The sequence below is a fragment of the Nothobranchius furzeri genome, chromosome 1 (genome assembly GCF_043380555.1).
Source record: "Nothobranchius furzeri strain GRZ-AD chromosome 1, NfurGRZ-RIMD1, whole genome shotgun sequence".
NCBI classification, from domain to species: Eukaryota; Metazoa; Chordata; class Actinopteri; order Cyprinodontiformes; family Nothobranchiidae; genus Nothobranchius; species Nothobranchius furzeri.
In genome coordinates, this window is record NC_091741.1 from 95643817 (window position 1) to 95715905 (window position 72089).

General features: G+C 44.7%; 2 protein-coding genes and 3 long non-coding RNA genes across 5 annotated transcripts; 2 read left to right on the forward strand and 3 right to left on the reverse strand.

The window, feature by feature from the left end:
• Positions 1-9646: 9646 nt before the first annotated feature.
• LOC139071224 (uncharacterized) lies at positions 9647-11288 on the reverse strand. Its single transcript, XR_011521290.1, has 3 exons — positions 11151-11288; positions 10913-11080; positions 9647-10266 (listed from the first exon to the last, which is right to left on the reverse strand). It is a non-coding gene; the product is annotated as an uncharacterized lncRNA (long non-coding RNA).
• Positions 11289-14095: 2807 nt separating this feature from the next.
• Positions 14096-17121, reverse strand: LOC129162834 (uncharacterized). The gene is made up of 3 exons (XM_070555416.1): positions 16160-17121; positions 15906-16021; positions 14096-15554 (listed from the first exon to the last, which is right to left on the reverse strand). The coding sequence occupies exons 1-3, from the start codon at positions 16314-16316 to the stop codon at positions 14970-14972; spliced, it is 858 nt and encodes a 285-aa protein (XP_070411517.1). The 5' UTR covers positions 16317-17121; the 3' UTR covers positions 14096-14969.
• A 4189-nt stretch (positions 17122-21310) lies between these two features.
• On the forward strand, positions 21311-27763 carry adra2db (adrenergic, alpha-2D-, receptor b). Its single transcript, XM_015944585.3, has one exon. The coding sequence runs from the start codon at positions 21625-21627 to the stop codon at positions 22885-22887; it is 1263 nt and encodes a 420-aa protein (XP_015800071.3). The 5' UTR covers positions 21311-21624; the 3' UTR covers positions 22888-27763.
• Positions 27764-69010: 41247 nt separating this feature from the next.
• On the forward strand, positions 69011-69622 carry LOC139070276 (uncharacterized). Its single transcript, XR_011520818.1, has 2 exons — positions 69011-69148; positions 69494-69622. It is a non-coding gene; the product is annotated as an uncharacterized lncRNA (long non-coding RNA).
• A 202-nt stretch (positions 69623-69824) lies between these two features.
• LOC139070275 (uncharacterized) lies at positions 69825-71600 on the reverse strand. The gene is made up of 6 exons (XR_011520817.1): positions 71367-71600; positions 70749-70841; positions 70452-70615; positions 70306-70377; positions 70161-70231; positions 69825-70065 (listed from the first exon to the last, which is right to left on the reverse strand). It is a non-coding gene; the product is annotated as an uncharacterized lncRNA (long non-coding RNA).
• Positions 71601-72089: the final 489 nt, after the last annotated feature.

Sequence of the window (72089 nt, forward strand, 5' to 3'; positions counted from 1 at the left end):
CGGACGGTGGAAGGAATACTTTGAGGAGCTCCTCAATCCCACCAATGCGCATTCCGAGGAGGAACCAGAGCTGGGAGGCCTGGGGATGGACTGTCCGATCTCGGGGGCAGAAGTTGCTGAGGTAGTCAAACAACTACACAGCGGTGGAGCCCCGGGGGCGGATGAGGTTCGTCCTGGGTATCTCAAGGCTATGGATGTTGTAGGGCTGTCATGGTTGACACGTCTCTACAACATTGCGTGGTCATCGGGGGCAGTTCCTAGGGAGTGGCAGACCGGGGTGGTGGTCCCCATCTTTAAGAAGGGTGACCTGAGGGTGTGTTCCAACTATAGGGGGATCACACTCCTCAGCCTCCCTGGAAAGGTCTACGCCAAGGTACTGGAGAGGAGGGTCCGATCGATAGTTGAATCTCAGATAGAGGAGGAGCAATGTGGTTTTCGTCCTGGCCGTGGAACTGTGGACCAGCTCTATACCATTGCAAGGGTGATGGAGGGGGCATGGGAGTTTGCCCAACCAATCCACATGTGTTTTGTGGATTTGGAGAAGGCTTATGACCGTGTCCCCAGGGGCACCCTGTGGGGGACGCTCCAGGAGTATGGGGTGGGTGGCTTTCTGTTAAGGGCCATTCAGTCCCTTTACCAGAGGAGCGTGAGTTTGGTCCGCATAGCCGGTAGTAAGTCGGACCTGTTCCCAGTGAGGGTTGGACTCCGCCAGGGCTGCCCTTTGTCACCGGTTCTGTTCATCACTTTTATGGACAGAATTTCTAGACGCAGCCGTGGTGTGGAGTGTGTCGAGTTTGGTGGCAGGAGAATCTCGTCTCTGCTTTTTGCGGATGATGTGGTCCTCCTAGCTTCATCCAGCTCTGACCTTCAGCTCTTGCTGGGTAGGTTCGCGGCCGAATGTGAAGCGGCTGGGATGAGGATCAGCACCTCCAAATCTGAGACCATGGTTCTCGACCGGAAAAGGGTGGCTTGCCACCTCCGGGTCGGGGGAGAGGTCCTACCTCAAGTGGAGGAGTTTAAGTATCTCGGGGTCTTGTTCACGAGTGAGGGTAGGAGGGATCGGGAGATCGACAGGCGGATTGGTTTGGCGTCTGCAGTGATGCGGACGCTGAGCCGATCTGTCGTGGGGAAGAGGGAGCTGAGCCAGAAAGCCAGGCTCTCGATTTACCGGTCGATCTACGTCCCAATCCTCACCTATGGTCATGAGCTTTGGGTAATGACCGAAAGAACGAGATCGCGGATACAAGCGGCCGAAATGAGTTTCCTCCGTAGGGTGGCCGGGCTCAGCCTTAGAGATAGGGTGAGGAGCTCGGACATTCGGGAGGGACTCGGAGTAGAACCGCTGCTCCTCCGGATCGAAAGGAGCCAGTTGAGGTGGTTTGGGCATCTGGTCAGGATGCCTCCTGGACGCCTCCCCGGGGAGGTGTTTCGGGCATGTCCTGCCGGCAGAAGGCCCCCGGGTCGACCCAGGACACGTTGGAGAGGTTACATCTCCAATCTGGTCCGGGAACGCCTTGGGGTCCTGCCGGAGGAGCTGGTGGACAAGGCCGGGGAGAGGACGGCCTGGAGCTCCCTAGTTGGGATGCTGCCCCCGCGACCCGGACCCGGATAAGCGGAGGAAGACGAGACGAGACGAGAAAGCCAGGGCAGTAATGAGACCAATGGTTTTGGTGTTTTGGGCTAAGACCAGCTGTAGCATAGCTACAGTGGCTGTCCTGCACTTGAATGTTTCCATATTAAAGACAACCTGAGAAGTCAAATATTTAACAAAGCATGCAAAAAAAATGTATACAAGAACATAAATTATACAATTAACCATAAAATAACACATTTCGAATAAAAGCTATGATTAAATACATATATATCGAAGAATATTACACACACACTTTTATATTTCGTATGCAAATATGTCATTTCTATATTGTCAGAGCAGCTGCTGAGTCATTCCTTCTTTTTTCACCAGTTTCTAATTTGGCCTCTGAAAAAAGTCTAATTATTTGTTGCAGCCTTGCAGCTTTGAAAAACAATGAAATTGAAATGTTTGTGATCCTATCTTCCATCAGAGCTGTGAAACAGCATCCTCATTTGTAATAATTATTACAGCATGTAATATCAAGTCTTCCTCTAGGACATTAAGCCATATTAAAAAACAAAGTTCTGCTGATAATGACGTGTTAGAGTACACTGGATTCCAGAGGCAGTGTTTATTTGTGCTTTTCACAACTGTGCCGGGGTGAGTACTCCTCTCATTTTCCCATCTTTGAGTTGTGTGTTTCAGGAGAGGGAGGCTCCAGCTGCAGCTGATTTGCAATCAGCGAGTCTGGCTACAAAAGGAGGATGGAGAACACTCCTCGATGCCGGATGATCACTATAACTTGGTTTTGGAACATTTTTGGACTTCTACGACTCCTCAGGATTACTCACCTGTGCCCCATAGGATTTCCGGACGCAGCTCTCACCGTTCTCCATTCCTCCCGGCCGGCCCGCTCTCCTGCTCTCCTCTCGCTCCCTCTCCTGGACACCCCACTTGGATTCACCCCGGTATCCAACCTACCCTCCCTCATTTCTACGCTCCCCTCCTCCCAGTAAGTCTATTTTCTGCACCCACCAAGCTTAGACTTACCTTCCTGGACTCACCTATATCTGCTCTCCCCTCCTAACGCTGCACTCCCGTTCTCGATCTCCACTGGGCTTTTCCAGTGCACCTTCAGTTCCCGTTTTAAATAAAGATTCTTTTTTTACCATAAGATCTGTGAGTGTGTGATTCTGTATGTCTTGGGTTAAACACATTTACCAAACCATGTCAACAACAGGTAAATCCTCAAAGGGATATCTGCACACCTCTGATGTGCAGTCACACAAACCCCGTGAATGACCTTTACATGTTTTATGCTTTTTCTTGTTTGGTTTGTAGAAATGAGGAGAAATCCTCAACAAAACGTCTGAATCCTCCTCCACCTCCTGTGCCAAATTCATCTCCACTTGTGTTTCATCTCTCTGCAGCCAGATTTCTTCTCAAGCCTCCACACAACTCCCTCTCAGGGGTGAACACAAACACACACAGATATCTGCAGCAAATGCTGGCACTGCTGCAGCTTCAGAAAGGCTTACACTCCAAGTCCAACAGACTTCCAGCAGATGCTGGTCATTTTAAATATATTTATGTTGAATGTAATCCAAAATTAGCGATGCATAACAGTCAGGCAGGGTTTACTCAGCCTTTACATGTCAATCTCTTGCCTGACTGTGACATCTGATGAGCGGGATGAGTGTGCAGCTCTTTGTGCCATGGGCATTTTGCAGCTAGGTATATATTACCATGCAGAGCGCCAGGCTGCCTGACACATCTTTACATCATATATAACTGAAACTCGAGAGAAAACAGATGTGTACGCTTCTCCTGCAACAGGTATACCCTCACCATCACAGTGGCAGCATAAAACAATCCCAGATTAATGTGCATGAATAATGCAAGAAGGAGTGTGCTCAGAGACGACCATGACAAATGCTTTCTGAAAAAATTTTGGGGAAAAAAACTTGAAGTGCAGATCAGTCAGTTCCTGAACTGAAGCAGTTTTTTCTGTCTCTTATGATTTGAAGTCCTGCAGGGATGAAAAAGTTTAGAAAAACCTTCACATCCATCAGTGTCTCTCAGTGAACACCACACCATAAACCACTGTCAGAAATACAGTTAGGAATGAACAAACAAATAAAACCCCAGAGGTGCAAATGAACACAACTAATACTTTTTATGCATGAACAACATGTTTTACCTAACCCACAAGCTCACAATTTCATTAACAGTTTATATAATTTAAATGGATACTTTGGCCATAACTTCCTGAACAGCCTCTGTTCAGGGAAACGGCGTTTACACTTTTGGGGACTGACAAGCTAATGGCTACTACAAATGCAAAATATGTTGCTGCCATCTTAGAACATTCTCATTCTCATTTTGGAAAACAGTTTCTGCCGAAATAACCGCACTGAAGAGGTTTGCCAAGTTTACAACTAAAATATCCCTTTGTACCTAATCTTATATGAAATGGACTTTAAAGACCAAGTTCACAGATAAACCATATTTTTTTTTGTTTTTGAAAAATTATCACTCACTCTTATTTTAATATCCAGGCTAAATGTGAAAACAGTATTCTGCTTCTATTTCCTGCATTAGCCGCTCATGGAAAATAGACCAGGAATCTCTTGGATTTAAAAAGCCAATCAACTGCACATAATGTCAAATTAGCATTCATGGACTCACCCATCTTGGCTCGCCACGAGTAAGGGTGTTGTTGATTTAGCGTCCAGGAGAGACCAGAAAACGCTCTGCTAGTAGAAGCTAACTGTTAGCATTAGCAACTCCACAACACAGCAGAAATTAAGAAGGCAATACAGTTAAATGTAGGCAGGGATTGCGTTAATCGGATAATTTCTGTATTTAACTGTTTATTTTGACCAAAAAATCTCAGGGCTGTTGGTCATTCTGACAAACTGGAATTATCCGACGCATGCAGATGTGCAGACATTTTAAACCAGGGGTGGGGAACCCTGGCCCATCGAGGACCACTATCTAGCATATTTTTGTTTCAACCCTGCTTCAACACACCTGATTTCAATCAGCAGGTGATTAACAGGCTTTTGCAGAGCCTGATGAGCTGCTCAACAGGTGAATCAACCACTGAATCAGAAGTGTTGAAGAAAAATAGAGGATACCAGCCCTCGAGAACCAAGGTTTCTCATGCCTGTGTTAAACTTTTATGCACAGAGAACATCGAGGCGGTAACAAAATCAATCAAGAAAAGATTCCAATCAGCACATTTCAGCATTATCTCAGATTTGGACACCATGATCTGTGGAAAGCAGAGAGTCTGTGGGTAACAAGCTAGCAGCAGAACACAGCAGGAAAATGTTCCTTTAAGTTCAATCATTTAATTACAACATTAATATGTTACTAGACATGCTGGTCGGCTTGTTTAGACTAAACATGAATGAAAATTTTATTGTGAATTTTTATTTATTATTATTTGAAAAATAAAACAATGAGAGGAAACAATCATGACCAGTTTTTTACTCTGTCGGTCAAAATGAAAAGAATGTCTAGCATGACCTCTGATGTAGATATTGTTTCTGTACCTGCTTGTAACTCACATTGATAACTTGTTTAACTGAGGCCCATTCAAAAATAACCTGGCACAGCTGCCGCTTTAGCAGAGTAATGTTTCTGGATGGCTACTTTTATGATGATATATATATATATATATATATATATATATATATATATATATATATATATACATATACTTATACATATAGAGAGAGAGTGTGTGTGGTCCTGCTCATTATAGGAGCAGCTTCAGATAAAAAATAAGTTAATATAATAATAATATACCGAAAATGTTACAGTATATCTATCTATCTATCTATCTATCTATCTATCTATCTATATATATATATATATATATATATAAAGAGAGAGAGAGAGAGAGAGAGAGAGAGAGAGAGAGAGAGAGAGAGAGAGAGAGAGCGGACGGTGTATTGAGTGATGCATGATGGCTGCACGCGTCCGATCTCAGTTTAAAAAATGTGATCTGCAAATTCCCTCCCTCTCTTCTCTCGTACTGTGCAGCCACAAATCTGTAAATGAAAATACGTCTGCTGAACTTTTGCCCTGGTACAATTGATTGAAGTTTTCATCCTACAACGAAGAATACAGCGCGGAGGAAGCTCGTTATTTAATACGAGTTTTAAAGAAGAAACTCAGGGCAGTGTGAGGTGAGTTTTTAAGGCCAGCTGCAGAAATAAAAACATGGAGCATCAACAGTGAAACCAACACATTCTCACACCCAAAGTGGCTAAAACTGATGATAGGTGACCAAGCGTTTGTTTCCGACAAGTGGAGGCGGCACGCTGTGCCCGAGCGTTGTTTTCCTACGCCCGCGGTAAAACGGGGATTTGACAGAATTGTTGGGGCTCCCAATGCGTCTGAAACAAATGCTTGGTCATCCATCGTCGGTTTTAGCCGCTTTGGGTGTGAGAATGTGTTGGTCAAACACAACACTTGTCTGTATGAGCGTGAAACTCATAGTTGCACAAATAACCTGTGAAGTAATTAAAGACATCATGCTAGATCAGCAGCCTGTGATGACACCTGGTCCTGCTCACTATAGGAGCAGCTTAAGATAAAAAATAAGTTAATATAATAATAATATTACGAAAATTAATTAAACTGAGCCCTTCAAAACTCTGAACCAATCCAAATACGATTTTAGCATACTGTTACACCCCTGATATATTGTCTGCTCCGATGTTATGTTTTACTGTAAACATGAGCTTTTATTTAGATATAATAGATTTTGTGTCAACTGGAAGTGATGTCATTGTGGTGACCACATAGACAATCAGTGATCTGTATGGTGAACTTTAACCTCTGTTTATGACCAATCAAAACGGAGCATTGGTGACAGACTGTGGTAGAGAAAGATGGCGTGCCTAACAAACAGGAGTTGAGAGTCTAACCAAGGTCCAGTGAAACTTATTTATGTGTGATTGTGTCTATCTGCAAATTCACCTCAACGATTGGAAACCTCTGCGTGACACACACCACTCTGTCAACAGGTTATGGGCCCAGAGTGAGTGAAACGAGTGTTGAGTGTGAGTAAAGCCAACCAACAGCTAATCCGGTGAGTCCTGACAAGTGACGACATGTGATGAATAACATGAGTCGGAGAACTGCAGAAACCAGTACCAGTTGGTCCCGCCGCGTATTCAACAGAGACAAAGATAAATATAATCTGTGGGAGATGAAGTTTCTCAGTCACCTTCCACTGCAAGGCCTGAAGGATGTCATTTTTAAGTTCATGGATGACAGTTAAGACACAGATCACAACGATGCATTTAAAATCGCAGAAGCATATACTGAACTGGTCCAGTTCCTAGGTGATAAAAGTTTATCGCTTGTAATGTGAGAAGGCTGCAGATGACGGGAGAAAAGCCCTTGAGATTTTGAGGGAATATTATGCCAAAAAAGATAAACCCCGCATCATCAGTCTCTACACAGAAGTGACTTCACTACAACAGACAAGTAGTGAAAGTGTGACAGACTATGTACCAGGAGCAGAGGTTATCATTACGACACTAAGGAACGCAGGTGAAACCATGAGTGATGGATTGCTAATAGCCATGGTTCTTAAAGGTCTTCCTGAATCATTTAACCCTCCCACTGTCTTTATGGGTGACCCCGCGAGGAAAGTTGACCATTGAGCAGGATTGATGGTTTATCCCTTGAGGTCCATGTGGCAGGAGTGAGGTGGTGCTCACTCCTCACCCTTGCCACATGGACCCATGGGATAAACCATCAGTCCTGCTCAATTGTTAACTTTCCTCGCGGGGTCACACCCATTATTAGGAAAATGCAGTGGTGGGCAGTCAGGGCCAGCAAAGCCTTCTCTGCTGGCCTAAACGTACTCAAAAGCATAAAAGTATTTTTTTTCCTTTGGTAATTATTTTTAAATAAAAAAAATGTTTACTGGTCTATTTTCTTTATATCCTATTATAACCACTTGGCTGCGCTGCTTCCAGTGTTAAAATACCAAGGTTGGGTGTTATCCAATCAGATTTAAGCTAGCTTGTGTTTTCAGGCAGATTAAGTCTGCCCTAGGCCTTCAGAATCAATCGAGAAGCCCACTGTCCGCTGTAAGTGAACAGAGACGATCTAGTTGCGATAGCCAATCAGCTCACGAGTCAGCTTGGCCCAGGCCAGCTAGCTGGCCTCACGCAAAAGTTGACATGAACGCATCCTGTGATTGGATAAGCAGTAGTTAGAACTTTTCTAGCAGCATGAAGCAAAATATCAAAACTAAACACAGAGATTTGTATCTATAGGCAGCTATCGGTGTATTTTTGAACACATGGTGGCTGAAAGAGGAGAAGAGACAGACTTGGTTGCAGATTTACTTGCCACACCATTTTCAAGACGGACCTTTCAAGAAAAAATGGATCTTGTGAGAACAGGTCGTCTGACTCCAACGCTAGCTGGCTTGTCCCAGCAGGGGAAAGGATTTGTTCGTCATTTTCAGGCAAGCAACTATGAACGGTACCCATGGCTAACAGCTTCAGAGAACCGCTGCAGGTTATTCTGCTGGGAATGCCCGTTGCTCGCATCAGATGGATTTGGTAGCATTAAAGCGCGTTAAAACGTACGCCAGAAACACGACCGGACAGACACGTCTTTCAGCCTCCATGTCCGTAGAAAAGGATCCACTCATGGACCTGAAGCGCACAGATAAACTGTACAGAGCCATTGAGGTTTTCCTCAGGAAAGAAAGAAGGATGGATTTTATTTTCTAACGAGCAGGAGAGGAGGAGATCCATGCTGGACATTTATGTTGGTGAGTAGAAACATTTTATTAGTATTTTTTTAATGTTTTGTCATTTTATTTTGTTAATAATCAGTAAATGGTAACGAAATAAAATGGCAAAATGAAATTATTCTGTGTTCTGTTTCTATGCAATTTATATTGTGTATAACGTGGTGTGTGCAGCTGCGCCAACATGTTCAGTTGTTTCGCGGTACAATTTTCTCCAAAACAAATGCAAATAATGTGTTTGCTTTACTTATTTATTTTATTGTCTCATCTCTTAAACCCGTTTTTCATTTCTGAGATTTGACGGTATCCGTGGTCAGCTTCCTACTCTCAACTGGGAATGCGAGTTTGATTTTAAAGAATCTGGAAATTATGTGTCTTGACCAGCCACTGGTGTGTGTGTGTGTGTGTGTGTGTGTGTGTGAGGTTTCTCCAGCTGTGATGTCCTATTGATGGTATTTTAAGGTGTATTAAATTAGATTGGACTGAATAGGAAATCATTGAAGGCCCAGGGGTGGAACACACCGCCCGCCACTGGGAAAATGGGAGGGTTAAACCTTTCATCAATAATATCACACAAAATGATGAGTCCATGAATTTTTCAGTATTCAAAGGAAAACTAAGGAGTTATGAAGAAACTGGGAAGTTACGTACAATGTCAATTACCAGTGATAATGTCATTCGAGAATGCAGCCAAAAGCCGAAAATGTGCAGGTTGATGAGAGAAGGTGGAACTCAGATGACAGAGACCTGACATGTTTCAGATGTGGCCAACAAGGTCACATATCCAAGACTTGCCATCAAAAGAAATGGCGTACATTATGCAAAAACTGCACACACCAAACTGAAGCCAGCAGACGGAGACGTCAACAAGATGGAGTCTAGAAAATCACTGACGACGGAGAAGAATTTGCCTTCAAGTTAAACGAAGCAGATGAGGGTTTCATGCATGGTGGACAGCATCGAAGATCAAGGGTTGTTGGTGAACACCAGTGCAACATCTCATTTGATCACAATCACAAAAAGTTCAGGAGATTCGATGGAGACTTCGAGCTGAAGACACACTGCATCGAGTTAGCAGACAGAACCAGGTGCAACGGAGTGGCAGAGAAAAGAGGAGAGGCAGTAGTGACACTGAGAGACAGCAGGGGGAGACATTGTACAATGGTGCTAAAAAGAGCCTTCTACATCCACACCTATCCACAGAACATCTTCTCAGTTAGAGAAGCCACCTCCAATGGAGCCACATTGATCTTCAGGAGAAACAGAAATGTGCTACAGCATCCTGATGGAACGAGGTTCCCCATCAATGAGCACAAGAGGCTCTATTACCTCCAAACTGAGTAGAGGATGTTATGTACAGTGTAAAGCTTCTTATAACCTACAAGAATGGCATGAGATAATGGGACATTGTAATTTTAATGATGTGGAAAAAGTTACAGGGAGTTGCAGAAGGAATGTATATAAAGGATGAAAAGGAAGAAGAAAAGAATGTGAAGTCTGCACAAAAGGTAAATTTGTTCAGACTAGAAACCGTAAACCAGATGAAACAGCTAAAGCTATTTTTGATCTAGTCCATACTGATTTGACAGGCCCCATAAACCCAGCATCAAAAGAGAGATACAAATATGCTTGATCTTTTACAGAGGATTACTCCAGCATTATTTTTGTGTATTTCCTGAAGCAATAGAGTGATACTGTTCAGGCAACAGAAAGGTTCATGGCTGATACTGTCATGTTGTGGGCAAGACATTTCACCCAGGACATGAAGAATCACAGGAGAGGAATCGGTGAGTAAAAATGTAAAGTGATTTATTTACAGTGGAATAAAAAAAAATAAAAAAGACAAAAACTAGAACTAAAGGTGCTGCTTCAATGATCAGGAACAGGAGGGTACCGGAATCTACGGAGATATAAACAGAAGGTGAGCGAGACCAGAACCAGAGAAGCAGGATATGAGAGTCTGTCACTAAGGCCCTGTCCACACGTAGCCGGGGATCTGCCAAAACGTAGATATTTTTCTACGTTTTGGCCTGTCATCCACACGAAAACGGAGTTTTTTCACACGAAAACGGATCTTTTTAAAAACTCCGGCCAAAGTGAAGATCTGCGTTTTCTCCGTTTTGGGTGTCTGCGTGTGGACAGACAAAACCGGAGTTTTAAGGTCCGCAACGTCACTTTCCGCGACAAAAAAATGCTGACATCAGGTGTGCGACCTGTGTTTACACTAGCCGGCATCATGGATGCCCTCAGAGCTGCGCTCTGTCACTACCCGATCCATCAATTGTCCAAGCGCTTTCTGCTTGTTTGTTTTTGCAAGCAGAATTACTGCTCCTTGCGGAAGACCACAGACGAAGGACAAGGTTAAGAACGGGGAAAGTACTGCCGCCTACAGGTCGGGCATGCCCTTAACAACGTATTTATCCGGGTACGTGTGGACAGAGTTTGTTTTTAAAACGCGGTGGTGTGGATGCAAGTTTTTGGAGGGGCGGATATTCGTTTTAAAAAAAACCCTGCTACGTGTGGACTAGGCCTATGAGAGTTCTTACGGTCAGGAGCCAGGACAAGAGCGGAGGCGAACTGGGAGAAGTTGGACCGGGTGAGAGGTTCTGAGCGTGAGGCAGGCGGGCAGACGTGGAGAGAGGAGTCCAGAGGATCTTTGAGCGGCGAGACGTGGAAACAACTCCAGGCAAGGTAGGTAGTGCAGGAACAGGATACTAGAACGGAATACAAAGTCATTAATTCAGGGTCACAAGAGAACAGGCAGATTCAGAGGCTAGATGCTACCCAAGTGAGAGTATCAACCGGCGCTGGAGTTGAGTCACACCACTCCTTAAATCCTCTGCACCTCAATTAGCGAAACTCCAGACAGCTGTGCAGTCTGCCGCACCCACCTGCAACACAAAAGCTGACACAATCCATCAGTAGGTGGAGGCAAACCGTGACAGATACAGCATTATTTGAGAAAATAAAATGCATACGTACTGATAATAGTACAGAGTTTATTGGTAGAGTATTCAAATATGTTGAGTAGAAAAAGCATTAGACATTGAATTCAATTCAACTCAACTCAATTCAATTCAATTCAATTCAATTCAAGTTTATTTACATAGTGCCAAATCACGACAAGAGTAGTCTCAAGGTAGACCCTACTTCACATAATAAACATTCCAATACAGGTAAATTCAATCAGAAACATTTTCCTATATAAGGAATCCAGCAAATTGCATCGGCACACACCATACTCACCACATCAGAATGGTACTGCAGAACGAAGCTGGAGAACACTGTTTGATATGGCAAGATGCATGATAATAGAAAGTAATCTACAAAAAATGTGGGTCTACGCTGTTCAAGCAGCAACAGTTGTCAGAAACAGGTGTTACAATAAGCGATTAGGAATGATGGTGAGAGGCAAAAAGCCAAACTTGTCAAAAATGCAGAAATTTGGGACAAAATGTTATTGCTTACAAACCAGAAAAAGGGAAGCTAGATTCTAGATGTGAGGAAGGTATGTTTGTAGGACGTATGACAAGAACAGCCCAGCCTATCTAGTTTATTTTCCAAACAGTGGGAAAGTACTAAAGCACAGGCTAGTGAAGTTTGTGAAAGGGGAAACAGAGAGACAGAAAAAAACACAAAAAGTGTCTGATGAAGAATATCAATACCTAAGCAAAAGAGAGAAAACCAAGGAAAGTCATTTGAGCCAAAACACGAAGAGGACCCCAAAGAGAAAACTAGCCAAGTAGATCCAGCATGTGCAGGAGAAGTAGAGTCCACACACTACCCTTCTAGAATGCAGAAAAAGTCAGATTTTCTTAAAGATTATGTAATTGAGGTAGACGATGACCAAGCATCTAGTAACATTGATGTTGCTATAAACTTTTTAATACAATTTCTTTAACTTTTGAAGAAGCTGTTAAGTCACAGAACTCCAAAGGGTGGAGAAAGGCAATGGACGAAGAAATAGAGCCATTAAAAGACTCACCTTGACAACCCCACCAGAAGGTAAAAACAACAGTGGGGGGGGGGGGGGGGTGTGTAGATGGGTGTAGATGGGTGTACACACTGAAGAAGGATTCAAATGAATCAGATGAATGCAAGGCCAGATAAGTGGCAAAAGGGTATAACCAGAAGAAGGGCCTAGATTATGAGGAGACCTTCTCACCCACAGCACACTTAACAAGGGTGAGAATTCTAATGAAGAAAGCAGCACAAGAGAAGTGAGGGATATGTTAAAATGTCACAATCCAAATATGTGGATAAAATACTAGAGAGGTTCAAACCTAGAGCCACACCATGTGGGCAGAAAGCAGAAAATGACGACTACTCAGACAAGATGACTGATGTTATAAAATATAGAGAAGTTGTTGAGAACTGAACAAATGGTAGCAGACGTGATGACAAAGCCCGCTACAATAATTACGTTAGGTTTGACCATTTCATGTTTGGCATGACATGTTAATTAAGTGTTGACAAGGATTTACCTCGGAGAAAGTGGGGGTGTTAGGATTTGCATATGTTGTATGCTCTGATATTATGTTTTACTGTAAACATGTGCTTTTATTTTGATATAATGGATTTAGTGTCAACTGGAAGTGATGTCATTGTGGTGATCATATAACCAATCAGTGATCTGTGTGGTGAACTTTATCCTTTGTTTATGACCAATCAAAACGGAGCATTGGTGACAGACTGTGGTAGAGAAAGAGACCGCGTGGCTAACAAACAGGAGTTGAGAGTCTAACCAAGGTCCAGTGTAACTTAGTGTGTGATTGCGTCTTAATCTGCAAATTCAACTTAACGAATGGAATCCTCTGTCATACACCACTCTGTCAACTAGGGATGTGTATCAGTGAAATTTTCTTTTCTTTTCTGCACATGTACACAAGAAGCTGCAACTCCAAGGTCTAATGCAGAAGACAAGACTTTTACACTTTTTAATAAAAATGATTCAGTTTGGTCTCACAAAAAGATTTCTTTCAATCTACAGGTGTACAATCATATTCTGTGTTGTCCACAATGACTGTTCTATATAAAGATAACACAATAGGGGCTCGTCCGGGATATCAACCATCCCATGAAGGACTTTTAATGGCATGTGTTTTTTGCAAACATTTTTTTCTTTCACCTTTGTCCTCCATGGCTTTTATCAAACACTCCCAGGTCTTTTGTCTAACAAGAATTCCCTCTAGCTAAATCGGAGGAGTCCTAGCTGATCTCCACCCTAGTCTTCATGGGGCATAGAGGTGGGCTGATTAAGCACAAATGGACCAGCGGACAGGAGAGCCCATCTCTCCAAATCCCTGGGGTGCTTCTGAGATGGTAGAATTTCCATCAACGCTAACCTCTATAACCCCAACTCTAGAAAAACAAAAACCAGAATTCATCTTAAGCCGGGCGTACACTGTGCGACTTTTTCACTTTTTTGAGCCGATTTTCCAGTCGTGCGAGAAGCCACGACATCGGGGCGAGTTTTGCGCCGAGCGGTCGTGTAGTGTACAGGGGGTTACGAGAGGCGATTAACACCACGTGACCAGCTGCCGATCAGCAGTCGTGAGGTCGCACGGACTTCTGGTGTGTTTGAAATTTCGCTCGTCCCTCATGAGGGTATCACACTGTTGAAGCGGCACTGCGAGCAGCTACGATCCAAAAAGTATCAGAACCGCTCACGGCGCATGCGCAAACACGAAAGCAGGGGCGGAATTTAGGAAGCGGAAACAACAAACAAAGAAACAAATGCGGAATGTCAAGGACAAACATTCACAGCTGAGGCTCAGGAGAAGCATCATGAACTTAATTTATGATGCACAAGAAGCAGAACAGGCTGGACAATGTCCTGTTCCACATGTCAGTCCTGCACCTTCCTTCCACATGCAACAGTTCCAGCCACCACGGAATGACAACTTTTTGCGATCACCATCGCCAATGTCATACAGACACCTGCTCAACTCAGACTAGTAAATTACTTTTATCAATAGTATCTTTGTTTTAGTATTTTTTTAATCATTCTGTCTTAAAAAGGGAAAGTTTGCCCTTTTTTCTCCCACACAGGTTGTTTGGTGAATATGTAAATTACTGTTTTTTTTATCTGCCATTGTTTAGTTTTCATAAATAAAAACTCTTTTGAAAAATTCTTTAATGTACTGCTCACAAATGTTACAAACATAAGAAAATGCATCACTCCACTCCCACGCATTATGAATTTTCAAAAGAATCCACCCTAAGAGTTGAAATCATCCTTTAAATGCAGTTCCGTACATGTAATCAATGTCTTGTTCTTGTTCAGAGAAAGTTAACAGCCAGACAGGAACACCATCTGAGCTAATGACTGAGTGGAACCAATGCTCTCGCTTTATTTACAGAAGTTTAACGCATATGAAGCTATACCATGTTTTCCTGCCAGGAAATTCTTCCTGCAGGTGAGAGAAAGTACTGGGCTAACACATCACGTTGTTTCTTAGCATCCACTGAGGGGTTCCTAGCTCTGCTTGCCGAAACTGACTGAAGGGCTCCCTCACTTCGCCATGTGCCACTGACCAGCTGATGGTTTGCATCTTCAGAATCCACATAGCCAGGTGGTGTGTAGGCATCTGATCTCTGTTGTCAGAGGAAGTTGTGGAGACAAAGTGTTGCAAAAACAATTGCAACAACTTTGTCTGGATGCAGGCAAATTGTGGTTCTGAAAACGCGAAAGCGATTGGCCAGAATTCCAAATGCGTTCTCAACAACATGGCGTGCTCTGGAAAGCCTGTAGTTGAAAATCCTTTGATCATGGTTGAGGTTTCGTGATGGATATGGTTTCATCAGATCTGGCCTAAGGGGATATGCTTCGTCACCAATGAGCACATATGGCATCGTGGAGTCAGTGCCTAGCAGGGTTGCATCAGGAGGGACATTCAGAGTGCCTGTGTCCATAGCCTCTCTGAGATTAGAATGGGCAAACACTCCAGCATCAGATGCCCTTCCTTGTGTCCCTGCACTTGCATATACAAATCTATAATTTGCGTCAACTACAGCCATAAGTATGATGGAAAACCTTGACTTGTAATTATAAAACGTGCTTCCACTGTTGGCAGGGGGTTGAATGAAGATGTGTTTCCCATCTATGGCCCCTATGCAATGTGGAAAATGCCACTTGTCTTCAAAGTCTTTAGCGATGACCTTCCACTCAGTCTCAGATGATGGTGTCTGTGGAAGAAGTACATGGTGATACATTATATTAGTCTCAGGTTTAATCAGGACTGCACTTGCAAATTAGCTTCTAGCTAAATCTGGTGCAATGCATCACATTTCACTATCACTCAACAGGTTCATAATCCTCAGAATGTAAACACACTTCAATAACAATTTTTACGTTCCAACTGTATGTGCATGAATCTGTGATGTGCCACATGGCACTCTGTTACTTGAGGGTCCTTATCAAGCATGTTTTACAGTTTTTACTGATCAAACACACTAGATTTACATCAGCAGGTGAATAAATTGCTTCTGCACAGCGTGATGGGTAGATGCGCTGTTTTAGGGCAGGGAAAAAATTACCTTTAGGTAATCGTCACGTAATACTAGAGTTATGGCTGCACAGGTTTCCATCACAATGCGGCTCAGTGTGGTGCTCCCAATCCTGAACTGGAAAGACAAGGAATTGAAGGTCTCACCTGTAAAGATTAAGAAAGTGTTTCATAATGTGTAAACTTGATTTGGATGTGTGTGTGAGAGAGAGACAGAGTGTGTGTGTGTGTGTGTGTGTGTGTGTGTGTGTGTGTGTGTGTGTGTGTGTGTGTGTGTATTCTTGCCTGTTGCAAGGAATCTCAGTGTCACAGAGAGCCTCTCCCTAGGACTGATCGCCTTCCTCAGGTGTGTGTCTCTCTTGATGATTTGAGGGGTCACTCTCTCCAGAAGGTCGTTGAATTCTTCCACAGACATGCGGAGAAGGTCCCGAAACCCCTTCATATCATCGATCTATTTCACACACCAATGCAACAGCATTATAAATGGCGGTTGTCACTCCACCCACCACCCCAAAGTCCATCAGCTGGTCAAAATGTAATTTAAGTCAATAGATACAATAGTAGTTACATAAGGAAAAGACAATTTCAAACATCTTACCTCCAATTCCCGCTGTAGATTTGACAAACCATACTGGCAATGTCTGCCCAGCCATTTCTTTGTCCACATTCGTCTTCTCTTTTTCTTTTCATCGACACACATGATGGCAAGAAGAGCCAAAGACAAACGTCTTGTTTTCACGGGCATTATTGCGGTTAACAGCGAGCATGCAAGCGCTTTTCTGCTCGGAACCGAACGCGTTGTTTTCGTTTTCCCTCGTGTTTACTTCCGGGGTTTTCTTCTTCGTGTTTGTAATTCCAACGTGTTGCGTCATCTACTGGCTAATTTTTAGCTGCAGTAGTTCATGCCACTCGTACAGTGTGAGCATTCAGGTCGCATGCGAGAACTGGGTCGTACAGTGTGAGCACACGACTCGTGAGATCTGCCCTGCGAGGAAGTCGTACAGTTTGAGCTGAAGCTGAACGCTGCAAGTGAAAAAGTCGCACAGTGTACGCCCGGCTTTAAAGAGGGTGCACTCCCACAGCCTATAGGGAATTCACTCTGTTCACTTTAAAATTTAACAAGCACAACAGAATAAAACAAAAAGGACATACTCACAATACCCGAGAGGACACAGCTGACCACACATCTTCAAATCCTATGAATAAAACCTGACGAAGATCACACAAAAACCAGCTTGAACAGGTGAGTCTTCAGCTGCTTTTTAAAGGAGACCACTGAGTCCACTGATCTCAGACTCAGGGGGAGAGAGTTCCAGAGTCTGGGGGCCACAGCAGCAAATGATCTGTCACCTTTGGTCTTTAGCCTGGTGTGCTGCACAACCAGTAGGCTTTGATCACTGGACCTCAGGGACCTGCTGGGGGTGTAGGGACTGAGAAGATCACCAATGTATGATGGTGCTTGTCCATGTAAGGTCTTGATCAGAACCAGGATCTTTAAATGAAACCTGAGCCAGTGAAACTGGAGGAGAAGCGGGATGATGTTAGTGTATTTTCACGATTTCGTCAGAAGCCTAGCACAGGCATTCTGAACCACCTGTAGATGGTTTAAAGAGATAATATGCATTTTGAAATAATCTTCTTGAGCCGATATGTGCTAAAATGACCCTTTACAGGGTTAATGAAAAGTCACTCAGACCCCACCGCCCTCTGTAGCCAGAATATCACACTTGAAACTTCAGTGTGGTGGGCCACTGTTTAGCTGACATACCTGCTACTGCAGTCTGCTTCCAGCATGTTTCCTGCATGTTTTAGATCATGAACACAGCTGACCTAGTCTCCCTTTGAATAATGTAAATTAAATGTAATGTTAGTTTGTAGATCAAACTGTAGGTCAGTAATTTCATACGCATTTCACATAATTTCTGGTGATATTTACAAAACAAAAAATGTGAGAAGTCATTTAGGAGCTGTTTCATTTTAGTGAGCGGAACCGTAAGAACCGATTTTCTGAAAAGAGCCGGAGTTCCCATCACTAATGTCTATGAATTCATAAGGCTTTGTTGAAAAAGCATAACTGTGCCTTTAGTGTGAACCACCACTTTATTGTGAACAGCGGTCCCATTCCATCAACCAACCTTCTCACTTATGGTGCCACCATGACAACTAATAACTGCACCTTTGCAACGCTGAACAAAGCAATAACTAAGAACAACACAACCCTCACAATGAACATGCATAAACAAAACAAAACAGAACAAACAAACTAAAAAGATGACTACCCACAATGCACCTTGCCCAATGCAGCTTTCACAGTGGGCTGAGTTATTTTTAAATCTATAAATTGCAGTTTTAAGTTGACTAAACTCTGGTAATTCACCTAAAGCTTCAAACAGGGCTGAGAAACGTGCTTGTTAGAACTTCAGTGCAGCTGAGTTCTTCCTCTTTGTAACTCTTTTGTACGTTCATTCTGTGGGTATCTTCGTTATCCATTTTATGTTCTTTTCTTACACAGATTTAGTAAAAATGTTTTTTTTTTACCCTTCATGTTTCAGCTATCTCTAGCCGCCATCAGAGGTTGCCAATGTTGGAGGGATATGACTTTTCTTCTTCTCTGTTCTGTCGCTCCAGTAGCACCCGGTCAAAACTGGTATGAACCAGGTTTTTGGTGGGCGCAACCACGCAAACGTGGTGACAGTTTGAGCTCAAACATAGGTACAATAAGACAGGCCATTGAAAGGTACAGTTTACTTGAATTTATAAGTGTTATTAAAAAATAATGTGTTTAGGTAATCTGAACTCATTTTGTTTAATTAGAGTACTGACTGGACCTAATAACACAATTACAATAATAAAAGACACAAAACAGCTCATCTAACTCAGGATTAACAAGTAATGTTAACAATTTAGAAACTTTTAAGTAATGTGAACAAAATAATTTGATCTTAATCAAAATCTGGGTCCACAGTGTGTAAATAATGTTATTATAGATATCTGGAATACATATCCAGTCTGCTTAATACATTAAAACGGCTCCCCAGGACTCATTTTAATATGATTGTGGTGGATAGGAGTCGTCTCGGGTCACGTGGTGTCTATCAATTGTTATTTACCTGTTGCGCACCTGCGTGGGAAGGCTGTTATGATGAGCAGGTGATAGGGGAAGTCAAACTTTGCTGACCGCTCAAATGACTTTTGCATGAATTATTAGCTCTATTGTGGATCTGTTCATTTTTCTGGTTGCGTGATGCTTGTGAACGCTGATTGAAGGAAATATTTTTGAACAACCAATAAAGTCGCTTTAATCACTTTAATAACTGGAATTCTCTGTGAGCGCGTCAACACGTTAGCTGCTCGGCAACCCAATGGTTACACTCGTCAACAATGATATTTGACTAATAGTACTGTTTAAGGCTGTGAAATCCTTGCATTTTTTGCTGTGATATTACAGATCGTGTTGTGATATAACTGCTGGGTTTGGATTGCAGGATTTCACTGTGAAATAAAAGTTACACGCTGTGAAATCAAAGGATACTGTAGTTCTCACAGGTTCATTGGTCTATTGAAGGGAAAGTTGATTACAACAAGTTACTGTAAAATAATACTGTTACTTATTGTGGAATGCTGGTAATTTTAACAGTGTTGTTTTAGAGGTATGGTGTGAATTACGTTTTAGTTAGGGTTAAGAATAGACTGTTTAGGGTTAGAGTTCAGGGTTAGGCACAATCCAGTCACTAAAATGGATGAAAGTCAATGACGGTCCTCAAAACGGATGCTAGACGAGAATGTGTGTGTGTGTATTTATATAAGATCACAAAATATCAGACCCCAGATACAAATTCAAAAGTACTTGCTACAATAATTTACTTTTCAATTACTATGCTAACCTTATACACACTGTTATCAATAGTACATGTCAAAAGCTATCAAAAACTAGAATAACATTTGTTTTCCTAATATTAATGTTTTAAATACAAAATTGAGCCATACTGTCTCGTTTCAAAAATTATTGATTAGTTAACACATTTAAAAAATGTATTATTAATAACAGTTTTCAACTATCTTTCAGTGCTTACAAAATGGTGAACAGTAAAACTATAAATCTATTTGCAGTGTAGATTTGCATTTGGATGTTTTTTAGTGAAAGAGACCATAACCAGTAATTGTAACTTTTGAAAGGATTGGTACAAATGTATACCTTGTACTACTAAGGAACATATATAAACCTGTCTGACAACGAAAAAGGTACAGCGATTCCCTGAGGTCCAGTGTTATTCCTTGGACTGTGTTTGTCCCTTCAGTTACAACAATGCCCTTTCCACACCCTTTGACTGTATCTCCCTGCAGAAAGGATGCAGGCAGGATTTGAACCTGCAACTAGAGCAAGGGAACAGTACTGCGCCACAATGCAGCCCCAATTTTGCAACTATCTTGTTATTTTTTTCTTCTTTGTTGGGTCTTGTTTGTTCTGTTTGCTTTGAATTGCTCTCAGAATGAGAATCAGACGATATGAAAATTAAATCTTGTCAAATTTAAAGTGTGTTTCGTTACTGAGATTATCACTGTTGAGATAGTAATTATATAGTAATTATTATTATTAGTTTAGTTTATTTCAAACAAAGAAAACATACATAATTAAAAAAATACCACAAACAGAAAAAATACATATCATCCCTTCTTCTGTGTTTGAAATTGAAATTATTATTACTATCTCAACAGTGATAATCTGAGTAAGGAAACACAGTTTAAATTTGCCAAGAAATAATTTTCATACGGTTGAAGGTTTTCTGTGCTATCAGGTTAATAAAATATTTGATGGTTTATTTGTGTCATGGCTATTAGCTGTTAAAATGTAATACTGACCTATTTCAATTAAAAGAAACGTTTTATTTTAATGAAAAAATAATAATTTCTGTGAAGCAGAAAAATACTGATGATTTCCTATTTTCATTACAAACTGCAATGCAACGAGTCAATGCTTTCATTTAGTATAACCTACGTTGTTAGTGACTGATTAACCTAGAACGGTGACAGGAAACGTTAAATCTGAAAATGACAGGTTAGAAAGTGTCAGCCTGAAGGCTGCAGAGAAGTTACACAAAGAAAAAGAACAAAGTGAAACGCGCAACAGAGAAAATATTCTCTCTCTCTCTCTCTCTCTCTCTCTCTCTCTCTCTCTCTCTCTCTCTCTCTCTCTCTCTCTCTCTCTGTCTGTCTCTCTGTCTCTCTCTCTCTCTCTCTCTGTTTCTCTCTGTCTCTCTCTCTCTGTCTCTCTGTCTCTCTCTCTCTGTCTCTCTCTCTCTCTCTCTCTCTCTCTCTCTCTCTCTCTCTCTCTCTCTCTCTCTCTCTCTCTCTCTCTCAGTGATGTCAGCCCCCTCCTGTGAGAACATTCATTTCCCCTGCAGCGCCCCCGAGCCTCTCCAAAGACGAGCAGCTCTCCGAAGCGAGCGCGCCTTTACGCGTCACAACGTCACATAAAGGAAGTGATTCCGTTTGATGGATTGCTGAATTTTTTACATCTTGGTGGCTTCCAGAGCTACTTAAAGATTTTTTCAAGAAAGGCATTAACATTTCGGAGGATCAGTTGCTGCAGGTCCTGTGTGGGATCACTTCGCTGACCGGGAGCATTACGCGCAGCGCTCTGCAGAATTCCTCCGAGCGAGGCACAAAAGCGCACCAAACTGTGGCTGTTTTGGGAAGACAAGACGACACAAAATACCAAAGATGATACAAAGGAATAGTTTTCAGTCAGGATGGATTTCACCAGTTTAAATCTGAAGCTGGAAAACGACTCCTGTGATGAAAACACCACTGGCCCAGCGCTCTCTCCGCCCTACCCACACGCAGCTGCGGCTCTCATCATCGTTGTCGTTACTGTGATCATTTTGGTGACTATTGTAGGAAATGTGTTGGTAATTGTTGCAGTACTCACAAGTCGGGCTCTGCGCGCGCCTCAGAACCTGTTCCTGGTCTCTCTGGCATCAGCGGACATCCTGGTGGCCACGCTGGTCATCCCCTTTTCTCTGGTCAATGAGGTGATGGGTTACTGGTACTTTGGAAGCACCTGGTGCGCCTTTTATCTAGCCCTGGATGTTTTATTCTGCACATCATCTATCGTGCACCTGTGCGCCATCAGTTTGGACCGCTACTGGTCCGTGACAAAGGCGGTGAGCTACAACCTGAAACGAACTCCAAAGCGCATCAAGTCCATGATCTCAGTGGTGTGGGTAATATCTGCGATCATCTCCTTCCCTCCTCTCGTCATGACTAAACATGATGAGCGGCTGTGCGAGCTGAACGATGAGACCTGGTACATCCTCTCCTCGTGCCTGGTCTCCTTCTTTGCCCCGGGTCTCATCATGATTCTGGTTTACTGTAAAATCTACAAAGTAGCCAAGCAGCGCTCCTCCACCGTGTTCGTGGCCAAGAACGGCCTGGAGAGAGAGCCCTCCCAGTCGGAGACCTGCTTCGTCAGGAAGGACCGCTTCGAGGTGGAGAGTCCCAGCAGCCAGAGCTCCGGCAGCCGTCAGCGGAGGCAGGGGGAGCTGGACGACATTGACCTGGAGGAGAGCTACTCCTCGGACAACAAGCCCCGCCACCACCGCTTCACCAAACGCAGGAAAGTGGAGGGTTCGGACTGCTGCCCGCCCCAGAGCTGCCGCCTCTCCTGGGCTGCGGCCCGGGTTCTCCAACCGGAACAGAAGAACCCGTCCGAACGGCAGCAGTTAGCCGCGGCCAACAAAACCAAAGTGGCCCAGATGCGCGAGAAGCGCTTCACCTTCGTGCTGGCGGTGGTGATGGGGGTGTTCGTTCTCTGCTGGTTCCCGTTCTTCTTCACCTACAGCCTCCACGCAGTCTGCAGGAACACCTGCCACATCCCCGACGCACTTTTCAAACTTTTCTTTTGGATCGGCTACTGCAACAGCTCCGTGAACCCCATCATCTACACCATCTTCAACAGGGACTTCAGGAAAGCCTTCAAGAAAATCATATGCAGAACTTCAAAGCGCTCGTGATGGGGTGGGGAGGGGGGCAGCTGTATGGGGCTCCGATTGTAAGAAAAAACATTTAAAACAGCCGTGTTTTACCACATTTAGCTCTACATTAGGTTAATTATAACAGTTAAAATAAATATAGTTTACAACCAGATTTAAATAGTGAAATATTAATATTTTGCTTCATAAATAAATATATAAAGTTAAGCCCAATTATGTAGAATTAAATCTAAATATGAACCTAAATCTAAATATCTTCAGCTAAATACAAACGTTATTCTGACTGAAACAAGTGTATCCTACCAAAATAAAAGTGGGGTGAAGGGGTCCTGTGCAGGAAGAACACTGCTGAATGTTCCATAACTTACAATATTATAAATTCAGTATTTCTCTGAGCTGTTAGCTACTCTGAAATGACATTTGATGAACTGCCACATTTTTATGCAGATTTCAACACTTTAAATTATTTTTAGAGTTTGAATATCTACATTTATTCTTTATATTTAAAGGTAACCTCATGAATTTAGTTTTGACTCAGTTGAAAATCCTTCCGTCGAAAGTTTTAAGCATAAAATTGTGCCTCTCTTCATAAATACACTGAAAAGTGATATCAACCCACCTTTAATTGATAAAGTTAGATGTGATGAATGCTGCTGTTTATTAAATGTGTTAAATTATAATCAGCGACCCATACAGGTTTTGCCCCCCCACCCCCCAGGAGGGTGGATGAGTATTATTGTCTTCTGCTACACCATCAGTTGATGTAATTGTTAAAATCTGTACTGTAAATGTAAGTGTCTGAATAAAACACCTGAATATTTATTCTTCATAACAGCAAAGACGTAGCTTATGCTACCAAATCCCTGTGTGGGTCCCAAACAGCTGATTCACATTCGGTGAGTGCTAAACAGCGGTTGAGACCGGTTTTAGGCAGCTATGCTTCAGAAGAAAAGAGTCTGTGTGTTTAAAAGATAATACTTCCTGTATGGAGGGTTAAAATGCTACGATTTCAGGTGATTCATAAAAATAACATTGCTGTTTTGCTTTCTGCAAGGCTCTCTTCCATAGCTTATGTAAGAGCCTTTTCTCACACCCCCACCATCAGAGCCTCACACCAGAACAATGGCCAAAAACCAATTCCTTCACACATCTCTCGTCCTCAGTCTGCAAAAGACTCACGTTTGCTACGGATAAGGCCTCAGAGTTAAGGCTTTCATCAAAAATCTGCTGTTTTTACTTACTGTACGTGTGTTCTGCCCCCTGGTGGGGAATCTAAGTATGACAAAGGCACTCTAAGAAATGAAATGTTGAATTTAGTCAACCAAGTTATGTGGACTGGTTCCACTAAACCCAACTCATCAAACGTAAAGAGTAATATTGTGTTATAAGTAAATGTACGTTTAGGAGCAGGGTTAGTGGAACCAGTTGGTCAAGATTTCATCACTTAGATTGTGGCAAGTGACAATTTTATTTACTTAACTTTTTGGAATTAACAATTGCCAATATATAGTTCAATTTTAAATAATGAATCATTTAGTTTATTTTTTTATGTACCAAATCTTAAAGGGTTAAAACATCAAACCCTTTTTTTTGATTATCTCTTTTGTTGTAGATCATGCATGTTCTTTTATTTATTAGCATCTCACAATTGTTTAGCTTGTTGACAGAAACGCATCAAAACAGTAATACCTCCTGCTTTCTATCAAATACCATGTTTACAAATGAGACCTGCGTTCCAGCTTCTTGGGTTCATAAATAGATCCAACATCAACAAGTCAGGGTTTCTGCTTTTTCAGCTTATTTGTCAAGTTCAAATTCAGTTTTTATGGGAAATAATTACAGAACGGATTCATGTCAGGACAAAAATGCTCTGCATGAATAGAGAAGTCATTTATGTGAAGTTCGTGATGCGGTCAAATGCTTGGTTAAACTTAAACGGAACCATTTTTCATACAGATGCAGACATTTTGTGGGTGGGTGGGGTACATATTTGTCTGATTTCTCTGGGAAAAGGAAGGCTGACCATTTCCACATCAGTCTGTTGTCTACATGGGGGGTTAGTGAGGGAAAGTAGACTATTTATATCTTCTTAAGCGTGTCTTCAAAGCTTCCCTGCAGCTCAGTGGCGCCTCACCAAAGATAATCACACTGTCTGAGGGGTGTCATGCACTCAAAGAAACATAAAAATACATCTTTTTTATGTTGTGAAGTATTCATGAGGGTGTTGTTAAAATATCAGCTGGTTGCACTTTTCTTTTGCTCTCCAGGTGCATTTCTGATTTATTTTTAACCAGATATAAAAGGTATGAGGGATGTTTGGCTAGTGTGGAGGAGGGAAACTAGATCTCGAAGGTTTTCTCCAACTCTTGAAACAAATGAAATGCCTGAGCCTGAGATGGACTCGGAAGATGGAGTAAAACTAGTGCCTCCAATTCCTTCTGGCAGAAAATGAGAGATGTTTAATTGTCTGTATCTTGTTCAGATGTTTTCTTTTTTTATGTTGTCACCTGATTTCTCTGGAGGACATGGTTATCAATTCACACTTCATTAGCCGAGGTGGAAATGTTTACGTGATCATACTCTGATTAGCATCCAACAAGACGCCCAGCTCCCTCGCTGAATCTTCCATCCCAGTTCAATTGTCTTCCTAATCAGTAATCTATTCATATGTTATATTGCTGTAATTTTATTTTGATGTCAGAAATGAGGACAGAAGACAGATTCCCCACGCTCCTTTGGAGTTCATCAGATACTGTAAATGCTCAGATAATGACATTATTCTTCAGAATAACTCAGCTGCTGTGTGTGTTTTGCTGGTTTGGAGCTCATTATTCTTCCATATGAGATTCTGGAGGGCACAAGAGCTTTGAGTGGCTCATGAAGAAGTGTTAGCCCTCACTGAGAGCAGCACCAACTGGACATAATGCACAGATGACCCTTTAAGGCTTTATGGTGAAAAGAAAGTGAAGAGTTAGAGATGTTTAAGGTCGGCAGTGCCAACTAGCCCATTTGTAGCCTGAACCCTTGCAAAACAAACGGTTATGGATGTGTGAAGATGGGTGACGAGATGGATGGAATGATGAAAGAAACTGTTTCTACTTCTCGATGCCGCCTCCATTACGATGTCAGCCACTGCTGCATCTGCAGGTAATTGCTTTTTTCATCCGTCTATGTAGAGACCAGGGCTGACAGAGAAACAAGGCCGAAACTAACATTTATCCTGAAGAGGAAGAAGAGTTGGTTTGGCGTTAGTGTAAATCAGCTGGTGTCACATGGTGGGACTGCAGCGACAAGGCTTTGTTCCTGTAGGTCACTTTCTAACACAGCACCTGAAGGGCTACAGCCACACACCGTCTGATGAACCTTCATCGTCCTCACCAAGAAAAAACTTAACATTTATATTTAATTTGGTTTATTTATTTATTCAGTTCAGGCAACAAAAAAAATTTTTTTTAACTCATTCACTGCCAATGACGACCAAAGTCGTCATTAGCATTTTTTACTGTGTGGGCGTTGGAACGAGCCCCCGCACAGTGAGAACAAACATCTCAGCTCTAAAGCCGATCTTCTTGCGCGTACGTCACACGTCACGTGATCAGGAAGCAGAAAATCCATGTGTTAGGAGATTTTTTTTGGGCCGTTGCTGTAAAAAAAAAGTGAGGCGTAAAGCGGAAACGCTTCTGCCGATCACAATTCAACAACGGATTATGAAAGAACGCTCGAAATGCACGGACTCTTCCTAATGTAAGAGGTGAGTCTCCGCTTTGTTTTGATTGTTTTGGCATCGACATCATCCCAGCACGCAATGTTCTGTGACTCTTAAACAAACAGTAAAAACGCTGAGAAACGTTGGCAGCGAAGGGCTCAGGAAACAGCTGACAGCGAATGATTTAAAATGTCATATCTGACATTTTATTGAATCACCTTTATTTTTTATGTTTCTAAAGTTATATTTTAGACCAACCTGCATGGTGGTGCATGTGGCACCACAAAGGTTGCATGTTCAAATCCCAGCTTCAGGCTTTCTGCATGGCGTTAACATGTTCTCCCCATGGTCAGATGGGCTTTCTCCAGGTGCTCTGCACATTGATAAACTGATTTATTTTGGAATGGTAATTGGTAAATTGCTTGTATTTAATACAGCACCTTCTAGAGTCCTGGAACCCCCCAAGGTGCTTTACAACACAATTAGTGAATCACCCATTCACACACACATTCACAACCTGGTGGCTGCTCGGGGGTGCACTGACAGACGTGAGGCATATATACACAAGCACCACCGGTCCCTCTGAACACCAACAGTAGGCAAGGGGGGTTACATGTCTTGCCCAAGGAAACAACGACAATTGCTGTGACACATTTATTTATATCAGTTGCTTTCCATTTCTCTGATCACCCTTGAGATGGTCCTACACCTTCATTGGAGTCCAGCTGTGCTTGATTATATGGATTGGACTTGATTAGGAAAGCACACACCTGTCTATATAAGACCTACAGCTCACATGTCAGAGCAAATGAGAATCATGAGGTCAAAGGAACTGCCTGAAGAGCTCAGAGACAGAATTGTGGCAAGGCACAGACCTGGTCAACAATACAAAAACATCTCTGCTGCACTTAAGGTTCCCAAGAGCACAGCGGCCTCCATAATCCTTAATGTTTGGGATGACCAGAACCCTTCCTAGAGCAGGCCGCCAACCTGAGCTACTGTGGGAGAAAAGCCTTGGTGAGAGAGGTAAAGAAGAACCCAAAGATCACTGTGGCTGAGCTCCAGCAGTCAGGAGATGGGAGAAAATTGTAGAAAGTCAATCATCACCGCAGTTCTCCGCCAGTCTTTATGGCAGCTTTATGGCACCATGAGACATAGTCTCTCCAGCTTGACCTGGGTCTTCCTTTCTCGTTGACATTATAATGTGATGGAAGGGGTTACACTTAATAAATGATCAAAAAGATGTGATATTCCATATAAATATGAATCATCAATCTGATTGGTCATTGAATATTTGATTTAATATGACCTTATGTTATTTGGATTATTCAGGGAAACACACACTTCATATTAATTTAAGGATATAGTTTATAGAAATGAATTTAACAAAAATATGACACAGGCAACCTCAGATCGGCCCACCAGGAATTTCCCAAGTTTGTTGGGTTCTGGTTCCGTCTGCCATCTTCAGACAAGAGATGCTCATCTCGTTAATTTGAACGTGACACCAGAGCTTGTTCCGTTGGCACAGTGCAGCTGGATTCTACAAAATTTTCATAAATAAACACACAACTTAGATCTGTGGCTCATCTAAAACCAAAACCAGAGCGCACCGCGGGAGCTAGCTTGTAAAGAGCACAGCAGTGCACGCATTTTCGCCACTTGGGCGGTGCGGAGCAGTGGAGAACAATGGGACTGACCAGAATACTGACACAACACCGGAGCGCAAAGGTGCGAGTTTCAATTAACAACTAGAGAGGGAGGGAAACACAGAGGGACCGGACTGCGGGAAAAGTGTGGATGTTTGACCTCCTCAATAGAAAAACCCACATCCCCCACGGGTGCGATGCCCATGGATGCTCTGACATACCACAGGATAAGTTAAGAATATTGGGGCAAGTTCATAGACTTCATATCGGCACCACGGTGTCAGATTGACCTGTATGAAGGATTTAGGCCTTCGTTAAAAGTTTACTTCTGGTCATTTTGATGAAATAATTGGCCATTTGGTATGCTGTCTCATGCCCGAAAACCTCACCAGGACGGCGTCTAGGAGGCATCCTAACTTGATGCCCGAGTGCAGGAGCAGCGGGTCTACTCTGAGCCCCTCCAGGATGACTGAGTTTCTCACCCTGTCTCTAACTCACCCAGCCATTCTGCAGAGAAAACTCATTTTGGCCACTTGCATCCGCAATCCCATTCTTTCAGTCACTACCCAAAACTCGTGACCATAGGTGAGGATTGGAACATAGATTGACCGGTAAATCAAGAGCTTTGCCTTCTGGCTCAGCTTTCTCTTCACCAAGCAAGATTGGTACAACGCCCGCATCACTGCAAATGCAGCACCAATACGCCTGTCGATCTCGATTTCCATCTTTCCCTCACTCGTGAACAAGACCTCAATATAACTCCTCCACATGAGGCAGGACTGCATCCCTTACCCGGAGAAGGGATTCTACCCTTTTCCGACTCAGGCCTATGCTCCATGGTCTCACCAAACTCCTCCCATGCCCGGGTTTTTGCCTCTGTGACCACCCGAGCTGCATTCAGCTTGACCTGCAAGTACCCATCAGCTGCCTCTGGAGTTCCACAGACTAAAAAGTCCCGATAGGACTCGACGACCCTGTGGCCGCAGCTCTGGTTGGCCACCTTGACAATGGAAGCGTGGAACAGGGCCCACTCAGACTCAATGTCCCATGACTACCCCCAGAATATTTTGGAAATTCTGTCGAAGGTGGGAATTGAAACTTCTTTTGACAGGAGACTCCACCAGATGTTCACAGCAAACCCTCACAATACATTAGGGCCTGCCAGGTCTGACCGGCATCTTCCCCCACCATCGAAGTCAACTCCCCACCAGGTAGTGGTCAGTTGACAGCTCCACCCCTCTCTTCATCTGAGCGACCAAGACATGCGGTTACAGATCAGATGAGATGACAAAGGGGATCATCTAGCTGCGGCCTAAGGTATCCTGGTACCAAGAGCACATACAGTATGGACCCCTTTAAGCTTGAACATGGTGTTCATTATGGACAATCCATGACTGGCAGAGAAGTCAAATAAAAAAAAAACACAGCTCAAATTCAGATCGGGGGGTGGGGGTGGGGGGGTGGGGGGGGGGTGCCCACGTGAGCGTTAAAGTCTCCCAACAGAATAGGGGAGTCACTGGAGGCACGCTCTCCAGCACCCCCTCCAAGGTCTCCAAAAAGGTTGGGTAGTCTGAGCTGTAGTTTGGTGCATAAGCACAGACCACAGTCAGAACCCATCCCCCCACGTGTAGGTGGAGGGAGGCTACAGTCTCATTCACTGGGGTAAACCCCAATGTAAAGGCACCAAGATAGGGTGCAACTAGCATGCCCAGCCCTGCTCGTCACCTCTCAGTGGGGGCAACTCCAGAGTGGTAGAATGTCCAGCCCCTCTCAAGGAAATTGGTTCCGGAGACAGAGCCATGAGTCAAAGTGAGTCATATCTAGTCGAAACTCTCAACCTCACACACCAACTTAGGCTCCTTCCCCACTACAGAGCTGACATTTCATGTACCTAGTGCCAGCCGAGGATCAGACCTCCAAGGTCCCTGTCTTTGGCCACCACCCATCACACATCGCACCCGACCCCTTTGGCACCTCTGACAAGTGGTGAGCCCATGGCAAGGAGGACCCGCGTTTTCTTTTTGGGTTGTGCCTGGCTGGGCTCCATGGGTGAAAGCCTAGCCACCAGGCAGTCACCGACGTGCCCCACCTCCAGGCCTGGCTCCAGAGAGGAGCCCCAGTGACCCACGTTTGGGTGAGGGAACACTGTTTCCATTTGAAGTAATCATTATAAAACATCAACTTTATAGAGCAAACAGAATCAGTGGTAGAGTCACGTTGCTGTTAACCAAACAGCGAGATGTCCAAAAATTGGGAAGTAACCCCAATCCACACTGCAGGCATCAGTGGCACGGAATGGCCGTGGAACGTCTCACCTTCAGACTGAATCCATTATTTTCTATGGGTTGATTCAAACCAGCCATGGTGCAGAAAATTTCAGGTGTGTCCCAGAAGCAGCTTGCTGCGCTGTGCCGCCAAAAATAGAATTGGGTTATATTTTTGCCCACCAGCTGCTTCTGGGATGCATCATTTAACCTAGGGCTACAGAGGAAATCACACACGATATCAGTGGAAAACGTTTCGTAATTTTCAAAATTAAAGACTATTGGAGGGCTGCGATTTCTTATCTATGTAGATTACTTTAATACAGGTGACCTAACGGCTTTGTTGCTCCCAACATCTTTCAAGAAATGCAACATTGATATCAAATGCGATTTCCTTCTTCTTCCTCTTCTTGGTTTAATGTCGGACTGCATTGGCCTTTGGTGTCTCGAGAGATCCTGTGATCTTGCAAATTCAGCAAGGAGGACAGCTGAAAAGTTGCGCATGTCTCGGTATGGACTGATCCACCGTGAAACACACAAGTAAACCATCCTGCTGCTGTTCTGCGCCACTGATGCCTCCAGTGTGGATTCGAGCTAGGACTCCAAAACTTACCATCTTCAGCACCCCACCCCTCTGGCTCACTCTTCTTCCTGAAACAGGAGCGCGAGACCTTTATTTCACCACAGAGATCGACTCACAAAGCATTTATTTATACCAGAGGCCACAGCAAATGTGTTGAAAGATTTGACTCATTCTACCATATTACAATAAGTTATTTCGCATAGTGTGAAGTAGCTGTGCCAATGTAATAACAAATACACATGTAAATTGTGAGCAAAATAAGAATATGCAAATTAATAAACGTGATTTGAAATGTTTCTTCAATGTTGCACAAAGTGGTGGCAAACAGCTTTAGCGTAAGTGCTAAATGAATACCTAAGAGACATTTTAATTTGTTGTGCAGAATTGTGCTACGTGTTCACGATAAAATGCTTCTGATGGTGATTTATACATAAAAGTGTTCTGCATACAGTAATTTTTTTTCAGGTGCTTGTGTGACGTAGCCAAATCAAGATAGCAAAAAGGAAGTCCGCAAAAACAACAGCATCCCACTGAATATGCTGCTGTTCAGCTCTGCTGCTGCTGCTGCTGCTGATGATGATGATAATAATTATGCTCACTCTATTTAAAAAAATAAACCACAATTTAACCAAGAATTTTTTCACGCTGCCCACTTCTACAAAATTAGTAAAAATGTTGTTTGTGTAATGCTGATTACCAATGAACTCATTTTTATTTTTGTAGAATTATACATAAAAAATAGTGCCTTGCTCACGTATTTTTTTAAAGCATTGGGTTTAAAGATTAAAATCAGTATCTGGCTGCGTATTTGGCAGTGTGATTCACAGTCTGTCCAAATTTCCAAAAATAAAATAGCGTATGTACAGTTCTGACATTAAAACTAATCTAAAGACATGAAACGCTTGGTGCTTTTGTAGTTGGACCTTATCTCATATGATACTTCAATCCTCCACCAAAGGGCAGAAGTCATGTATAGATTTAGTAAATAATGTTTTTTAAATCAGAGTAAGATTTTTACAGAGTGTTTCTCACTAACATTTTAGAAGTCCTCCATGAAAAACTTACAAAGGGTGGCTGATAACGGGTTACTGCAGGATTGCAGGAGCGATCGAGTGATCCAAAATGTTAGTAAGGTAAAATAAATATAATAAAAATAAAACTATACTGTGTTAAAAAAACTTTAAAAAGCATAAAACAAAAAATATTTTTTTCAATAATGCCCTTTGGGGGGTATGTTAGGAGTATGGGGTATCAGGCCCCTGTTTGACCGGTCTCAGAGCTTGATCCGCATTGCCAGCAGTTAGCCGGGCTTGTTTTCGACTCTGTTCATAACTTTCATGGACAGGATTTCTAGGCGTAGCCAAGGTGTTAAGGGGATCCGTTTTGTTGGCCTAAGGATTTAGTCTCTGCTTTTTGCAGATGATGTGGTCATGTTGGCTTCATCAGAACATGTTCTCCGGCTCTCACTGGAGCGGTTCACAGCCGAGTGTGAAGCAGCTGGGATGGGAATCAGATCCTATAAATCTGAGACCATGGTCTTGAGTCGGAAAAGGGTAGAATGCCTTCTTTGGGTCAGGGATGAGGTCCTGCCCCAAGTGGAGGAGTTTAAGTATCTCGGTTCTTTTTCACGAGTGAGGGAAGGATGGAGCACAAGATCAATAGGAGGATTGGCGCTGCGTCTGCAGTGATGCAGGCGTTGTACCGATCAGTCGTGGTGAAGAGAGAGCTGAGCCATAAGGTAAAGCTCACAATTTACCATTAAATCTACATTCCTGTGGTCACAAGCTTTGGTTAGTGACCGACAAAATGAGACTGTGGATACAAGCAGCTGAAATTGTTTTTTTCTACAGGGTGGCTGGGCTCTCTCTTAGAGATAGGGTGAGAAACTCAGTCAGCCAGGAGGGGCTTGGAGTAGGTCTGCTGCTCCTCCAAATCGAGAGGAGCCAGTTGAGATGGCTTGGGCATCTAGTTAGGATGCCTCCTGGTCGCCTCTCTGGTGAGATTTTCCAGGCATGGGAGAGGACCTAAAGGAAGACACAGGACACGCTGGAGGGACTGTGTCTCTTGGCTAGCCAGGAAACGCCTTAGGAGCTGGCCCAAGTGGCTAGGGAGAGGGATGTCTGGGCCTCTCTGCTTAGGCTGCTGCCTCCATTACCCGACCCCGGAAAAAAGGCAGAAAATGGACGGATGGATTAAATACTTTGTTCTTTACAAAGTTGAATGTGCTGACAGCAAAATCACGCAAAAATATCAATGGAAATTAAATTTATCAACCCATGGACATCTGGTTTTGGAGTCACACTCAAAATCAAAGTGGAAAAACACTCTACAGCAGTGGTACTCAATCCAGGAACTGGAGAGCTGGTATTCAGCATGTTTTCATTGTTTCTCCACTCCATCACACCTAATTCAGTGGTTGACTCGCCAGTTTGAGGATCTCATCTTGGCACCTAATGGCAGTCAGGCTTCTTTTGGTGAACATATGGAGGACTGTGAGGAACTGAGAAGTGGTCTGTGGTCACCACCTGCAGAACCACTTCTTTATTGGGGTTGTCTTGCCAATTGCCCTTAATTCCCACCTGATGTCTATTCCATTTGCACAGTAGCTTGTGAAATTAATTGTCAATCAGTGTTGCTTTCTAAGCGGACAGTTTGATTCCACAGAACTGTCATTGTGTTGTTTAAGGTTTTCCTTAGTTTTTTAAGCAGTGTTATAGTTATAACTAACATAAATGTGTAGAGAAGATGTTCTTACATTTAATTAGAAACCATGGAATGTGAAATATCATAAAATATGAAATATCACCTAAATGGATCTTTGAGTAAATTTAAGCAGAAGATCAGCTCTTTTTATTGGAGGGATTGAGCAACACTTCGTATCAACTCCAAGAAAGAGAGAGAGTCAGGTTTAAAAAGTTAAAAGATTTATTTCTAAACAATTTGAACAAGTCTAACTTTAACCCCCAGAAACCCAAATTTAGAAATCAACTGCAAAATCTTGCAGAACTGAACAATAGGACCTATTAGCAATGTAAATGTGGTTTTAAAAAGAAAAAAAAATGGGGAAGGTTTATTTTTGTAGACTTAAATCTGATGTTGTAATATTACAACTGTGGGTCTGTGGGGGTTAAACACTATGTGATGATGAACTAAGGTGGGGTAAGACTGAGAATGGTGTATGCGTGAATATGTTCAGAACCAGCAAGTCCGGAGAAACGATTAGTTCTGATGGGAGTGAAATGGTGTTTTGTTCTAAGCTTTTGGGTTGGAGACTATAACACACATTGAGACGCCAGTCTGTCGGTCTACGTACTCAGTGGAAGTCCCCGTTTTGATCAGGAGGTGTCGAGGTCCAGCTTGGACCTTGTCTGGAACCGAAGCCTGTAGCAAAGCCGCAGTTGCCGACCAGTCCCGTCTTGAGATACTCCCAGTCACGACAGTTTTATTGGCGTCTGCGAGACCCTGAAGGGGTCGTGATGGTTCAGCTTTTATTCTGAAGGAACCGTTGCAGCAGGTGGAACATGCAGCAGATTTAATCCAGCTTGTCGTTAGGTTCTTTCGGCTTTAAGAGGAAAGTTACGGATTAGCCACTCCGATAACTTCTCTAGAATGCTTGGAACTCAAGTTAAGATGATGTGGGGCATAGTTTTATAATTTAGATGTTTTGATTTACTGTTGAATCAGACTTTGACAACAAAAGGGGATTTAACAAGCACCAACAAAACCATGCCTCGGAAGGTCTGAAAGATCTGGAAGGTTCTGATTGGATCAGAAAAGGGAAATGTGTCATGTGACTTTAGCATTACTAGTGTAGTGTCTAGTATTTAAAGTTATATTACTTATTATAACACTATCATAGGATTATAATATCAAGTAATTAATATTCTCATTTCACAGACTGACTGAACATTGAGCTTCACATGATTATTTGGACTAACAAAGTTATTTGATTATTATTTAAAGAGAAGAGTTCTTCCTCTTCTTTATTCTTTCCTGTGCTGTCCGGAGAAGCAACAGTTTAGTGGGTGGCTCTGGCCCATATCTTGTAGATTAGGCTTGTGTCAGAAACGTATGGTTCTGCTTGGGCAGAGCAAATAGAGCAGGGCCTTTAGGTCAGAAATAGACAATTCATCACGCTACAAATGTAAGACAATGCAGAGATACATAAAGTAAAACATTTTCTGTTCACACTGATTCTCCATTATGTGTTCTGCATGTTTACAATAATTTTCTGTAGCTGCCCCTTAGAACAGAGGGATGGCAATGCATTCTGCTGGACCATAATGCATCTTTCTCTTTGATATTTATTCCATAAACATATCCACCCTCACCTTCGGCAATCTGTGATGTGTCTGTCCTTTATACGGGCTGCTGCTTATACTATTAAGGGACACCTGTGACCTGTGATCCACGAGAACTTTCATATCCAAAAACAAGTCATGAACACGTCTGGGCTGCATGACATTAAGGTGTCACTGCAACACAGGAAGGGCATCAAATGCAACATGGAGAAGATTTAGGATCCTTTTTTAGACGTCTGCTCTATGTATCAGTAAACCTTTAGTGTGATTGTTCCTCAGCTTTATTAATTTACAAAAGCAAATTTGAAGAGGTTATCTTCAAAAACAGATAAAAATATGTTTTTATCCAAGTCATCAACCTTTAGCAGGTAAAAAGTAAATGGTAAATGGCCTGTATTTGTATAATGCCTTCTTAGGGTTCTACAACCCCCCAAGGCACTTCACAACACAATCAATCATTCACCCATTCACACACACATTCAAACGCTGGTTGGGATGAGCTGCAGTGTAGCTACAGCTGCCCTGGGGTCCCTCGGACCACCACCAGCAGGCAAGGTGTGTTAAGTGTCTTGCCCAAGGACACAACAGCAGCATTCTCTGGTCAGAGCCGGGATCGAACCTGCAACCTTCTGATTACTGGACAACCCGCTCTACATCTCTAAAGTAGATTGCTTCAGAGACAGATCCAGAAAACACCACTTTTTAGTCAGTGGAAATGCACCTATAGACTAAAACGAGACCTAATTGCTGACGTCAAGGAGTTCTTATGGGTCCAGAGGAACCTCACAAGGTGCTTTACAAATCAAGACATTCACACACAGATTCACATCCTGGCAGTGATAAGCCAAAGTTGCCTTGGGACACACTGACAGAAACAACCAGTCCCTTTGACCACCAGCAAGCAAGAAGGCAGAGGCCTCTAGCCCAAGGACACAATCACTAAGACAGACTTGAGGGATGTGATCCTGCAACCCTCAGGCTAAGGCACTTAATCTTACTGCCCCACTTCTTTTAATGCATCAAAGAGGTCCCTCACTGACAAACCATTTTTAGATATTATTTTTAAAAATGATTGGTCTTTCTGCATTTTTCATGCAGGCTGAACATGAAAACGATCTCCTACACCTATCTGCTGCTTTAGCTTCTGATAGAAAATTGGCGGTAAAACTCTAGGATTGGAAAAGCTTGACATATCTTCATCACACTGTCACTTAACATTCATAGACTCACTCATCTTTGACTTATGACAGGTAAAGCTGTTGTTGGTTTAGCGCTGGGGTCGGCAACCTTGTCTTATGAAAGGCCATTATTACCCGTTTCCCACTGTAAAGAAAATACTGGAAGCCACAGCAGCTGTGGCGTTGTGGGTGGGCCTACCGGGCCTGGGTCCACCCACTTGCACTTGGATCCACCCTAAGACAGCTGAGAGCTGCTGTAACCAATCACAACAGGTGACAGAAACCAATACCATTCGCTCATGTACGTCAAAGTTATCTTTCAACAGAAGATCATTTTATAAATCTATTTATATATATAAAAAAAGATCCAGAAGTTGTAGCCCGTATGTATGTACAGTATTTTGATTTTTTTCACCGTTTGAGGTTTTAATAGTTGAGCAGGTGCCGTTTTTTGATGTGTCACACACGCCTCCTTTTAAAACATGTTTAAACTGTTCAGAATACAAATCCAGGCTCTGTCTCATTGGATTATTGTAATTAAACTTTGTACTAAACAAAACTTTACATTAAAAATGTTGAAAAGGTAAGAAAAGGATCTGATCAATTCATTTTTTTTCCCTCATTTGCAGTGACGGAGATAACGGCGCAATGGGCATGGCTCTGGTGTTAATCAAGTTTAATGGTTTCTCTTTGCAACAATCTTCACAAGGATGCAAAACAGTTAACTGCTGGGGTTTGCATTAACCGGATATTTCCTGTATTTGACCGCTTACTTTGACAAAGAAACATCAAGGCTGTTGGTCGTTTTGAAAGAATTACCCCGACGCATGCGGATGCACTGACATTTTAATCGTTATGCACATCGCGGAGATAGCTAGATTAATCAGTGGGTTAAGTGTCTTGCCCAAGGACACGACGACAGGAACAGACTGAGTGAGGCTCGAACCTACAACCTTCCGATTACAGGGCTAGCACTAACATTAAATATCACCCAATAAAATACCCTCAAATGTGACTAAATGTATTAGTTAAATACAGAAATAAATAAAATTGAGCTCATTCTACCTATTTTATCTAATTAACAAATAGAACCAAATTATAATGAGTAGAACTTACAAAAAATATTGGTTCAGCTCTGCCAGATTACCAATTTGATCTAAATAACAAATAGAAAGATCTTTTTTATTGGCTGATATTGTCATGACTCCCATCCTTCACCCTCCTCTGCCTCCTCATTTACTCTTCATTCAGCTCACCTGTCCCTTCACCAAGCTCCAGCTAAGCCCTGTTTTCCCTAGCAACCTCAGTCAGCATCACAATCAACTTCATTCATCTCACCTGTTCCTGTAATCAGCCTTCATCCACCTGCTTCTGACTCCTCAGCTCATCTCACACACCTGCTTCCCCTGCTATAAAAGAACCATCCACCTATGCAGTCTGTGCCAGATTATTGTAAAGCTCACGCCAGTAAATTCTCCAGCACTCCTTACCTCTGCCTGAATCATAGATCCTGACCTTGTTCCTGTATCTCTATCTGCCCACGTGCCTGCTCCCTGCCTGCATTGTTCTCTGCTTCTGACCCCCTGGATTCTCGACGTTCGGACCATTCTCTGTATTCTGCCTCCTGCCTGCCCCTTGTAGCATTCACGGATCTCTCTGGTTTTGACCCATGCTTCCTCCTGACCCTGCCTCATTCTCGCCCACCTCTGGTAACTCCACATAAAATAAAAACTTTTAAAGGTGCTTTACAGTGTTTGGTGTTATTACGGGTCCTTCTGAGTTCTGTTCGTGACAGAATAATCTGGCCACAACATGGACTCGACACCAACACAGGAGCAGTGACTCGGAGTAGAACGCAGCATCTTGGTTTTGGAGACCAGGGTGGCCGAAATCCTGGATCTACTCCGAGCCAGCAAACAGGCTCGTTAGGTGACCGGCGCCCGGATCCAAGGTTTAACAGTCACGCCGCTCAAGCCTCAAATCCCTCTGTTCTGTCCACTTCCAGCAGTGGTCCCAAGAGGCGCACTGCGTCCACGTCCAACGGTGGTCCCAGGAGTCTCACCGCATCCACGCTCAGTGAGGTTCCTACTTCCGCCTTTTGAAGAGGCTCCGCCTGCCCCAGTCCAGCGGTGGTTGCAGGGGTTGCATCGCAGCCACATCCAGCGGTGGTCCCAGGGGGCGCATCGCATCCACGTCCAGCGGGGGTCCCAGAGGCCGCACCACATCCTCGTCCAGCTGAGATTCCACCTTCGTCTGTCCGAGAGGCTCCGCCTGTCCAGGTCCGGCGGTAGTTCCCGGGGTCGCATCGCATCCATCTCCAGCGGTGGTTCCAGGGTCCGCACCACATCCATGTCCAGCAGGAGTCCCACCTCCGTCTGTCCGAGAGGCTCCATCTGTCCTGCACCAGCGGTGGTCCCGACGGTCGCTTCGCATCCTGTCCCAGCGGTGGTCCAGGAGGTTCCACCACATCCTGTCCCGGCGGTGGTCCCCGGAGGTCGCACCGAATCCTGTCCCGGTGGTGGTCCCGGAGGTTGCACCGCATCCTGCTTCGGCGGTGGTCCTGGAGGACACATCGCATCCTGCTTCAGTGGTGGTCCCGGACGACGCATCGCATCCTGCTTCGGTGGTGGTCCCGGACGACGCATCACATCCTGCTTTGGCATTGGTCCCGGAGGACGCATCGCAACCTGCTCTGGCGGTGGTCCCGGAGGACGCATCACAACCTGCTCTGGCGGTGGTCCTGGAGGACGTATCGCATCCTGCTCTGGCGGTGGTCCCGGAGGACGCATCGCATCCTGCTTCGGCGGTGGTCCAAGAGGACACATCACATCCTGCTCCGGCGGTGGTCCCAGAGGACGCATCACATCCTGCTCCGGCAGTGGTCCCGGAGGACGCATCGCATCCTGCCTCGGCGGTGGTCCCGGAGGGCGCATCGCATCCTGCCTCGGCGGTGGTCCCGGAGGACGCATCGCATCCTGCTCTGGCGGTGGTCCCGGAGGACGTATCGCATCCTGCTCTGGCGGTAGTCCCGGAGGACGCATCGCATCCTGCTCTGGCGGTGGTCCCGGAGGACGCATCGCATCCTGCTTCGGCGGTGGTCCTGGAGGTCGCACCGCATCCTGCTCTGGCGGTGTTCCCGGAGGACGCATCGCATCCTGCTTCGGTGGTGGTGCCGGAGGACGCATCGCATCCTGCTCGGGTGGTGGTCCCGGAGGACGTATCGCATCCTGCTCTGGCGGTGGTCCCGGAGGACGCATCGCATCCTGCTTCGGCGGTGGTCCCGGAGGACACATCGCATCCTGCTTCGGCGGTGGTCAAAGAGGACGCATCGCATCCTGCTTCGGCGGTGGTCCAAGAGGACGCACAGGCTCCGGTCCAGCCCGTCCAAGAGGCTCCGGTACTTCCTGTTACCCAGTCGGAGGTTCCTGTTCCGGAGTCGACGTCCACGTCTCAAGTCTCGGAGTCGACGTCCACGTCTCAAGTCTCGGAGTCGACGTCCACGTCTCAAGTTTCGGAGTCGACGTCCACGTCTCAAGCCTCAGAGTCGACGTCCACGTCTCAAGTCTCGGAGTCGACGTCCATGTCTCAAGCCTCGGAGTCGACGTCCACGTCTCAAGCCTCGGAGTCGACGTCCACATCTCAAGTCTCGGAGTCGACGTCCACATCTCAAGTCTCGGAGTCCACGTCTCAAGTCTCGGAGTCGACGTGCACATCTCAAGTCTCGAAGTCTACATCCCCACCAGTCACAGAGTCTGCGTCCCCACCAAGCCCCCACAACGGAGCTCTAAAATTGAGTCCAACCCGGAAGTACCAAAAATTGCAGTTCCACCCTCATCCGCTGGGGGCTGGTGTCAGAAGTGAGCAAATCCTCATTGACTCCCATGTTAAAAATACCAACTTCACAGCAGATATTAACATGCTTAATGCCTGGTACCAGAACATGTTTTTTTGTTTAAATGATCTAGTTTACACTCATGACAACTCTGAGAGGGGTGAATTTTTTCTCACTCTTCTGTTTAAGTGTATTAAAAGACTAAAATTCTGTATAATTAATGAGCATCAGACCCACGTGACCACAGAGCTAGCTCCATGGAAAGGCCTCAGTTGAGCCTCGGTCTGGCTTGGAAACTTTCGGGATTTTGAGTCTCTCTGTTTGTGTATTCTGTTTTGGATATTATTTGTGCAATTGTTGGACAAAATGACTTGCTGTGGCATTAATTGCATTAAAAGAGCATCCAAGGAGTCTCCACTTCATTTTTTTCGGTAAGTAAAATTATATTTATGTATTTTAGGTCACTGCCGAGCTGAGCTTAGACTTTAACATGTACTGTTTAACCATGAAATGTAAATGTAATAGGGTAAAACCCAGTGCATTTAACATAATCCTGCACTTTAGAAAATGGGTTGAAATATAACATGTTGGTGGAGCTGGGTTCCGACTATCGGCTTGTGGAGCTCTTGGGAAACCTCTGTTTTCCACCCGTTTTCGCCTCCCAGCAGCTCAGCGCATCTCTGTCTGATCGCGGCTTCTGTCTGCTGAGTGGGCTGCTAGCTGGTTCTCCCTGCAGCTCGGCGCATCTCTGTCTGATCACGGCTTCTGTCTGCTGCGTGGGCTGCCGGCTGGTTCTCCCCGCAACTCAGCGCATCTCTGTCTGATCGCGGCTTCTGTCTGCTGCGCGGGCTGCCGGCTTGTGAAGCTCTGGATGGAAACCGATGTTTTCCACCCGTTCTCCCCTCCCCGCAGGTCGGCGCATCTCTGTCTGATCGCGGCTTCTGTGTGCTGCGCGGGCTGCCGGCTTGTGGAGCTCTGGGATGGAAACCTTCCCACCTGGTTCTCCCAAGCGGCAGCTCTGCACATCTCAGATCGCAGCGGCGCTTGTCTGCTGTGCGGCTGCCGGCTTGTGGAGGTCTCGGAGACCTCTGTGTTCCACCCGGTTTTACCCAGCGGTCAGCCCGGCGTATCTCTGACTCAGAAGCTCTGGTGTTGTGCACAGTTAACTCCGGTTGTAGCTAGGTTGCTACCTCCGTTAGCTTAGCTCCCACATCCGCATTAGCTTTGGGTTAGCTTCAGGTTAGCTTGTAGCTAGTTCGACCGGGTGTCATCAGTTGATCCCAGCCTTACAGCCCCACTCTCAACTCCACCTCTCTTCCCTTTTGTGGAATTGTCTGGGCTTGACGGAACCTGTGACACGGTCAAAATGGCGGTGGTTGCCACCTCCCATTTGGCCTCAAAAATGTGTTATTGGAGCCTATGGAAATGAATTGTCCAGTATTTATATGTCGATGTGATGAACGCACGCAGGACATGGAAACAATGAACCAACAAAAGACACAGAACTGTGAGGGTTTAAATTAGGGGTGGGCCGTTATCGGCGTTAACGCGCTGCGGCAAAGCCAGACTCTTATTGCGCGATAAAAAAAATGACGCCGTTAATCTATTCTCAAAGTTGGGTTGGGATCTGGGTCTATACTAAGTAAACTATGATGACTTTCACATTACGCGGATGGATACCTGGTTGGCGCGGATGTGTACTCAGCGCGGATCATCGTACGTATGGACGGACGCCAGGTTCGCGGAGTTTAATGTTCCCCATGCAGCCGAACAGTCGCACCGTCGCCACCAGCAGCGCTTCTCCCATCTCATCGCGCGGGACAAGTAAATAATTTATGTACTTTAACCAGAGTTTAATCCATAAATCCGACTTTCATTCTTTTTATTTTGTTTTGTTTACCTCCGACATTTCCAGCCGGGCTTTCCCCGGGCCACACTTCACCGTCCGCGGCCGAAGCAGCGCTCGGATGTGAGAAAACCGAGACAAGACTTTATCAGACAGGTGTGGTTTCCAACTAAGTTTAGCTCTTTTAGCAGCTGTTTATTGTGATAACGTGTTTCTACAGGTCGTTGTTGTTCATGTGGCTTCGACTCAAATTTACCTGTAATAATAAACGTTTTACTCATAAATTCTTATATTTATTTAGAAAAATTGAGCTAGGATAACTCCCCTTGCCATTTTCAGAGGCAACAACAGCAACAGTTGGCTTCTGCTCATACAGGTGAGCTGTGGCATCATTTCCAGCTCTCGCTCCTATTCACCAGAGGCGATCCTACATGCAAACTAAAGGGGGGCATTGGAAGGGCACCCCAGAAATTTAACCCCCTCCCCAGGCCAGATAGTTTCTGTGTGTGTATGTATGTATGTCTGTATGTATGTGTGTGTGTGTGTGTGTGTGTGTGTGTGTGTGTGTGTGTGTGTGTGTGTGTGTGTGTGTGTGTATCTACTGTGTAAATACTTTTTTCTTTAGCAGGCCATATTGTGTAGAAGAGAAGAACTAGTTTGTCACCAGACAATGTGAACAAGCTGGTCTGCTTGAGTGACTGGTGGAAGAAGGAGAAATAGAGCTTGGATTGATTGACCAAATGCTACTAACTGTAAATAGTTAATCATGACCTATTCTGTTGACCTACAGTGCAGAATTTGTTGAACTGAATAAACAGCTATTAAACACAAATACTTATGGATCATTATTTATTTTCATCATCAGTTATCGTAGTAAAACTGCTTTATCAGTCTGTGATGCATTACTGAAACAAGAAATACGCCTCCATTCTCAACGACTTGCTTTTATTCATTATCTAGGTAGCACACACATATGCCTTTGGCAGAATTTGAATGTGCCATTTTAATCTAGATTAATCTAGATTAATTCCAAGATTACAGTGAGATTAATCTCGATTAAAAAATAATCTATACCCACCACTAGTTTAAATACATGAGGGCTGGAGCTTGGGTGATTGGAAAACGAGAGACAGGTGGGAGCAATTAACAGAGACACATGACTGAACAGAATGGGGAGATAGGACAGGGTTTGACAGCCCCCCCCCCCCCCCCCCCCCCCGAAAGACGGATTCCAGACGCCCTCAGAAACACAGAGCAAGGCAGGGAGGAGGGCCAAGAGGAACCGAGGGACCGGTGGAGAAGAGGCAGGGACCAGTAGAGTCCGGGGGCCTGCATCTGGGGCAGAGGAGGAGATGGCAACGGGCTCTGGGGGGCCTGCGTCTGGGGCAGAGGGAGAGACGACGACGGGCTCTGGGGGGCTCGCGCCTGGCGAGGGCAGGACCGGCGGTGACCGGAGGCAGAGACGCTGGAGGAGACGTCGTCGACTTCTGGACTGGAGGTGTCAACTTCTGGACTGGAGGCGTCGACTTCTGGACTGGAGGCTTAGCCGCTGCAGAAGGGACCACTTCCTTGGCTGGTGCCGCCGGGCTGGGCTCTGACAACTGGACAGTGTTGTGAGCTGGGAGGTGAGCACTCTACACACACCATTATGTCACCTGTTTTTGGGAGCTTCTCTGATTTCAGGAGAGAGAGCAGCAGCTGTGGTCAATCAGCTCATCAGCAGGTGGCCTTCATAAGGAGGACGGAGGACACTGCTAAACTGCCGGATGATTACGCCTTACTGGTAGAAATCCCAGCCTCTGTGATTCTAAAGAACTCTAGATTTTGAAACTTAGTTTTACTACGATTTTTGTGCTTAGACTTTGTTCCTGTTTTTCCCTCGTGCTGTAGGCTCAGTCATCCCTCTCCATACACCGCATCCCTGCGTGACTCCTTGGATATACAACTGCCCGACCATACAGCCTCTGGATTCACCTCTCGACTCCCCGTCCTCCCAACGGCTCGACTTGCTCCTGCAAACCTGCTCTTTCTCTCTCTCATCACCTCCGGTTGGAACCCCGTCGATCTGCCTCAACCCTGGATATCCGCTCGCTCTCCCAGCTCACCCCTACCCGGACAAACTTCACCACGCTTCGCCCGTAAGTCCTCCTCCCAAGCGCGTCCTCTACCATATTACATTATCAAAGTCTCACATCTGCTCCTCTTCCCCTCAGACGCTGCTCCCGTCACTCATTCGCTGATTACCAGTTACTCCTGGAATCATCTTTTCTTAATAAATCATTATTATTCCTACCACCAGCTTCCGTGTATTGATTCTGCATGTCCTGGGTTAAACATTTACCACAGAACATGACAGACAGGCTGGCCCGGGGGCAGAGCCTCCTGGATCAGCTGGCCTGGGGGCGGAGTCTCTTGGACTGGCTGGCCCGGGGACGGAGCCTCTTGGACAGGCTGGCCCAGGGGCGGAGCGTCTTCGACCACCGCTAGAACTAGCGCTAACTTGACTGGTGGCGCGGGACCTGGCGCTGACTCAACTGGCGGCGCGGGACCTGGCGCTGACTGGTCTGGTGGCGCGGGACCTGGCGCTGACTGGACTGGTGGCGCGGGACCTGGCGCTGACTGGACTGGTGGCGCGGGACCTGGTGGAGCCGGTAACTGGAAACGCAGGGAGACCAGATTGTCCACCAGGTGCTCCTGGAGACTGAAGATCTGACGGAGTCAGACCAGCTCAGCTCGGAGGCCGGCGAGCTCTGTTGGATGGGCTGCGAGCTCGGTCCTTTGGCATGGAGACGAGGGAGCTGCTGACTGGACAGAAACCTTCTCCTGGAGAAACGGGGAGGATAGGGCATCCAGCTGGAACTCCTGGAGGCTGATGAGTTGACGGAGCCGACCAAGCTCCGCTTGGATGCCGGCGAGCTCCGTCTGATGGGCTGTAGGCGTGGTCCCTCCGCCTGCAGATGAAGGAGGTGCTGACTGGACCGGAGTTGGGGCCGCTGATCTGACTGGGGGCGGGTCCAAGCTTGCGTGCCGAGCCGGGGTAGCGGTGCGCCCGTGGTTCTGTCCTGGGACAAGGGGTGACGGTGGGGCCCAGCATCCTTCCCAACGCCGTGGGCCAACTCAGGGGGAGCACACAGCCAGTCTGGTGCCCGCATAGCAGGAGCAGTCTAGCTGTGTCTCCCAGTCCAACCCCCCATCTGGCTCCGGGAGGGTGGAGAGGATCGCCGAGGCCAGGGTTCGGCGGCGGCGAGGCGACGCCGGAGGAGGAGAAGCCGGCCAGTGGTTCGAGGTGAGAAATTGGAGCAGGTACTCCCAGGGGAGAACCTCCCCGCTGGATCCTTTTGGGGGTCGGTTCATTCTGTCACGCGCGCTGGTGAGTGAAGCGGAGGTGAGGATCCAAACGCTGGGGAGGAAGCAGGCAGGCAGACAAACTGGAACATGTAAAAGTCTTTAATGATGAACGCAAGCAGGACATGGAAACAATCAACTGACAAAAGACACAGAACTGAGATGGTTTAAATACGTGAGGGCTGGGAGTTTGGGTGATTGGAAAACGAGAGGCAGGTGGGAGCAATTAACAGAGTCACATGACTGAACAGAATGGGGAGACAGGACAGGGTGTGACAGGTTTATTTTGGATCTTTACTATTTTGAGGGTTCTCAAAAGTTTTGCACAGCACAGGGAAAGATCAACACATCAACTATAAGATTTTATTGTTTATCCATCAAAGGATATTGTTTTTGTGTGTCACAAAATAACAAAATGATCAGAGTCATTATGAACAAAAAGTGATTTTTAGAAATTTCACATCAATGTTACAAAGACTATAAGCTTATTATTATAAGCTCATCAGGCTTCCTGTTACTAATGTCGTCATTTGATCTAAAACTAGTACAAAGTCCTCCAACTCACAAAGCTGGAAAAGCATTTGACCTCATTTTCACCAGAAACTGTACCAAAGATACGCTCTCTGTCACACCGCTGCATCTTTCCGATCATTACTGTCATGGCCTGAGATTTATTGTTCCTCACACTAACCCTTCTCCTGCAGGTGGGCGGTGCCGGAAAGCTGCTCAGCTGCAGCCATTCAGCTGCAATCACCGGCCGGATACTTAAAGAGCAGTCTGAGACCTACACAACGTCGGATGATTAACTCGTTAGGGTACACAACCTATTCTCGAGCTCTTTGTGCTTGTTTGTTTTTTTGTATCTCTAGTGATCGCTATTTGTATTCAGCAGATATCACCTTCATCACCTCTCCAGCCAAAACCATTGGATCTTTGCTCCACTTCATCTCATCTGCTCTGCCAGCCGCCCACCCCCCCCCCCCCCCCCCCCGCCTGCCTCGCTCAATGTTTTGGATTCCTCATCACCTTCATCCCTCGTCTCCACGGCTTGGACCCTGTTTGAGCTCCTCTCCATCTCAGACCAGACCTACCCCCTCCTCTGCATCAACAGCTTTCTACCATAAAGTAAGACTGCTTCAGTTTGCACCATTTACTCACCCTACTGCTGTCTCCTCATCTTCCTGATTTTTCTCCCATTAGATCCTGCCCCCATGCATCAGAGCTTCCTTGAGAGTGCCTCACCTTTCTTCTCATTGTTTAACAAATATTATTATTATTGTCTCTTACCTTTGTCTCCGGCTCTGATTCTGCATGTGGGTTAGAAAGTTAAATTCCAACATGACTATTACTTCATCCATTTCAGCACAACTCTACAAGGGAGGTCCATTGCTTCCTCTCCAATGGTCTCATTCCGCCGCAACCTCCACAATCTGGTGCCCAACCACTTCTCGTCTCTTGTTGCCTCCACTCTTCCATCTCCCAGTACATTCTCTGCTTATGAAGTGAATGATGCCACCGAGTCACTCTGCTCCACACTCTGCTCTTGTCTTAATAACTTGTGTCCTTTAGCCACTAGACCTGCTAGATCCTCTCAGTCGCACCCTTGGCTAAATGAAACCCTCCGGTCTTTACGCACCAATCTTAGAGCTGCGGAACGGAAATGGCGCAAAACAAAAGATCCTGGTGATCAACTGAAATTTCATGAATTACTGTCCTCATTCTCTGCCAGCATCACTGATGCAAAGAAAGCTTTCTACACTGACAAAATTCTCAGCTCTACTGACTCTCAGAAACTATTTTCAACATTCAAAACTCTGCTCACCCCTCCGTCTCCACCTCCTACCAACAATCTATCAGCTGACACATTTGCCTCATTTTTCACTGACAAAGTGGCAGCTATAAGTAAACAGTTTACTCAACTGGCCACTCCTGAACATTCACTACCACAAACTCCTTCTAACCCAACCATCTCAAGCCCTACTGCTTCATTTTCCTCTTTTTCCCCTCTCACTGAGAACTGTGTCCAAGCTTCTCATGTGCAGCCGCCCTACTACATGCCCACTTGACCCCATTCCGACTAAGCTGCTCCAAGCTATTGCTCCTACAGTAGCCACAGCAGTCACACATGTGATCAACGCTTCACTGACATCCGGTACATTTCCCACCACTCTCAACCATGGTCAAGTTAAACTGCTGCTAAAAAAACATCTCTTCCTCCAAACCATGTGGAGAACTACCGACCTATCTCTCTCCTCCCTTTTCTGTCCAAAATCATTGAAAGGGTGGATTTCAAGCAGATCACAGAATACCTCTCACAAAACTGTTTGCTTGACCCTTAGCAATCTGAGTTCAAAAAGGGCCACTCCACTGAAACTGCTCTGTTAGCAGTGACGGAATCCTTAAAAGAAGCTAGAGCGACAGGCAAATCCTCAGTGCTTATCCTGCTCGACTTATCGGCTGCATTTGATACCGTCAACCATGGCTTCCTTTTGTCCACACTCTAGCATGGGCATCACAGAGAAAGCACACGCCTGGTTTGAATCGTACCTCATAGGACGATCATTCAGTGTATCTTGGCTTGGACAATCCTCTACTGTGCACCATGTTGCCATAGGAGTCCCCCAGGGCTCTGCACTAGGACCTCTTCTCTTTGCCATATACACCACCTCACTGGGTGAGATCATTCGATCACATGGCTTCTCCTACCACTGCTATGCAGACGACACCCAGCTCTGTCATTTCCACCAGACGACCACACTGTCTCTGCACGGATATCAAACTGTCTCGCTGACATATCAAAATGGATGAAATCCCACCATCTCCAACTCAACCTCTCTAAAACTGAACTACTTGTCATCCCAGCAAAACCATCCATACAGCACAATATCTCAATTCGAAATGACTTCCTATCTCTGGTTCCTTCAAAGGCAGTTCGAAATCTGGGTGTTGTGATTGATGAACACCTGACATTTAAAGATCATGTTGCCTTTGTTGCTCGTTCATGCAGCTTTGCGCTGTATAACATACGAAAGATCAGACCATACCTAGCACAACATGCCACCCAGCTCCTGGTGCAATGTACTGTCATCTCCCCCCTCGATTACTGCAATGCCCTTCTAACTGGTCTTCCAGGCTGTACTGTGAGACCTCTTCAAATGGTCCAGAACACAGCGGCACATCTGGTCTTCAATCTGCCAAAAAGAGCACACGTCACCCCTCTGTTCATTGAGCTCAACAGGCTACCGCTAGCAGCACGCATCAAATTCAAATAGCTAACACTAGCATACAAAGTCCGAGATGGTACGGCTCCCATCTGCCTGAATCCTCTTGCAAAGGCTTACGTCTCGGCCCGGCCGCTCCAGTCATCACAGGATCATCGGCTAGCAGTGCCTACACCACGCTCAGGACAATCCAGACTCTTCTCATGCATCATTCCACAAATGTGGAAAGACCTTCCAAGCACTACCAGAACAGGAGCTTCCTTTTCAATTTTCAAGAAACTCCTGAAGACCCTGCTCTTCAGAGAGCATCTTCTTAACTAGCACCCTCCCTGCACCCGTCCCCCCTCTCTACTGTCCACTCCTTGTTCCCTCCTCTCCATGATTGATGTCAAGTTGTTGTTGTTATTGTTGTTGTTAGCCTCAAGGGCAACATGCTGATTATCACTTGTAAGTCGCTTTGGACAAAAGTGTCTGATAAATACATAAACATAAACATAAAATATGTAAATATGTGCACTGTCTGTTAGTTGAGTTCTTTCTATGCATAAATTAGACAGGATTTAAATAGAGTGTAAAAATGTATTTTAATTACAAGGATGTTTGTAGAAATCAATCACATTGACTAGCTTAATAAGTTAAAGTTTCTGGTACAATTCCATCTACTCACATGCTGCATGGAGACAGGAAATGATCCAAGTAGGTACAATCTTCGTATAGTTCTTGAAACCAGAGGGAATGCCTCTAATTTGGCAAAAACAGCGTTATTTATCAACATGTTTCAACGTGTTTCATTTCAGCCGCTTGTAGCCACGATCTTGTTCTTTGGTCATTACAAAGCTCATGACCATAGGTGTGGACTGGGATGTAGATCAACTGGTAAATTGAAAGCCTTGCTTTCCAGCTGAGCTCCTTCTTCACCACAACAAACCGGTTCAGCGTTCACATTACTGCAGACGCTGCCCCAGTCTGCCTGTCAATCTCCCAGTCCTTCCTTTCCTCCTCGTGAACAAGACCCCGAGATACTTGAACTCCTCCACTTGAGGCAAGACATCTGGACTCGGAGTTGGCAAGCTGCCTTTATCCAACCCTACCATATCACAATAGTCTAAGGCAAACGGCTGCACCATAAGTGCTAGACGAAAACCAAAGGGCTGTTAACATTTTAATTTTTGGTGCAGAATTATGCTACGTGTTCATGCTGAAATGCTTCTGATGGTAACTGATACATGAAGGTGTTCTGCACACAGTAATTTTTTTTCAGGTGCTTGTGTGACGTAGCCAAATCAAGATAGCAAAAAGGGAGCCAGCAAAAACCACAACATCCCATTGAATATGCTGCAGTTTGTCAGCTCTGGTACTGATGATGATGATGATGATGATGATGATGATGATGGTGATGGTAATAATGATAACAATTATGCTCACTCTATTAAAGAAAATTCCACTATACTACCGAGAATTATTTCACTCTGACCACTTCTACAAAATTACTAAGAATATTGTATGTTTAATGCTGATTACAAATTAACTCATTTTTAGTTTTGTAGAATTACACATAAAAAAACTTGTGCCTTGCTCACTTATTTCTTAAAGCATTGGGTTTAAAGATTAAAATCAGTATCTGGCTGTGTATTTGGCAGTGTAATTCACAGTCTGTACAAGTTTCCAAAAATAAAGTAGCTTCTGCACAGTTCTGACATTAAAACTAATCTAAAGACATAAACGCTTGGTGCTTTTGCAATTAGACCTTACCTCATATGACACCTCAAACCTCCATCGAAGGGCAGAAGCCATGTAAAGGTTTAGTGAAGAATCTAGAGCAATCGCTAAATCCTAAGAACTTATTCTGCTTGACTTAGTTGCATTTGACACTGTCAACCATGGCTTCCTTTTATCCATACTCTATTGCATGGGCATCACAGGGAAAGCAAACTCCTGGTTTGAACCATACCTGACAGGACGGTCATTCAGTGTATCTTAGCTTGGACAATCTTCTGCTGTTCACCATCTTGCCACAGGAGTCCCCCAGGGCTATGTACCAGGACTTCTTCTCTTTGCCACATACACCACCTCACTGGGTGAGATCATTTGATCACATGGCTTCTCCTACCACTGCCATGGACATGGCATCTAGCTCTATCTGACGTTCCCGCCGGACGACCACACAGTCTCAGCACGAGTCTTGGACTGACTCTGTGACATATCAAGATGGATGAAATCTCACCATCTCCAACCTCTCAAAAACCAAATTACTTGTCATTCCAGTGAAACCATCCATTTGGCACAATAATTCAATCCATATTGATTCCCTATCTCTGGCTCCTTCAAAGGCAGTTTGAAACTTGTGTGTTGTGACTGATGACCAGCTGACCTTTAAAGATCATGTTGCCTCTGTCGCCCATTCATGCCATTTTACACTGTATAACATATGAAAAATCAGACCGTACCTAACACTATATGCCACCCAGCTCCTGGTGCAATATACTGTCATCTCCTGCCTCAACTATGTCATGCCTTCTGCCCAACAGCGCCACCCAGTGCACTAATCCCCACGCCAGAATTCCATTACCCATCATTTCACTCACTGGATATCCACCTCCACATCATTACCTAGAGTATATATGGAAGTCCAACCATCACACCAGCCCTCAGTCATTGATTTGCCTGGATTCAAGTCACAAGTAACTGGAGCCTCGCCTCTTCAACCCAATTGCAAAGACTCCTACCAGTAAGTGATTGTCTCTTACATTGAAGCGTCAGCCCAGTCCCAATCCCTTTCGAGCTCTGCCCAACACTCCTAGAATAACTGGGTGTCAGCCACACCCAGTGCTTGCTACTCCACGTTAGAGTCATAAAACATGCCACATTCCAACTACTGCTGTTGTTCCTCAATCTTCGCCACACAGCAGATATCTAACAGGATGACTGAATCCAAAGTTTATGACCCAGCAGAGTTATCGCGCCTCCGAGAGGAGGTAGCCCACTTCCACTTGCTGGTGGACTGACAAAGTACCAAACTCGAGTCTCTTACACAGACGATCCTCCAGCTATTTGTCACTCTCCAGCGTCACACCACAGCAGGGAGCGAGGCCCCCTACATCAGTCTCCCAGAGCAATAGGATGGGGCGAGGGGCAGCCCAAATGGGTTACTGGCCACACTGGACATATTCAAGTGCCAGCCTTCCCGCTACACCACCTCCTGCTCCAGGGTTGCGCTGCTAACCTCCTTGCTGACCGGGCAGGCCAAAGAGTTTGCTGCGGCATGCTACAAATACCAGTCATTGGCCTCCAGGCCTAACAACTTCTTGAACAGCTGGTTGATTACGGTTGAGTGAACGCTGGCGAGTTTGGCTGCCGCTGCTCACCGGTAAACTTTGATTTTATTTGATTTTATATGTTGGACTGACACTATCGGATTGTTGCTGATATTTACGTTTGTTTACTTTGTTTTATTGAATGATTTGTGTTTTTATTCTGTACAGTGTCCTTGAGTGACCAGAAAGGTGCTTTTAAATAAAATGTATTATTATTTTTATTATTACACCACCTTTGTGATAGAGCTCCACAAAGCCTTTGCCCAACCTACCAATTTCACCCCCCCCCCCCCCCCCCAGGTCCATGCCGTTCCTCAGCCAATCCCATCCCAGAGACCATCACAGAAAGCCCCAAGACAAATCTATGCAGCTGGGCCATCTATCCCCTGGGTAGAGGGACCAACGCTAACAGAATAGCCTGTGTGCATACTGCGCATCCCCTGACCATCACCGAGCCCGCAGTCCTCTTCAACCGAGAAACGCCGGACCCAGATAAGGCTAAGGGCAACCTTCCCTGGATCTTCGTCCTCTTGCCCCAATCATCTCACCACCTTGAAGATCATCCTCTACCTCAAGCAGGGCCCTATCTGCCTGGAAGATCTTCTGGATTAAGGGGCCACAGACAACTTCATAGCCCAACACCTCACCTCCCAACTCCAGCTCCCCAGTGTTCGCCTGAACCAGGCCATTCCAGTCACTTTGGTGGATGGGAAACTACTCCATCCCTTCCCTGTCTGTCACCGAACCCCTGAGGTCCAGATGAGTGTGGGAACACACCACAAGGCACTCTGCTTCCTCCTCATCTCAGCCCCTTCAACTCTTCTCATTCTAGGACACCCTTGGCTCTAAGTCCAGGACCCCCACATATCCTGGCCACCTAGTGAATTGGGGATGCCATTGCCATACCCACATACCTCCTAAGTCCTCTCCTCCCATCGGGGCACTAGACGATGAACTCCATGACCCTGGACCTATACCCGCACAGTACAGGGATCTCGCTCAGGTCTTTGACAAGCCTCCAACCGCCACCCTTCCTCCTAATCGACCAGCCCGGCACCATTCCTCAAAGCGGGCTGCCTGTTCTCCCTGTCCCCCCCAGAAACCCGTGCCATGGGCATATTCATCACGAAGGCCCTCCAGCAAGGCTTCGTCTGACCCTCCACCTCTCCTGGCGCAGTTAGGTTTTTCTTTGTTAAGAAGAAGGATGGGTGACTTCGCCCATGCATCGACTATTGGGGTGTATGCCTTATAAAGATCAAGGACAGGCACCCCCTGTCACTCATGACCATCGTCTTGGATGCAGTATTTCGGTCATCCATCTTCACCAAGCTGGATCTTAGGAATACTTATAACCTGGTCTGCATCCATAAGGGAGACCAGTGGAAGACCACCTTCATCACACCCACCAGCCACTGGGAATACCTAGTTATGCCATTTGGACTATGCAACAGCATTGACAAGCCATGTGTCAAAGCCCACCGCCTTCCAACGCCTCATCAATGATGTCCTTCGCTACATGCTAGGCCAGTGAGTGTTTGTCCATCTAGACGACATACTTATCTATTCCCTTTCAGAAGTTGACCATGTACAGCACGTCCAGACAGTCTTGTCCCGCCTATTGGACAACCACCTCTACTGAAAGCTGGAGAATTGCTCCTTTCACCAAATTGCCACCTGCCTGCAGATCCATGCGGTTTTCCACACGTTTCCAGCTCAAGCCCTGTGCCTGCTCGCCTCTGTCCCCGCCCGCCGACCCAGTGCCTCCTCCATGTTTTGTTGATGGTGACCATGTGTATATGGTGTGCCGCATCTTGGATGCCCACTGTCAGGGGAGAGGCTGGCAATATCTGGTGGACTGGCTAGGCTACGGCCCCTAGGAAAGCTCCTAGGAACCCTCTCGTCCCTCCCTCATCGCGGACTGGGACTTCAGGTGCCGTCCCTAAAGTGGGAGGTACTGTCACGCCTTCCACCCATCAGTGTCACACAGCACACTAATTCACCCATGCCAGATATCGACCTCCACGTCATTAACTAAAGGATATACGGAAGTCCAACCATCACACCAGCACTTAGTTTTCGATTCGCCTAGATTCGAGCCACGAGTAAATGGAGCCTTGGCTATGGTCACAAGCTTTGAGTAGTTACCAAAAGAATGAGATGGTGGATACAAGTGGCCAAAATGAGTTTTCTCGACAGGGTGGCTGGGCTCTCCCTTAGAGACAAGATGAGAAGCTCGGTCATCCGGGAGGGGCTTGGAGTAAACCCGCTGCTCCTCCGCATTGAGAGGAGCCAGTTGAGGTTGCTCAGGCATCTAGTTTGGATGCCCCCTGGACGCCTTTCTGGTGGGGTTTTCCGGGCACGTCCAACTGGGAGAAGACCTAAAGGAAGACGCAGGACACACTGGAGGGACTATGTTTCTTGGCTAGCCTGGGAACGCCTTGGGATTCTCCTGGAGGAGAGGGAAGTCTGGGCCTCTCTGCTTAGGCTACTGCCCCTGCAACCTGACCCCGGATAAGTGGCCGAAAATGGATGGATGGTTTAAATACTTTGTTCTTTACACAGTTAATTGTACTGACAACAAAATCACACAAAAATTATCAACGGAAATTAAATTTATAAGCCTATTGAGGTCTGGTTTTAGAGTCACCCTTCAAATCAAAGTGGAAAAACACACTACAGCAGTGGTACTCACTCCAGGTACTGGAGAGCCGGTATTCCTTGTTTCTCCACTCCAACACTCCTAATTCAGTGGTTGAATCAACTGTGCAGCAGCTAATCAGGCTCTGCAGAAGCCTGTTAATCACCTGCTGATTCAAATCAGGTGTGTTGAAGCAGAGTTAAAACTAAAACATGCTGGATACCAGCTCTGTACCACTGCAATACAGGCTAATCCAACTTTGATGTAATGTCCTTAAAACAAGTCAAGCTGAGGCTCAGTAGTGTGTGTGGCCTCTATGTTCCTGTATGACCTACATACAGTGCCTGGGCATGCTCCTGAAGAGGTGGTGGATAGTCTCCTGAGAGATCTCTTCCCAGATCTGGACTAAAGCATCCCTCAACTCCTGGACAGTCTGTGGTGCAATGTGGTATTGGTAGATAGAGAGAGACATGATGTCCCAAATGCACTCAATTGGATTCAAGTCTGGGGAATGGGCGGGCCAGTCCATGGCAACAATGACTTCCTCTTGCAGCAATTGCTGACTCACTCTAGCCACATGAGGTCTAGCATTGCCTTGCATTAGGAGGAACTCAAAGCTAATCGTATCTGCATGTGGTCCCACATGAAGTTTGAGGATCTCCTCTCGGTACCTAATGGCAATCAATTCAATTTAATTCAGTTTATTTATATAGTGCCAAATCATGATAAGTCATCTCAGGGCACTTCCCAAAGTAAATATTCCAATACAGTTCAGTTCATTAAGCCCATTTAGTTAAAAGGTTTCCAATACAAGGAACCCAGCAAATTGCAGCATTCCTCATTCTAAGCAAGCATGTAGCGACAGTGGAGAGGAAAACTTCCTTTAAACAGGAGAAAAACCTCCAGAGTATCCTGGCTCAGTATAGGGAGCCTAAGTCTCCTCCCTATCTTGTTGGCTCATGGATCCCTGGAAGAACGAAAAAACGAATGCAAGTCAATGGGGCTAAAAACACTATTTTCTATTCCGCTTTCCCTTACGTCCTGGATCGCACATTTGTTTTACTGCAATTCAAATGGAAACTAATGATGGGTTTTTTGACCACACCAGTCACGTACTTTGAGATTTTTCAGCTTGTAAAAGTTTGTAATTAGCATGACTACACCCCAGAAATCGTTACGTCACATGTGTGACGTCACCACATCATCTCCTCTCCCCTAACGTAGCTGCTACTCACCAAATGACCTGATTTATGGTGGTTCTTACCTCCTGTGGGAAGTTTGGTGAACTTACAGCCATTTTTCCTCAGTTTTCTCCTTGTCTGGTTCGATGACATCACTTTTGTGATGCGCATTTGTAGTCCTGGACTTATTTTTAAACAAAACCTAAAATAGCTTTTCCCCCTGTTCGAAAATAACAGTGGTATCAAAGTGTCTTTAAAATTCACGGACAGTAAATGTGAAATCCATGTCACAAAACAAGCGGAATTAGAAAATTGCGTTTTATAAGCCCATGGAGGTTTGGTTTTAGTCACCCTTAAAATCAAAGTGGAAAAACACTCTACAGCAGTGGTGCTTACTCCAGGTACCACAAGCGGAATTACAAAAATTATGTTTTCAGCCCCATTGACTTGCATTCATTTTTTTGTTCTTCCGGGGACCCATGGTCCAGAAGTAGATGGGCGTGACTTAGGCTCCCTATAAGCAGCCATCCGCAACGACTCACTGGGGATCAAAAAGACAGAGCAGACACACACACACACCAACTTCCACAAACACAAAAGTCAGGCTATCTTTAGTGAACATATGGAGGACTGTGAGGAACTGAGAAGTGGCCTGTGGTCACCACCTGCAGTATCACTTGTTTATTGGGGTTGTCTTGCTAATTGCTTATAATTCCCACCTGTTGTCTGTTCCATTTGCACAGTAGCTTGTGAAATTAATTGTCAATCAGTGTTGCTTTCTAAGTGGATAGTTTGATTTCACAGAACTGTGATTGACTTGACATTACATTGTGTTAAGTTGTTCCTTAGGTTTTTAAGCAGTGCTATATCTATATCAACATAAATGTAAGACCATGCAGAGATAAAGCAAAACATTTCCTGTTCACACTGAATCTCCATTATGTGTTCTGCGTGTTTACAATAATTTTCTGTAGCTGCCCCTTAGAACACAGAGGGATGGCAATGCATTCTGCTGGACCATAATGCATCTTTCTCTTTGTTATTTATTCCATAAACATATCCACCCTCACCTTCGGCACTCTGTGATATGTCTGTCCTTTATACGGGCTGCTGCTTATACCATTAAGGGACACCTGTGACCTGTGTTTTCACATCCAAAAACAGGTCATGAACACATCTGGGCTGCATGACATTAAGGTGTCACTGCAACACAGGAAGGGCATCAAATGCAACACTATGGAAAAGATTTAGGATCCTTTTTCAAACAACTATGTCTACTCTAAATTTCAGTAAACCTTTGCTGTGATTGTTCTTCAGCTTTCTTAATTTACAAAAGCTAATTTGAAGAGGTCATCTTCAAAAACAGGTGAAAATATATATTTTTTAGCCAAATCATCAAACTTTAGCTGGTAAAAAGTAAATTACTTCTGAGACAGATTCGAACCACACCACTTTTTAGTCAGTGGAAATGCACCTATAGACTAAAACAGGACCTAATTGATGACGTCAAGCTATTTTTATGGGTCCAGTGGAACCCCACAAGGTGCTTTACAAATCAAGACCGTGACGAAGTGGTATGGATGATTTCCCATTCGTCCCTGTAATTTATTTCTGTAGTCTGCTGGCACTGCGATGGGGGATATTTTAACTGAAATGTGTCTTAGTGTGATAATGTTTTTTGTATTGTAAAAACAGTTTTGTCTTTTGTTTATGTTAACATTTAGGTACCTTTATGTGGATGTTTATTTCCCTCTGGATTTAATGTTGGAGCACTGATTGGGGTGAATTGTTTGCAGGTGTGATTTGCTGGGGTGTTTAAAGGAAGCCAGGTGGAGGCTTGGGGAGTTTTGTTTTTGTTATGTGGTGATCTGTAAAAGGAAAGAGGTGAAATAAATGCAGGAGAAGCATTTTGGCTCTCTGGAAAAATGTCCCTGTGCTGCAGTTTGCCTCTACTTCTTTCAACTTGAAGACCTTCTGGCTGCTCTACAGTCTCACATTTGGTGGCAGAGGTAGGATTTGAGGGGAGAGATGCGCATGCGCTGACGGCCGATTACCGGACACAGCAGCGTTTGAAGCTGATGGCAGCTCGTTAGCAAACATTCACAAACAATTCAGATGCATTTTTGCCTAATTTAAAAACTGACAACGCAAAAAAATAATCTGGTAAGTATAACTCGCTCAATCTGGAGGTAAGTGAAGAAAATTTAGAAAGTTTACAGAACTTTATTGACGGAGTTTTCGAGTTATTTGTTATGGGTCCGAAGAAATCAGCGGGTGAACCTGAAACACCTGGGACGAAGCGGAGCCGCCCTCAGGACTCGCCTGAGGCCTCATCTCCCCGGAAGGACATATTGGAATTATTAGAATCCATAGATAAACGGCTTGTGGGATTTGAGGGGCGTCTTCATCTGCTTGAGGTTCTGCACCAGGAGTTTCAGAACCTCCGCCAGTCCCTGGAATTCAGCCAGGAGCAGGTGGAGCGGCTCGCTGCTGAGAACGCGTCTCTGCGGGAGTCCGTTTCTTCCCTGGAGGAGGGAATGACGCGGATCACCCAGGACAACAAAACTCTGAAGGAGACGGTTTTGGACCTTCAGGCCCGTAGCATGAGGGATAATTTGGTGTTTGCAGGTCTGTCGGAGGAGGTGGGAGGGGCCGAGGACTGCGAACGCACTGTTAAACACTTTCTCCAGACCCAAATGAAGATACCCGAAGAAACGGTAAAAAACATCACCTTCGACCGAGTACATCGCCTTGGAGCTAAAAGAGGGGACAGCAGACGACCTCGTCCCATCGTGGCTAAATTTGAACATTTTAAGCAGAAGGATCTGGTTAAAAGTCACGGAAGAGAGCTCAAAGGCAAAGACTTCAGCGTTAATGACCAGTTTCCTAAGGAAATCCTGGATCGGCACAGAGTTCTCTTTCCGCTGCGTAAAAAGTTTATCCAAGATGGGAAGAGAGCTGTCATCTCAGTGGATAAGCTTTATGTGGATAATAAACTTTACAAGGAGCGAGGAGTGACAGACTGGCTGTATTAGCCCAACATCAGGTCAGACCTTTATTTTTCTTATCAGATTCACTGGGTTTGAGCACGTCAGTAATAAACAGCTGCTAGATCCGTGTTTTAGATGATGAGTTCACCTGTTCATCATCACCTCACACCCCATCACCTTTTCTTTTTAGTTCTTTCTTCTTTTTTAACCTGTTTCTGTATTTTCCTTTCCTCTTTTTATCTGCTTCTTTACACCTGTATGGCACAACCACACAACTTTCCAACACTGCGTCAGACTCCACACACACACACACACACGCACACGCACGCACACACACAGACACACACATGCACACACAGACCCACACACACACACACACAGGAACACGCACACACACACACACACACACACACACACATACACACACACACACACACACACATGGATATATTTAAGTCACAACACAATATCATAATTTATGCGTCAAATAATACAACCACAAACACTGTTGAATCCTTATTATTATTTACTTTTCTGTTATTTATTAACATACTATTTTATACATTTAGATACTTATTCCATCTTATTCACATGAAGGCGTCATATTTTAGCTACTCACACACACATCTATGGGTGCACTAAGATTTGTCTCATGGAACGTACATGGAACTGGCTCAAGAGATAAAAGATTAAAGATTTTTGATCAGTTAAAAAGAATGCAAGCAGACGTAATATTATTACAGGAGACTCATAGATCTGCCACATCGGCAGATGAACTTAAAACACCTGAGTTTCCCAGCATGTTCTCTGCCTGCTATAACTCTAGGCAAAGAGGGGTAGCTATTTTAATACACAAAAACATCAATTTCACAGTACTGGACACAGTTTCTGATCCAGAAGGTAGATTTATAATGTCAAAAATAACTATACAGAACCAACGCTTATGTATTGTGAGCATATACTGTCCAAATATTGATGACCCTCCATTCTTTCATAATTTTTTCTCTGTACTCTCCGAACACTTGGACTGTCCACTTATACTTGGAGGTGATTTTAATCTTTGGATGCATTCCTTAGACAGGCTCAGTACAGCTGGGACTCGGCGCAATTGGCAATCCACTTATATAGTTAAACAGTACATGAGTGATTATGGGCTTTGTGATGCATGGCGATCTCTTCATCCTAACCGTAGAGAGTATACTTTTTTCTCACACGCCCATCACTCTCATTCACGTTTGGATTATTTTCTAGTCAGCAGCTCATTGCTGGCTGACATTTCAGACACTGAGATACACCCTATTGTTGTCAGCGACCATGCTCCGGTTTCTTTAACTCTAGTAAACAAGAAAGCAATCCCACCAAGCAAAAACTGGAGGTTTAATACATCACTGCTTAAAGATGAAGGTTTTATAGAATTTTTTAAAAAGGAGTGGGCTTTATATTTAGAACATAATGACCTGCCTGGAACATCAGCATCTATTCTCTGGGAGGCAGGAAAGGCAGTGATGAGAGGTAAAATAATCTCTTTCTCATCACATAAGAAAAAAACAGAAAATAAACGTATCCAGGAGTTAGAAGAAATCATTAAGTCTTTAGAGACATCCACAGAAGAAGAGTTACTGAGCAAATTACGTAAAGCTAAATTAGAACTTCATGGAATTATTGACAAAAAAACACAATTTTTAGCACAAAGACTACGAATAGAAAACTTTGAACATAGTAATAAATCCGGTAAATTTCTGGCCAGCCAATTAAAAATTAATAAAGAGAAATCTACCATATCTGCTGTTAAAGACTCAACTGGGAATATAGTTTATGACCCTGAAAGAATAAACAACACTTTCAGAGACTTTTACCAAACTTTGTACTCACCACAGATAAACCCATCAGATGACGAGATCGATGAGTTCCTTGATAGGATAACACTTCCTAAATTAACAGACAGCCAAGTTGCAGTCCTGGACTCGCCACTAACATCAGCAGAGCTCCAGGAAGCCCTTAAATCCATGACTAATGGGAAAGCTCCAGGTCCAGACGGGTTCCCAGCAGAGTTCTACAAAGAATTCTGGACCATTTTGGCTCCAACATTTTTCAGAATGGTGAGGGCAATCGAAGAGAGCGGCAGATTACAGCCAAACATGAACTCAGCCAATATTAGTCTCTTGTTAAAACCAGGCAAAGACCCAGCATTTCCAACCAGCTATCGCCCAATTTCTCTTATTAATGTTGATCTCAAAATAATTTGTAAAGCCCTGGCAAAAAGATTAGAGAAGGTAACCCCCTTCTTAATACACCCTGACCAAACTGGTTTCATAAAGGGTAGACAGTCGTCCACTAATTCGCGTAGATTACTTAATTTGATAGATTTCTCTTACAGTAGAAATATAGAAACTAGTATATTATCTCTAGATGCAGAAAAGGCTTTTGATAGAGTTAACTGGAAGTTCTTATTTGCAACTTTACATAAATTTGGTTTTGGGAACTTCTTCATAAACTGGCTACAAACATTATACAGTTCGCCAATTGCACGTGTTAGGACGAACGACCAAATATCAGCTAGCTTCTGTCTTCAGAGGGGGACCAGGCAGGGATGCCCACTCTCCCCCTCACTGTTTGCTATCTTTATCGAACCACTAGCAGCAGCAATTAGGCAAACAACAGGTATTAAAGGGATAAAGTGTAATAAAATAGAACATAAGATCAGTCTTTATGCAGATGATGTTTTACTCTTCCTCCAGAATTCTCAATCGTCTCTGTCTCATTCAATAGAACTGATAAACTCTTTTTCAAAAGTTTCAGATTACTCTATAAACTGGTTAAAATCAACAGTTCTACCAATTAATTTCTCTTTTGTCAATTTACTTAATACTCAACTGGAGTCAGGTAATATCACATACCTGGGAATTAATGTCTCTCCCAAGTTAGCAGATCTAACCAAATTAAACTACATCCCACTTTTAAAGAAAGTGGAGGATGATCTTGCTAGATGGAAATCCTTACCAATATCACTGATGGGAAGAGTTGCTACAATTAAAATGATGGTCTTACCCAGAATAAATTACTTATTTTCAATGATCCCAAACAAACCACCAGCTGACTGGTTTAGATCTCTGGACTCCTCAATTACCAAATTCCTCTGGCAGGATAAACCTCCACGAATTAGCTTAAAAACGCTTCAGAAGAGCAAAGACAGAGGAGGACTGGATCTACCCAACTTTTATTATTATTTTTTAGCCAACAGGCTGCAATATATACCAAGATGGTTGCAAGATAACCCATTAGACGAGTCCTGGTTAGATATAGAACAGACACTTTGCAATACGATAGAGCTTTCAGACTTACCATTTATTAGCTCAAGCGTAAGAAAACATGAAGGCTTCAAAAGTATTAGTATCAGCACTTCTCTGACAGCATGGTGGGAGTATCTTAAAATGACAGAGTCTTCACTAGTACCATGCAGACGCACACCTATCTGGAATAATCCTGATATTTTGCAAAATAATAAAATGATGAACCTTCTGGACTGGAAAAATAAAGGAATCCTATACCTGGAAAACATATATGAAGGATTGGACTTCATCCCATTTAATAGAATAGTCTCCCAATTTGGAATAGAAAAGAATAGCTTTTTAGAATACCACCAAATCAAATCTGTAGTCAAACAAAAATTTAAGCTCAATAAAATAGAATTACAAACCCCGCCAAGGGTTTTAGACTTCTTCAATCTCAAACCCCCTAAACTACTGTCTAAAGTATATAAGACACTGTCCAAAATAGACGATAGAATAGCAATCCCTATTGAAAAATGGGAGGTGGATCTATCAGTCAGCTTTGACCAGAACTTCTGGTCCCAAACTTGTTTAAAAACTTTTAAAATGATCAGACACCCCAATTTACAATTAATTCAGTACAAAGTTCTACACAGAGTACACTATACAGGTCATCGGATGTTCAAGATGGGGTTTGTGTCGTCTGACATCTGTACACACTGCACAAACAACATTCCTGACAATTACGTTCATGCACTGTGGTCCTGTCCACCTGTCCAGGAATTTTGGGGTAGAGTATGTGAAGACCTGTCAAAGTCTCTGAAATGTCATATCCCAATCACCCCCTCTCTTTGTTTACTGGGAAACCTGGATGATGTCCCGATTGAAAAATCTTTGGTTCACGTGGTTCTGACTGCCGTATGCATCGCTAAGAAAACTATCCTCTTGAATTGGAAAAATAGAGAAAATCTCTGCATTAACCAGTATAGAAATCTTTTGTTAGATCATATTGCACTTGATTTAGCCTCTGCTTCCACTTCAAATAAATCTCTCTGGGCTCCTTTGATCGGTTCCATCACATGGCGGTGATGGGGGACCGTTGATGATGTCCTGCGGGATGATGTGGGTGGGGGGGTGGAGGGTCTGAGTTTGGAGTATCTGGATGTTCCCTGGGGATGGGTTCACTGGGGATGTCTGGCACTGGGGGGCCGTTCCCCCCCTCTGGAGGTGCTTGGGTTGCCTCGGGGGGTGTACTGCTGGCGGTTGTGAGTGGAGCCCCTTGGAGGTCTTGGCGGCGGCCATGGGTCACTGCCTGGCGGCTGCATTGCCCCTGGGTGGGTCTGGGTGGGGGCCTGGGGGCTCGGGGTGTTGGGGTGGCCGGCCCCGTGTGGGGATCTGGGCTGGGCCTTGGGGGTCGGGTCCCTACATGTACGCTGCCGGGAAGAAGGCAGGAATACGCAGAAGTACCTGGCCCGGGTTCAGGGGCGTAGGGCAGGCCCTGGCTCCTCTGTTGTCCCATCACAGGGGAGGGGGAGGTCCAGGAGGGGGAGGACCCAACCTTACCTGGATGTCTTATGTCTTATATATTCTGGAAGTTGTGCAAATGCAGGGATGGGCATAGATATTCTGCTGGGGTGGGGCTGGGTCGGCTCCCTCGGGCTCTGTGGGGCTCTGTGATGCTGCTGCTTTGGGCCCTGGCAGGATGGGCTGGGGTCTCCATGCCCTGGGCGGCGGTATGACAACGGAGGTGCCTATTGGGGTCAGTGGGGGAGCTGGCTCCCTGGAGGGCTAAGCCCTACCAGCCATTCCTCCCCATCCCCGTTTATTTCTCTCCTCCTGCTCCCTCACATCATCACACAAACATGCACATAGGACCTTGGGGGGTGGACAAGTCGAGGAGTGCGGGTATGGACCCCATTTCCGCATTCCTGTGGCTTCCTGCCCCCCAATTTTATTTGCACCTTATGCACTTCCACCGACGACATTCCACGCAAACATACACTTAGGGCCTTGGGAGTGAGCACATTCAACGGCACTTGGCAGGGGGAGTTCTCAGCCTCCTCCCGAGTGCCGGTGCCCACTTCGAATTTTAAACTGCATTTAGACACCAAGGGCTGTGGGTGCAAGTAGGGTGGTGCAGTGGCATCAGCTGGCATAGGCCAGAAAATGCCCGCACTGCCCGCTCACCACAGCAATAGAATACACCTCATTAACACACAACACTATGTTGGAGCAGGTGGAGGGAGACCAGGGGGTCTTAGCACACCTCTGTTGTTGCTTGGCTGCCTGGGGCTGGAGACTAGGAGGGAGATCTGGCCGTCTGGTTGGGGTCTGGGGTGGTGGGTTGCTGTGCTCGGCGGTGGGCGGGGGAGCCTGCTCATCAGCACCCCAGCAGAAAGGGTCAAACTCTGGTAACCGGTGGTGGTTGTACCCCATGTGCAGCATTACCGGGACCAGAGTGAATAGGGTGTGTATGGGGAGCATGAATGGGTGTCCGGCGTGTATTTTTGTAAGTCTTTGGTTGTATGTGCATGTGTGAGCATGAGGGAGGGAGTGTGTGACTGTGTTTGTGTATGACTGTATATGTCAGGTGGGGCCTTTGACTCCTCCCTTCTCCTGGGACCTCCTTTGATGATATAGATCTTCGTCTCCCCTCCCCCCTGTCACACCTGGTGTGGGTGCGATGCCTTGGTCTGCCTGAGTGTTCGTGGCTCCCGGGTCAGGGAGTTTAAGATTTTTGGCATCTGCCTGATCAATCCCGGTGGCGGCCTGGGGGGGTCTGGGTCCCTGGGCTCTGCTGGGTCCCCGGCGGGGGTGGTCGCCCCTGGGTCCCGGGTCGCTGGGTCCCGGACTCGGCCGGCTAGGGGGTGGGAGGCTGCGGGCAGGCCTGAGGACTTGCCGCTGATATCTCCCGGGGCTCTGCCGGCTGCTGGTTGTGGCCCCCCGGGGCGATCCTCTGTGCCTCTCGAGGGGGGCGGGGGCCTTTCTGGTTGCGGGCTCCTTGGGGTTCCTGTGTTCTGGGGCAGCGCCTGGATCTCTGGGACTTGGAGCTCCCCCCCGTCTCCTACGCGTCTTTGGGGGGCAGATCTGTGGTCCCTCACACTCTCTATTGGACGCTCCTATAGATAAACCTTACATAAACAAGCGCGTGTACACACACAGGTGCTCACATGGTGCTCTCATAAGTATGGGCTTGGGCACGTTCAACACATGTCTTAAGACTATGGTGGGCACTCAATGCACTGTGGTATATTATCGTGTGACTGTTTAGTTAAACAATGATTGATTATATATTTCTTCATCAAGTTGACGCAGTGATAGCTTGATTTTGTTATATTGGTGTTGTGTCCCATTTTTTTGTTATGTTTTGCTTTTTTCTCGTCTCATTTTGCAGGTCTAGAAGCAGACTCTTGTTCATTATTGTTTATTTTTGTTGAATCCCCCCCCCACCTAACCCCCTCTCTCCCCACCTTTTCTCTTTTCCTTTCTCTTTCACCTCTGTCTCCGTGTCTGGTCGAAATTACAAAGCATTCAAAAACAATAACAATAAAGTTTTAAATATCAGGTGCGACATTAAAAGCAGACTCTTTGATGCTCCACCTGAGACATTAAAAGCAGATGCTCTGATGCTCCACCTGAGAGTAAAACTGTAAGGCTTGTTACCAGCATTCAGACATCAATTCTGCTTGCTTCACAGCCAGACAGGACACGTTAAAAAAAAAAAAAAAAAAAAGAGGTAGGATTTGAACCCACGCCTCCATAGAGACTGGAGCCTCAATCCAGACAAGACATTCACACACAGATTCACATCCTGGCGGTGATAAGCCAAAGTTTCCTTGGGACACACTGACAGAAACAACCAGTCCCTTTGACCACCAGCAAGCAAGAAGGCTGAGGCCTCTAGCCCAAGGACACAATCACTAAGACAGACTTGAGGGATGTGATCCTGCAACCCTCAGGTTAAGGCATTTAACTCCTCTGCCACCGTCGCCCCACTTACCTTACTTCCTTTAATGCATCAAAGAGGTCCTTCACTTACAAACCACTTTTTACTTTAGTTATTTGAATGTTTTTTATGCAGGCTGAACTTGAAAACAGTCCAATCCAATCCAATCCAATTTTATTCATAAAGCACATTCACAAGGCATTACAACCAAACTAGGCAATGTACACTAAAAATGTTGGTTAATTAAACCGGCGTTATACAAACATGTCGAACACAGATAAAATATAAAAAGGAAATACAACAAAATTGCCAAAAATAACAGCTAAAAATCAATAAGACACAGGGTGAATAAAAATTAGAAAAAACATTTTGAAAAGAACCTCAATAGTCAACAGTCTCAACAGTCTCCTACGCCTATCTGCTGCTTTAGCTTCTGATAGAAAATAGACGATAAAACTCTAGGATTTGAAAGCCTGACAGATCTCTATCACGCTGTCACTTAACATTCATTAATTTGCAGATATTGATTATCAAATAACGGGGAAAGCTGTTGTTGGATTGGCATCCTGGAAACAGCAGAGAACGTCTTGACTAGTTGAAGCTAACTGTTAGCATTAGCAACCCCACCACGTGGGGGTGTTTGCTCTGTATTGCAGAGCAAACAGTCAGTGGTAGAGCCCTGTTGCTGTTATCCAGTCAGAAGCGAGGTGTCCAAATATGAGGAAATAAGATACCAGATCCTGCCACCTGAAGCTACTCCTTCAGCTCAATTCTTTGTGCTAAAACAGGAGCACCAGAGCTCTTCCCCCAGAAAATGACGTACTCTGCATTCATTCCCACTAGAGACCACTGCAAATGTATTAAATATGAGTCAAGTGCCTCTTTAAGGTAAGTGGAAAGACACGAGGAAGAATCACACTGCAAACAAACCATTGAAAAACAACCCATTCACTTACAGGGAGAGAGAATCACTGCTTGACAACAAGTGTGCTGATTACTAAGATACAGGTGGTATAAAGCAAGCCCAAAGCTATTGGTCAGACCATCAGAAAATAACTCATTTGTATTTTTGTGACAAGAAATTGTTGTAATACAGGAAGGGTCTCCAACTTTTAAAACTTACTGATCCTGACAAACAGTTTAATTCAATTCAATTCAAAAATACTTTATTAATCCCAGAGGGAAATTGATTACTGTAGTAGCTCAGAATAATAATAATAATCAAGTCGTCAAAGAGTTATTGTATATTACAATGGCTGTTGGCAGGAAGGATCTCCAGTAGCGGTCAGTGTTGCAGCCAAACTGAAGAAGCCTCTGACTGAAGACACTTTTCCGTTGTCGGACAGTCTTGTGAAGAGAATGCTCAGGGTTGTCCATCATTTTCTTGATTCTCTGGAGAATCCTTCTTTGCATTATCTCCTCCAGTGGTTCCACAGTCGTCCCCAGAACAGAACCAGCCTTTTTATCAGGCTGTTGAGCCTTTTCAGGTCCCTGCTTCTGATGCTGCTACCCCAACAGACGATGGCTGAAGAGATTACACTCTCAACAACAGACTTGTAGAAGATCTGCAGCATCTTGCTACAGACATTGAAGGACCTCCTCAAGAAGTGCAGTCTGCTGTGCCCCTTCTTGTAAACGGCTTCGCTGTTCTTTCTCCAGTCCAGTCTGTTGTCCAGGTGAACTCCAAGGTATTTGTATTCCTCAACCACCTCCACTTCTCCTCCCATGATGGAAACAGTGTTTGACTCCACCCTGTTTCTTCTGAAGTCTAAAATCATCTCCTTTGTTTTGTTCACGTTCAAGGTCAGATGATTGTTTCCACACCATGCCACAAAGCGCTCCTCCAGCTCTCTGTACTCAGCTTCCTGTCCATCTCTGATACACCCGACAACTGCAGAGTCATCTGAGTATTTCTGTAGATAATAATCCTCTAAGGGTTCCTCTGCTCTGCCCCAGTTTCAGTGATGGGTGGATGCAGAAATATCAGGACTTATTGTTCCTCCATGCAGACTGAGTGAATACATTCCCTGATATGCTGCCATCAGGGGTCCCATCGCTCCACAGCAGGCGCTACTTTAATCATGCAGACTCTCATCTGAATTCATCAGTTCTTCCGTCTGTGAGCCCTTATTGAGCTGGAGGCTAATCGAACTCAATATATAAATGCTCGTTTTACTGTTGTTCCTCTTTGGGCTCCTCCACCTTTTGGTTTACAAGAGCTGATTCAACACCAGTGAGCTTTCTGAGGTCAGACAAACAACCTACAAAAGGCTTCCAGCAGCGATAAATGTAAACATCTATTACCAGTCTGAACAAGAACCACTGAACATGTTTTACGTATTTTGTTTTCACCACAGCAAAGAGTTGTTGCAAAGAATACTTCTTTTGGGGGGAAATCCTGGTGCTCTCAGGGAGTTTCTTTTGTTAAGCATTTCAGATTTTGCATTTCCTTCCAACAAATTTGACGGGCTTACCGCAATCAACTGGAAACTGTTTGCATGGAAGTGCAGCTTTGCATCTCCCCTAATCCTGGAAATGAAGGAGTTTTAGTTTTCTCCTGTATGGTTAGAAGAGGGAAAAAAGCTTTTATTTCTGTCCTTAAAGGATCAAGTTCACATGCATTATTCAAGGATTAGAAGCTAATGCATTAATCAACTCTTCTATAATGCGAAAGATGGAAATTATTTGTGATATTTAAAGTGCATGTCAAGTGTGCCTCAGAGTCTTACCCCACCCACGTATCAATTTTGAAAACTGCAACATTAGTAGGCGTTGCCTGGAGGACCGAGAGGGCGGAGCCGTGGCAGTGACGAAGAGACGGCTAACTAGACGAAGCTAGCTCCCTTCACTCTGAGCAGTCATTAGAAGTGGAGGACGTTTCTCCCCCTCCTTACCCAGACACTCGAGAAGAAAGGGACCAAGTCTATTTGGAGGAGACAAGCGGACATGAGCCTTATTGTTTTGAGCTTGTGAGTTGCCTGAAATTACTGGAACCGACCCAACAGACCCATCTCTGAACGTAAGTAGCCGTTAGCCATAGCATTGGATTAGCTGCAGGGTTTGTCTCCATGGCCCCAAAAAGCTAGTATTCAGCATGTTTTAGAGATTTATCTGCATCAACACACCTGGTTTTAATCAGCAACAAACAGCTGAGCTGCTTAACAGCTTATCTAACCTGTTAAAGCAGGAAAATCCACTGAAACGTGCTGGATAGCAGCTCTCCAGGAGATCTGGGCTCAAGCTAGTCTGCTGCATAAAGTTATGAAAATATACCATGAGAAAATTATTCTGTAATGTGTTCAGCCCATTAAAACTGCCCTGATTTCATTATTTATTTACTGATACTAGCTGCTCTTGGTTGCAGGTGATCCTCTGGTGTCTGCAGCTGGTCTCCTGCTGATGTCGTCGGGATCAGGAACTTCCAGAAGAATGTGCCTTTCAATGACTCTTTCCCCCTTATTTGTTATATTAATTAAATAAATCTCAATTTATATATTTCCTGTTTTTGTTCATGTCCATAAATACTTAAACATGCTTGAAATTAAAACGAGCTTTTAACAGTGAGGTGCTAGTTTAGTTCATCACAATAGAGCTAGTTAAACATGCGACAATGTGATAATTCAATTAATGTAATTTATAAATATCCATTAAAATATCAAAACTGGAATCAAAATGAGATATTTGGCAGCACAAAAAACTTGTCAAACACAATATTTATTATAATAATTGTAGGCAGACAGGAGACAGAGCTGATGGAGGTTCTCAGTCATCGAAGGATGGCTGAAGGCTTTCCAGGAACAGGAGATGTGGTGTCTCTTCTCTCTCTATTCTGCCAGATGAGCTGGTAGGTTACAGGTGTGTGAGGACATCCTCATGCTGTCATAACCAGATGACACGAGTTATCAGGTGACAGGAGTTATCAGGTGATCAGCCAGGCTAATGATGAGATGCAGAAAGAAAACAAATCATGCAGAAAGAAAACAAATCCAGGACAGTGTACAGTAATAAAAATAATATGTGGTGTTGCTTACCTTATGTGCTCTTATAGAGTTATTAACGTGTGCCTGCCTCATGGTGTAGAGTCCATATTTTGCTGAGTGTCCTGCAGTAATGCAGGTTATTAGTTAATTTACTTTTGATAGCAAAAACAAAATATTTAATTTAAAAGTTATTTACCAGGTGAATCAGCTCACACGTCACCACCTGGTGGTGACCACCAAGTGTCACAGGGCCAGAATCAGTAGCCTCCTTCATGATGTAATCACATACTTATTTAATTGTTAATATCTTAAAAATTCAGAAATGTTTTAATTTTTTTTTACCTTGAACAGTTCACTGAGCTTGCACTGTCACTGAGGTGGAAGCTGGAATCAACAGCAGACACCTCACACCGTGGTCTTTTCAGGAGGTGTGGATGCTCTGGGACCTTCTGGAAGATGAATTTCTGTCATGGTCCCTGTGTCACAAGACACTGAGGCTGTGAGCTCTATAAAAAACAAAGAAGCAGCACATTTATGAACGTTTAAAAGAGCATAAAATCACGTGTAACAATCTGTAAAACAAATTAAAACTAGAAGGTAATAAAATGTTTACATAGAAGATTATTAAAAATAATTCACCTTTGCTACGGGTAACACCACGTCAGCCTGGACAAGTGCATTCTTGCAGATTACTAAATCAGTCTGACAGCCAGTGTCTTGGGTAGATTTAGCCTGAAAAAAAAATAGAAGCACATTGATGTTTATAAAGTCAGATAAAATACAAAAGAAACTGTCCCATATAGGCGCTTTATAACATTCCTAGTGTGTGATGTTATTATAAAGTAAAAGTCAGTCACATATGATGTGGAGACCCTGAAATGCGACCTCCTGAACAGAATTCCTCACGGAACCGGGTCACGCTGTGCTGGATTTCACGCTGTAATGATGTCTGTCAACTAGTGCTGCGTCAGTTTAGAGTCACTGTTGCTGAATTACCGACTGACAAAAACAACCCGAATTTTCTCTGAGCCTGACAGTCATGTGGACCGTTTTGTCGGCCAGGGCTTCGAGATATGTTCCGATTCGCCGCTGATTCTAACCTTACATCCCGTTCCACATTTTGTGAACTTGACAAAATAGCCCGAAGGCAGTGCAGACTGATATTAGCTAAATGGAGTGAACCACGTCTCTCAAACTTTGCATTTAGGTAGGAAATTGTCTTTAGAAGATGTTAAAACTTTTATTTAGCTTACTCACCTCAGACTGTAGCCCGTCATGGTGGGGGAGCAGAGTCGGTGGGCTGTATCTAAATCGCGGAAGAGCCACGGTGGGCACAGCCTCCCTCTTGGAACGGAGACGTGCAGAATCGCGGGTAAAATGCTGGTTGCAAACTACAGCACCAGGCGGGAGCTGAATCTTTTCCAGACACGCAACCACTGGCACCTAATTTCTAAGTCCAGCGGAAAGGAGTGCAACCCGACAGAGCTCCGCAACCATACTACACTACACCATCTCACCATGCTAACACGATATGGAGCACTAAACCCGAACTACTTTCCTAATTACACTAACAGCCAAACAGTAACTAAACTACAATATCCAACAGCCAAGCTAACACTAAATAAGTATGTATAACACTAAAAGCTATGCTAAAGACTAGGATATGCTAATGCTATATGCTAATGCTGAACTACGGCTAGCCTCCTACACTCTCATGCAAATCCAACTCCCAACTCGCCACAAGGCGTGGCCGAGACTCCCGATGCTTTTATAACGTTGACACAGAGCTGCTACGTAGTACTCTACTGGATTACGTAGTATCTTACTCTTTAGCCATTGGCTAAAATTTATTCAAAATGAGTCAAATTCTATGTTTTAAGCTGAAGGTGGAGCTATACTGTGGTATTTAGGCAGAATTTTTAATTTTTTAAGAAAATGCACCAAAATGCTAAAATAATGAATACACACATTTAAAACACT

Excerpts from the sequence above, each read along its gene's own strand:
- adra2db (XM_015944585.3), top strand. The coding sequence starts at position 21,625 with ATGGATTTCACCAGTTTAAATCTGAAGCTGGAAAACGACTCCTGTGAT.
- LOC129162834 (XM_070555416.1), bottom strand. The coding sequence starts at position 16,316 with ATGAAGGGGTTTCGGGACCTTCTCCGCATGTCTGTGGAAGAATTCAAC. Across the intron at positions 16,022-16,159 it reads ACTGAGATTCCTTGCAACAG|GTGAGACCTTCAATTCCTTG; the intron begins GCAAGAATACAC and ends TAATCTTTACAG. Across the intron at positions 15,555-15,905 it reads TACGTGACGATTACCTAAAG|ACACCATCATCTGAGACTGA; the intron begins GTAATTTTTTCC and ends CTTCTTCCACAG.